General features: G+C 37.8%; 2 protein-coding genes and 2 pseudogenes across 3 annotated transcripts; 2 read left to right on the forward strand and 2 right to left on the reverse strand.

Annotated features, from left to right (window-relative positions):
• Positions 1 to 3,736: 3,736 nt before the first annotated feature.
• Positions 3,737 to 4,231, reverse strand: LOC118620148 (annotated as a pseudogene).
• A 221-nt stretch (positions 4,232 to 4,452) lies between these two features.
• Positions 4,453 to 35,837, forward strand: SLC25A40 (solute carrier family 25 member 40). Of its 2 annotated transcripts, XM_036247428.1 has the most exons (11): positions 4,453 to 4,549; positions 8,198 to 8,318; positions 9,641 to 9,700; positions 11,232 to 11,338; positions 25,521 to 25,588; positions 27,225 to 27,349; positions 28,260 to 28,433; positions 29,973 to 30,082; positions 32,867 to 32,948; positions 35,152 to 35,232; positions 35,589 to 35,837. In XM_036247428.1, exons 2-11 carry the CDS (start codon positions 8,222 to 8,224, stop codon positions 35,702 to 35,704), a joined length of 1,020 nt encoding a protein of 339 aa, XP_036103321.1. In that variant the 5' UTR covers positions 4,453 to 4,549; positions 8,198 to 8,221; the 3' UTR covers positions 35,705 to 35,837. The 2 variants fall into 2 exon arrangements, with proteins under 2 accessions (XP_036103321.1, XP_036103323.1); XM_036247430.1 differs by lacking the exons at positions 29,973 to 30,082; positions 32,867 to 32,948 and having other exon boundaries at positions 35,589 to 35,738.
• A 26,208-nt stretch (positions 35,838 to 62,045) lies between these two features.
• LOC118619614 lies at positions 62,046 to 62,345 on the reverse strand (annotated as a pseudogene).
• Positions 62,346 to 70,174: 7,829 nt separating this feature from the next.
• Positions 70,175 to 70,714, forward strand: LOC118620460 (transmembrane emp24 domain-containing protein 2-like). The gene has a single exon (XM_036247551.1). The coding sequence runs from the start codon at positions 70,175 to 70,177 to the stop codon at positions 70,712 to 70,714; it is 540 nt and encodes a 179-aa protein (XP_036103444.1).
• The last annotated feature ends 1,375 nt before the right edge of the window (positions 70,715 to 72,089 follow it).

Genomic DNA, 72,089 nt, shown 5'->3' on the forward strand with positions numbered 1-72,089 from the left:
GAATAAGAAAATTAAATTGGTAGCATGATGTTTGAAAAGGGCAGAAATCAAATATTTGTAGACAATATAAACTTTTATATTAAAAAATCAGGAGTCTGCCCTGGCCGGTTTGGCTCAGCGGTTAGAGCGTTGGCCTGCGGTCCGGAGAGACCCGGGTTCGGTTCCCGCTAAGGGCACATACCTTGGTTGCAGTTTGTCCCCAGCCCTGGTTGGGAAGTGTGAGTGGCAACCACTCGATGTGTTGCTTTCATGTCGATGTTTCTCTCTCTCTCTCTCCCTCTCACTCTATCTGAACAAAATATCGAAAAATGTCCTCGGGTGAGGATAAAAAACAAAAAATCAGGAGTCTATTACTCATTAATTAGAAATAATATGAGACTCTTTTAGCAAGCTTGGCTGGATATAAGAGTAATATACAATATCAGCTGTTTATGCTAACAGCAGAGAGAATATAAAAGATACAATTTATATTAGTTTTAGCAACTACCAGATTTAGACCTGCCACTGATATGCAGGATCTCTGTAGGACAGATTTTGAAACTTTTCAGAACAGAAGTAAGGAAAGGATAGACTGTTTTGGTATTTATTAATTCTCTTCATATTTATATATATATATATTCAGTTTCATTCCAATCAAAATTTCAAAGAGGGTGTTAAAGGAACTTGGCAAGATAATTTTTAAGTATATATGAGGGCCTACTGGACCAACAGTAACCATGATACTTCTGCAGAAGAGGAACAGGGAGGGTAGACTTACCTTACCAAATAAAAGAACTTATCATGACTCAATAATAATATAGTGTGGTATGGTTTAAAAGTAGTAAGTTAGTTGACCAGTAGAATAGAATAGAGAGCCTAGAAACAGTTCTTTCCCTTACATTCTAAATAATTGCTAGAAATATATCAATTTCTTTTTCTTTTGTCTTCAATTTCAGGTGAACGTATTCAGGTTGCCTTTGCTAGGATGAGTGTCAAAGTAAAGCATTGTAGGCCTTTTTACTCTACTGGAGGAGGAGGAGTATACCTGTATTCTAGCATATGTTTATTATCTGTCCACTTAAAAGAAATGTGTTCATATAAGTGAGTGTTGGAACTATGTTCTTAGACTTGAAGATTTTACATAAAGTTCAGGAATTAAATTTTTATTGTGTAAATTTTTCAATATACTGAAAAATACAGAACAGTGAAATACTTATGGCATACTTATCACCTAGATTTAACAGATTGTTAACATTTCAGTATATTCATTTTTTTTGAAATATTGTAAACTACATTTTCATAACATTTAGTGCTTAATACTTTAGTATGAGTCTTTTAAATAAACATACTTTTTATGAAACTACGATACTGTTATTTCACAAAAAAATTAGGTAATAATTTTAATATTATCTAATATCTAGCCAATGTTCAGATTATTTTAGTTGCCATCAAACTGGCTTTTTACAGTTTGTTTGTTTTGAACCAGGATACATTTGGTTGTTGACTCATGGGATTCCTTGGTTATAAAACAGTTCTCCCTCTTTGCCACCTTTTTTCTTGCCTTACTTTCATTTGTTGAGGAAACTACAGTCCTGTCGACTGGAGTATTACACCTTCTCTTATTTTATAGTATCCTTTACTGTGTTACTTTAGTCTCTGGATTTCCTCTAAAATGGAAGTTAGAGCTAAAGGATTGCTTAGATTCAGATAAAGCCCTGGCCGGTTTTGCTCAGTGGTTAGAGCGTCGGCCTGCCGTCTGGAGAGACCGGAGTTCGGTTCCCGCTAAGGGCACATACCTTGGTTGCAGTTTGTCCCCAGCCCTGGTTGGGTCGTGTGGGTGGCAGCCACTTGATGTGTCCCTTTCACGTCGATGTTTCTCTCTCTCTTTCTCCCTCCTACTCTATCTGAACAAAATATCGAAAAATGTCCTCGTGTGAGGATAGAAAAACGTTCCCCCAAAATATGTCATAGAGGATGCCGGATACTTAAGCTTATGTTACAAAATCTATTTGTTTGATTTCACAATAATCTAAGATTGATCAATGTGTTCAGGTTATAGAATTGTTTGTTTGGTTTTTTTTTTTTTTTATGAATTTTTATTTATTTTTTTGTTACAGATATTTTACCTTTTTACCCCATTGGCATCCCCCACCCCACCCCACCTCCACCCCGTCCCCGGCTTAGTTGTCCATGTCCATTGGTCATGCATACATGCATATAAGTTCTGTGGTGTATCTCTTCCCACCCCCCCCCACCCCCCATCCCCTCTTCTGAGGGATGTCGGTCTGTGCCCTACTTCCATGTGTCTGGGTCTACTGTATTCCTCAGACTGTTATGTTCATTATATTCCGTATATAAGTGAGATCATGTGGTATTTGTCTTTCTCTGCTTGGCTTATTTCACTTAGGATAATACTTTCCAGGTCCCTCCATGTCGTCTCAAAGGATAAGAGATCTTTCTTTCTTACCGCTGCATAGTACTCCATTGTGTATATGTACCACAGCTTTTTTATCCATTCGTCTACTGGTGGACACTTGGGTTGTTTCCAGATCTTAGCTATTGTAAGTAGTGCTGCTATGAACATGGGGGTACATATATTCTTCCTGATTGGTGTTTCAGGCTTCTTAGGGTATATTCCCAGCAGTGGGATCACTGGGTCAAATGGAAGTTCAATTTTTAATTTTTTGAGGTAGCACCATATTGTTTTCCATAGCGGCTGCACCAGTCTGCATTCCCACCAGCAGTATATTAGAGTCCCCTTTTCTCCACACCCTCGCCAACACTTGTTGTTTGATGATTTGTTGATGGCGGCTATTCTGACAGGTTTGAGGTGATACCTCATTGTTGTTTTAATTTGCATTTCTCTGACGATTAGTGATGTTGAGCATTTCTTCATATGTCTCTTGGCCATTTGTATGTCCTGTTTGGAGAGGTGTCTATTCAGCTCCTCTGCCCATTTTTTAATTGGGTTCTTTGTCTTCCTTTTGTGGAGTTGTATGAGCACTCTATATATATTGGAAATTAACCCCTTATCTGATACATCATTGGCAATGATGTTCTCCCATACAGTGGGTTGCCTTTCCATTTTGATGATTGTTTCTTTTGCTGTGCAGAAGCTTTTTAGTTTGATGTAGTCCCATGTGTTCATTTTCTCCTTTATTTCTGTTGCCTTAGGTGATGTATCAGTGAAAATTCTGCTCCGTATGATGTCCGAAATTTTGTTGCCTACATTTTCTTCTAGAATTTTTATGGATTCACGGGTCACATTTAAGTCTTTTATCCATTTTGAGTTTATTTTTGTGCATGGTGTAAGTTGATGGTCTAGTTTCATTTTTTTTGCATGTAGCTGTCCAATTTTCCCAACACCATTTATTAAAGAGGCTGTCTTTACTCCACTGTATGCTCTTGCCACCTTTGTCAAATATTAATTGAGCGTATTGCCTTGGGTCCATTTCTGGGTTTTCAGTTCTGTTCCACTGGTCTATATGCCTGTTCTTGTGCCAGTACCAGGCTGTTTTGGTTACAGTCGCTTTGTAGTATAACCTGATATCTGGTATTGTGATCCCACCTACTTTGTTGTTCTTTTTCAAGATTGCTGTGGCTATTCGGGGTCTTTTTTGGTTCCATATGAACTTTTGAAGTATTTGTTCTAGTTCTATGAAATATGTCGTTGGTATTTTGATGGGGATTGCATTGAATCTATAGATTGCTTTGGGTAGTATGGACATTTTAATTTTTTTTTTTTTTTTTTTTTTGAGCAAAGTTGGCCAATACCTTTATTGCTTTGGGGGGAAGGGGCGTGCTCAGGAGCTCTTGGTGGGGCGGGCCCGCTTTCTCTTCACCATCACGGGCTTCTGGCTGCGCAGGATGGCACTGGCCCTGCGGATGGCAGCCATGCGCAGATCTGGGCGGTACTTGTTCTTGCGGATCATATGCCGCATGCTGCTCAGGGTGGCCCGGGCATTCTTGTTGATGGTGGTCCGCACGTAGGAGGTGGCCGGCTTTCGCTGGCCGGATCTGCGCTTCATGACGACCACCACCCCCTTGCCATCGGCCGCTGGCTACACGCCCACCGTCTTGCGGTGAATCAGCCCATTGTAGCGAAAGGAGTTGCGGGCCTTCAGGTTATTGGGTTCGGTGCTGTACGTCTGCTTGTTTCTCTTGATCAGGAAACTGGAGCAGTTCGTAGGACCATCCACTGCAGATGGGCAGACATGGCAGCAGCTCCTCACGAGGCCGCAGCCGGAGACAGAAAGAGCTAGAATTGTTTGTTTTTAAAGTGGAATATATGTACTAGGATAATAGGAAGTTTTTGTGAAAATACTTTCATAACTCTAATGCTAGCATTTGTGGCGTGTTCTTCATATTCCTCAAAGTACTTACTAGAAAGCATTCAATAAATGTTACTTTGTGTTTTAAAGTTTTTTACATGCTCCTTTCCTTTAGGCTTTTCCTGTGTGAAAACATAAAACAGTTTTGTTTTTGTTTTTTTCTTTCACTACAGGTTTTCAGCTACTGATGTTACAAACAAAATATTGGAGCACAGAGTTGAGGAAAAGACTTAAACCAGGTGGGTACCACAACAGTCTTGAGAAAAAAGAACAAAGATGGAGGAATCATGCTACCTGACATCAAACTATACTACAAGGCCATAGTAATTAAAACAGCATGGTACTGGGCATAAAAACAGACATATAGATCAATGGAACAAAATAGCCCAGAAATAAACCCACACCTATATTGTCAGTTAATATTGGCAAAGAAGGCAAGAACATATAATGGGGTAAACACAGTCTATTCAATAGATGGTGTCTGGAAAATTGGGTACAGAAGTACAAGAAAATGAAATTAGATCACCTTTTTACACCATACACAGGAATAAACTCAAAATGGATTCAAGACTTAAATGTGAGACTCAAAACTGTAAAAATCCCAGAAGAAAACGTAGGTAGTAAAATCTAGGACATTTCTTGTAGCAGTATTTTTATGATATGTCTCCTTGGGCAAGGGAAAGAAAAGAAAAAATAAACAAATGGGAGTACATAAAGCTAAATAGGCCCTGGCCCAGGTTTGGCTCAGCTGTTAGAATGTTGGCTTGCAGTCCGTAGAGACCTAGGTTCGGTTCCCGCTAAGGGCACGTACGTCTGTTGCAGTTTGTCCCTGGCTCTGGTTGGGTCGTGTGGGTGGCAACCACTCGATGTGTCCCTTTCATGTCGATGTTTCTCTCTCTCTCTCTCTCTCTCTCCCTCTCCCTCTCTCTCCCTCTCTCTCCTTCCCACTCTATCTGAACAAAGTATCAAAAAATGTCCTCGGGTGAGGATTGAAAAAAAAAAACCTAAATAGTTTTTATATAATGAAGAAAAACATCAACAAAATGAAACGACACCCCACTGAATGAAAGAATGTATTTGCCAATAATACATTTGATAAGAGATTAATATCCAAAATTTATAAAGAATTTATAAAAGTAAACACCATAAAAACTATCCAATTAAAAAATGGGCAAAGGGCCCTGGCCACTGTTTTTCAGTGGTTAGAGTGAGTTTCATTCTCAGTTAAGGTCACATACCTCTGTTGTAGGTTCCATCCCTGGCCCTTGTTAGGGCACATGTGGGAGACAACCAATCAATGTGTCTCTCTCACATCAATATTTCTCTATCTGTCGGTCTCTTCCTCTCTCTCTCTCCCTTCTGTCCCCCTTTCCCCTTCTCTCCTCTCCCTCCCTTCCACTCTTTCTAAAAAGCAAGGGAAAAAATATCCTCAGGTGAGGACTAACAGAAAAAAAGGAACAAAGGGGTAAAGGACCTGAACAGACACTTTTCCAAAGAGTACATACAGATGGCCAATAGACATGAAAAGATGCTCAACATCATTAATGATCAGAAAAATGCAAATTAAAACCATGATGAGATAACACTTCACATCTGTCAGAATGGATATCATCAATAAATCAAGTGTTGGTGAGCTTGCAGAGAAAAGGGAACCCTCACACACTGTTGGTGGGAATGCAGATTGATGCAGCCACTGTGGAAAGCAGTATGGAGTTACGTCAAAAAATTAAAAATGGAACTGCCTTATGACTCAGCAATTCAACTTTTTGGAATATATCTAAAGAAACTTAAAACACTGATTCAAAACAATACATGCACCCCTGCGTTCATTGCAGCATTATTTACAATAGCCAAGATTTAGAAGGAGCCCAAATTGCCCACCAGTAGATGAGTGGATAAAAATATTTACACAATGAAATACTACCTGGCCTTAAAAAAAGAAGGAAATCTTACCTTTTGTGGCAGCATGGATGGACCTGGAGAGTATTGTGCTAAGTGAAATAAGCCGGTCAGAGAAAGACAAATACCACATGAATTCACTTATATGTGGAATCTAATGAACAAAATAAACAAAATAGAAACAGACTTATAGATACAGAAAACAGACTGACAGCTGTTAGAGAGGAGAGTGTTAGGGGCCTGGGTGGAAAAGATGAAGGGATTAAAAAAAAACCACCTCACAGACAATGGTATGGTGATTATCAGAGGGAAAGGGGGTTGGGGGGGGAGGTAGAAGACAGTAAAAGGAGGATAAATGGTGATGGAAGGAGACTTGGGGTGGTGAACACACAATGCAGTAATGATGTATTATGGAATTGAACACCTGAAACAATTTTACTAACCAATGTCACCCCAATAAATTCAATTAAAAAATTTAAAAACAGGTAAAAGTTTAAAGAAACAATAAAACTATTATTTATTTTTGCAAAATTATTATTGGGATAATAGACAAAATTGGGATATGAACTGGAGTATTATCAAAATTAAGTTTCTTCGCCCTGGCCGGTTTGGCTCAGCAGTTAGAGCGTCGGCCTGTGGTCCAGAGAGACCTGGGTTTGGTTCCTGCAAAGGGCATGTACCTCAGTTGTGGTTTGTCCCCGGCCCTGGTTGGTTGTGCGGGTGGCAGCCACTCGATATGTCCCTTTCACGTCGATGTTTCTCTCTCTCTGTCTCTCCCTCCCACTCTACCAGAACAAAATGGAAAAATGTTCTCAGGTGAGGATAAAAAAAAAAGAAAAACTAGTAGTAAACTTAATATCTAACAATATGAGACTGGTTCTTATAAAATTAAAAACTTCAAGCATAAATTATAATGTAGATCTATAGTGACACAATGTCTGTATTTTTAAGTGTCAAAATGGTCTATTAAATAATATGAATAGTAGTAGTAACTTATTTTTTTTTACTTTATTTTTCAATACAGTTTACATACAATATTTTTGTTTTTCTGAAAAGCATGTACACAGAGTGGGGTGGAGAGGATCAATGGGGGGGGAAAGGAGGGAACATCTGTAATATTTTCAACAATATAAATAAAAAGAAAGGCATGTACAAAGATATACAAATGTTTATTAATGTTTAATTAGATGTAATCTGCACGTGCAAATAACATCTGCATATACATAACAGGGTGGGCATAAGGTAAGTTTATAATTAATAATACAAGAATAAATTCTGTTTCATGTACACACAACTGTAAATCTACTTTTGCCTCACCTGTACATAATATGTACAACATCATTTGCATATTTACACATGTATTTATGAGCATGTGACACATTTAGAAAGATGACACCTGTATGTTGCCAGTGGTTATTTTTGAATAGCAAGTTTATAAGTGATTTTTGTGCTTTTTTTGTTGACTGACTTTTTTTAAGGAAGTATATTTTGTTTTCCTCATCACATTTTTCTAAGATGTTTCTTATGGAGCTTGTGTTTTTATTTTTATACCTTTGCAACAGCTTTTGGTATGCAGTAAAAAGAGTGCTATTATTTGCTGATAACTGTACCATATTAGAGTATCTGAATAGTTCTTAGAGGCTAAATTCATAGATTCTGCGTCTTGTTGGTCAGCTGCTTTCATTGTGTTACATAGTCAGAGTCTGTTTTCTTAATGCTCTATTAACCGTCTTGCAAGAATGATGCTGCTCACACAGCTTAGCTGAAGTGTTTACCTTTTTTGGAGAATGAGAGAACATGTTCTACTAAGGACAGTTGTGTAGTGTCTTTGTGTATAGAATTTACATACATACTCTTGATAGTTATCACAACATGTGCTTTGATATTAATATTGGTCATTGTTTTTATAGTTTTAAAAATTTATAGCAGTCAGTTTTGCAGTCATTTTTCATTAAACTTTTATTTTACATCTTGCTTTTCTTTAACAGATTTTTCTTCAGTTAGTTAAAAATATGGATTCTGAAGCAGAGGGACCACAGATTATCAAAGTGACACCTCTTCAACAAATGCTTGCTTCTTGTACTGGAGCTATACTGACATCACTAATGGGTAAAATAACGTTATTGATGTAGATTATATAATTGAATGAATCATTAAATCCATTTGAGTTTTATTATTTGTGAAATGATGATAATATTATCATTCATTCTTCATAAATGACAGTATTCCTCCATCAACATAACATAAAAGAACCCACGGCAGAGTATCAAGTGACTTGAATTTTAGTCCTTGTTTTGTCATTCTCAAGATGGATGCACTTTGGGATTGTCTCTACTTCTCTCTGAGGTTCATTTTTCATCTGTAACTTAGGGGCTTGTACCAGGAGTTTTCTGTGGTCCCTATCTGTGTTAAACTTTTCTCTTTTATCCTTTTTAAAATAGAAAGCAAGTAGATGAAATAAAATATCAGCATAATGAATAATACAGAATTTGGACAATTTACAGTAGCAATAAATACAAATTGTTTAATTTTGCTTGTATTAATGGTAAATTTCTTAAATTTTTCTGGACCACATTTTTCTGTTTTTTTGGGTTTTTTTTGATAGTTTCTTATAGAAACAGCCAAATGACATAGGTAGGTGATAGTTTATAATGTTAATTATTTTCTTGGCTGGTTTATTAAAATAAGATGGCAGATGACTAGAACAAATATAAACTAATTGCTTTAATATAGCAGTATTTTACTTCAGGTCAGAATGTTAGGGTTGCAAAGGCCTTAGAAATAAATCACTTTCAGATGAGGAGAAGTTTTCTTTGGTACCATTATATGGCATTTTTTCTACTTGGGCAAAACACAGTATGCAAATTAAAAGCATTCTCCTTTGTTGTGCTATTCCCAGATGGAATAATACAACCTGTTGGTAAAGTTGATTTATGACTGGATTTCTCAAATTTACATTAACTATAGTGTTCATTCAATACAGGTAAATTTAATAGATTATGAAGACTAATATTGTTTCATTATTGATTACTTGTAATACTGAGTTATTCTCCATATGTAAGTAGACTTTTGGACTAGTATTTTAGTTTTGATGTTAATGGAATTATAGTTATAGAAATATTTTAATAGACATTTTAGTACTTGTGAGAGAAGTGATTACATTGTCTTTTTGTTGATCCACCTCAAACAAAATTCAAGGGCAAAAATTAAAATGTTATTTGCATAACCATTTTAAGATAAATAATTTTGCCCATTATTATACAGTCAAATGGAAAATAATACAATAATTAATAATTAACAATACAAGAATAAAGTTTGCTTCACATACTCACAACTGTTTACCTACTTTTGCCCCACCTTGTATTTTGTGTTCTTTGGACAAACATTTCTAAATTTAGATGCAATTAATTGAAATTTATGTATCTTCATAGTGACACCCCTGGATGTTGTTAAAATTCGACTGCAAGCCCAAAGCAATCCATTTCATAAAGGTATGTACTAGTTATCCTGGAACTGTTGTTAGATTTTTAAATGTTACTGAATTCATTATTGTTTGAATATTAATCTCTTTTTTTTAATTAAAAATATTTACCATCATGCAGAAGCAGTTTTTCATCACTTGTACATGATGAGATGTAGGCAGAAAACAAACATGTATATATAACACTTTTATGAACATACTAATTAAGTCAGAGGATGTAAGAGCAGAATTATACTTGTCAGGGACCTTAGAATCTAGCTTGCTCCGTAGCCCAAGAGCCATGACAATCCTACAACATCAACAGTTGCTTGAATACAGTGATTGGAAACTCATTATTTTATCAGGCAGAAATTGGTTAATTTCTAGATGGTATGGTTTATGTGCAATCTGAGAAGAGAAATTATACACTTTTATTAGATGGGCAAAAATAAGCAATTTCTTCATCAATTTTTATAGTTTTATGAAGATAATGGCACTTTAAAACAGGTTTAAAAAACAAAACTGGACTGTGAGGAAATTGGCTGAGACATAAATGATACTGTTGAATACATAGCAGTGTGATAGAACGAATAGCAGGCATATTTCAGATGAATTACAGGGTAGAAAAGTTGTAGGAGGAGACTAAAAAGTAAGGTAGTTTTCTATACATTAAAGATGGAAAAAATAATTAAAATTAAAAAAGAAAGCCCTAAAAACAGGAGGCATTTGCCTTATGTATTATAAAATTCACAGAATAATATAGATGGTCGAACAGAGAAGACAATTTTGGCAGCAAGAGTTAGTCCAATAATGGGAAGGAGTTGGTATTAGAGAAAGTAGTAAAATAGGTGGAAGGTGATGAATGTCTAAACTGAGCAGTATAAATCCAGAGAAAGGAACAAAGCATAGCATCATTTACATTGACCAAGAAGAACATATTTTTTTATGATCTATTTTTATTGAGATATAATTGACAAGTAACACTGGATTAGTTTTAGGTATGCAACATAATGATTTAATATATGTATATATTGTGAAATGATTACCACAATAAGTTTAGTTAACATCCATCACCTCAAAAATTTACTTTTGCATGTCTTGAGAACTTTTAAGATCTACTTACTCTCTTAGCAACTTTCAGATACATTAGATTCATAATATATTTTTGTCTGCATTTCTCTTGCATACCACAGAGTTTTCTTGTTAAATAGAGAGGATGTACACCAATGTTCTTATATCAGAACAGGTTTTCCTCCTTTACCTTTTCTCTCCATTCGCTCAGATAACCAAAAAGAATTCATTTTTGTGTGCATTTGCTTACTACAGTTCTGAAAACATATAATTCACTAATTTGCTCAATTACTTTCAACCACTGAAAATTTATATTCCAATGCTTTGTCATTAAGCAAATCATATGTATATGTCATCCGAAAAGATGAGGACAAAAAGTATATCTTTTCTTATAATTTTCTGGTCCCCTCCTTGTAATTTTAATTTGTTCATCAATAAAAATAATACACTTGTGGGAAGTAATTGTTGACTGTTGTAATCTTCTTTGTTAGGAAAATGTTTTGTATATAGTAATGGACTTATGGATCATCTATGTATCTGTGAAGAGGAAGGCAACAAAGCATGGTATAAGAAGCCAGGATATTTCCGGGGAACATTGGTAAGGAGATTATATTATTTATAATCACGGTATATTTCTGTTTTTATATTTAATCTTATTAATGAAAGATTTTCCAAATTACAGGACAGTAAAATTTTATCAAATAATTAGCAAATTTATCCACAGATAGGTGGATATTGAAGCAGGAAAGGGAAGGTACTTCTTTCTTTTAACTCTAACTTTCTTTTCATGTAGGAAAAAAGGGAGTATATTTTTTAAATGAAATATTTTTACTTGGGATAATTGTAGGTCATATGCAATTCTGACATTATTTGCCTGTAGTTAGCATCAGGTTCCATAGGTTAAGGGCTCAGTCCCACAAGACTGCTCCCATTTCAGATGCCAGTCACAAGTACAAGTTGTCACCTGTGTTTCTGACTGATTGGCTATCAGTTGGAGTTCCCATGACTGCCTCTTTGGGTTTGAAAATATGCTGTAATGGTTTGCAGAACTCAGGAAAACAGTTGACTTGCTACATTACCAGTTTATTATCAGAGGATACAACCTAGGAACAGCCAGGGAGAAGATAAGCATAGGGCAAGGCTTGGGGAAGGGATGTGGAGCTTACATTTCCTCTCCAAGTGTGCCATCCTCCCAGCACCTCCATGTTTTCACCAACCTGAAAGTTCCCAAACCCCATACTTTAGGAATTTTTAATGTAGGTTTTATTATATAGGTATGATTAATTAAATCACTGGCTATTGGTGATTATTTCAACCTGCAGTCACTCTCTCTTCCCCGAAGTTCCTCAGGTTAGGGAAAATGGTAGGATAGGGGAGTGGGGCTGAAAGTTTTTAGCCTCTGCAGTCATACCTCATTTTGTTATGCTTTGTTTTATTGCACTTCCCAGATGTTGCTTTTGTTGTTGTTGTTGTTGTTGTTGTTAGAAATTGAAGGATTGTGACAACCTTGTGTTGAGCAAGTCTACCGGTGCCATTTTTCCAACAGCATTTGCTTAGTTTGTGTATCTGTGTCACATTTTGGTAATTCCCACAATATTTCAGACTCTCTCGGTATTATTATATTTGTTATGGTGGTCTGTGATCAGTGATCTTTGATGTTAGGATTATAATTGTTTTGGGGTACCATGAACCATGCCCATATAGAACAGCGAACTTAACTGCTAAATGCTGTGCGTGTTCTGACTGCTCCACTGACTAGCTGTTCTACATCTCTGTTGCTGTCTCCTTGAGCCTCCCTATTATCTGAGACACAACAGTGTTGAACTTAAGTTGATTAATAGCTCTATAATGACCTCTGAGTGTTCAAGTGAAAGGAAGAGTTAGGTGTCTCTCACTTTAAATCAAAAGCTAGAAATGATGAAGCTTAATGAGGAAGACATGTCAAAAGCTGAGACAGGCTTAAAGTTAGGCCTCTTGTACCAGTTAGCCAAGGAAAACTTCTGAAAGGAAATTAAAAGTGCCACTCCACGGTGAACACCTTTGACAGACACAATGTTGTAGTGGCAGTGTGGCTTGTGACAGCATAAATGACCCACCAGTGGAAGCAGCTGGCTTCACAGCTCAGGTGAGTATCCTGAACCATCCAGGCCAAATCAGTGCTGGACGTGCACCTGTGCTGGATTGGCATACAGCTCATAATTGCTTGCAAATTTGCTGAGCTGAAGATTGATCATTGTTCTGGGAAGAAGCTGGAAGATGGCCCACAGTTTTTGAAATCTGGTGATCCTGCCATTGTCTATCTGGTTTCTGGCAAGCCCATGTGGGTTGAGAGCTCCTCTGGGCTGTTTTGCTGTTTGTGGCATGAAACAGAGAGTTGCTTTGGGTGTCATCAAAACAATGGACCAAAAGGCAGCTGGAGCTGGCAAAGTCACCAAGTCACCAAGAAGACTATATGAATATTCTTCCCAATACTTGCCACCCCCAGCCTTATGCAGTGGTGAAAGAAAGGTCAGACCTGTTTGTCTCAATTGGTCACTTAAGTTTAATAGTAAAAGACTGGTTAATGATTGTAAGGAATTGGGGGCGCCGCTGAAAAGATGAGAAGAGACTGGAGAGCCAAACAGCCGAATAACCAGATCAGGCTTTATTGGGTACACTCCGGGCCGGTTCACAGACTGCGCCCGATGCTGGGGTCTGCGATTTTTATATCTGCCTGACGCGTAATAGGCTGTGGGTCTATAAGCCCGGGGCAAACAGTTCCTGGAACAGGGCAGGAGTTAAGGTTGGGTAAGTGAGGTAATGGTTGAGCAGTTTGCCTGGTGCCAGTCCATCAGACAATGATTACAATGAATCAAAAGCTTCAGAAAGAAAGGAGAATGTTTGGTAGACCATTTGTTTTTTTGTGTGGCGATTTTTAAGATATTAGTTTTTAAAGTCGGTACTTTTTAATAGAAACAACATGACCAAAAATCAGTCACAGACATTTGAGACCCATTAAAACAAAGTTTAATGAGGAAAAACATAAATGCTGCTCTAGTGAACACAGGAGTATTGAGAAAGCAAAATAGCTTTTTTGCTGATATGGAGGTTTTAGTAGTCTGGATAGAAGATCAAACCAGCTACAATATTGCCTTAAGCCAAAGCCTAATCTAGAGCAAGGACTGGGAGAGGTAAGGAAGCTGCAGAAGAAAATTTTTAAGATGGCAGATGTTGGTTGATCAGATTTAAGGTAAGAAGCCAGCTTTATAACATAAAAGTGCAAGGTGAAGCAACAAGTGCTGATATAGAAGCTGCAGCAAGTTATCCAGAAGGTCTAGCTAAAATAATGAAAGTGGCTACATTAAACAACAGATTTTCAATTAGATGAAACAGCCTTATATTGAAAGATGCCATCTAGGTCTTTCACAGCTAGAGAAGAGAAGTGAATGCCTGGCTGTGGTACATATACACAATGGAATACTATGCAGCTGTAAGAAAGATCTCTTATCCTTTGAGACAATATGCAGGGACCTGAAGAGTATTATGCTAAGTGAAATAAACCAGTCAGAGAATGACAAATATCACATGATCTCACTTATTTGTGGAATATAATGAACAAAATAGACCCAGAGACATAGAAGTAGGGTAAGACTGACAAACCTCAGAAGAGGGGTTTGGGGGCGGGGGGAGATAAACCACAGAATTTATATGCATGTATGGGTAACCATGGACATAGACAACAATGCTGGGGACCGGGTAGGTGGTGGGGGGTTGGGAGGAGGGTGTCAATGGGGGAAAAAGGAAAAACATCTGTAACAAAAATAAATTAATAAAAAAATTAAAAATTAAAAAAAAAAAAAAAATGCCTGACTTCAAAGCTTCAAAGGACAGTCAGACTCAGGTAGCTTTAAATTGAAGCCAATGCGCCCGGCTGGTATGGCTCAGTGGTTGAGTGACCCAGGCACCAAGAGATCACCAGTTCAATTTCCAGTCAGGGCACATGCCCAGGTTATGGGCCCAATCCCCAATGAAGGGCATGCAGGAGGCAGCCAATCGTTATTCTCTTTCATCGATGTTTCTATCTCGCTCTCTCCCTTCCCCTCTCTCTAAAAATTAATGAAGAAAAAAAAATTTCATTGAAGCCAATGCTTATTTAGATCATTCTGAAAATCCTAGAGCCCTTAGGAGTTATGCTGATTCTACTCTTCCAGTGCTCTCTATAAATGGAACAATAAAATTTGGATGACAGTATATCTGTTTATAACATGGTTTACTGAATATTTTAAGCCCATTTTGAGACCTATTGTTCAGAGAAAAAGATTCCTTTGAAAATATTACTGCTCAATGACAATGCACCTGTCACCAGGTTTGGAGTGCCACTGTGTTCTTTGATAGTCAAAAAAAAAAAAAAAAAAAAAACCGGAGGGAGACCAAAGGGGAAGGACATAGTACTTTCACAGTGGGGAAGACAAAAGGGATGGGATGGCAGCTGGTTCTAGTGAATTACTGCACTTGGCCAGAGTCAGACAGGTGTTTATCTAGCAGTGGGGAGGGGGAGGAGGTGGTGCTGGGTATGGTTTTCTTGCAGGCTAAAGACAAAGCAAACTTTCTCACTGTCAAGGACATGGGAAAAGTCCCTGTTCTGTGCTGTTCTGCTCCTTGTGGCTGCTGGACACCGTTCAGCTGACTGGGAGGGGGAATCGAGCTGTATCCTTGTGTGACCCTACAGCACTTGGTCACCTAAGAGCTCTGATGAAGATGTACAATGAAATGAATGTTGTTCCCATGCCTGTTAACATAATATCTATTCTGCAGCTCATGGATCAAGGAGTAATTTTGACTTTCATGTCTTATTACTTAAGAAATACATTTCATACGGCTATAGCTGCTCTAGATGGTGATTCCTCTGATGGACCTATGCAAAGTCAATAGAAAACCTTCTGGAAAGAATTCACCATTCTAGAGGCCATTAAGAACAGTTGTGATTCATGGAAAGAGGTCAAAATATCAACATCAGTCAGAGTTTGGAAGAGCTTGATTACAACCTTCATAGATGACTTTGAGGAGTTCAAGACTTAACAGTGGACAACTACAGATGTGGAAACTGCAACTGATCTTGAAGTGGAACCTGAAGATGTAGCTGAATTGCTGCAATCTCATGATGAAACTTGAGTAGTTAAGGAGTTGCTTCTCATGGATGAGCAAATAAAGTGGTTTCTTGTGTCGGAATCTATTCCCCATGAAGATACTGTGAAAATAAAAAAAAAAGATTGTTAACATGACAGCAAAGGATTTAGAATATTACATCAACCTAATTGATAAAGCAGAGGCATGGTTTGAGAGGATTGACTTCAATTTGGAAAGAAGTTCTACTGTAGATAAACTTATCAAATAGCATGGCATGCTTCAGAAAAATTGTTCTTGGAAGAAAGAGTCAATTGATGTGGCAAACTTCGTTATTCTATTTTAAGAAATTACCACAGCCAACCATCAGTCAGCAGGCCCACCCTGATCAGTCAGCAGCCATCAACATTGAGGCAAGACCCGCCACCAGCCAATTAATGTATGATTTGCTAAAGGCTCAGATGATGATTAACATTTTTTAGCAATAAAGTGTTTTTTAATTAAGGTATAAACATTTATGTACATAATACTATTGCATACTAAATAGGCTACAATGTAGTGTAAACATAACATATATACACTGGGAAATGAAAAAATTTCCATGACTTGCTTTATTACAGTGGTCTAGAGCTGAACCCAAAATACCTCCCACAGGTATACCCCCTGGCAGCCAGCCCCCACCTTGTGGTTATCTGGGTCTTTCCAAAAATTGCCTCATTAGCATAAACTCAGATGTGGTTGAAAGAGCCTTGTTGTGAATAACAAAAGAAACTCTTTTCACCTTTATCTGGAGCTATTTCAGGACTGAGGACAAAAGATCAAATATAACAAAAGATGCTTCCATTGCTCTTTATCACTTAGGAAATTTGAAGAATTTTTGGTGCTCTGTGCCAGAAACCATGGACAAAGACCATAATGAGTATTTCTCTAGGATAAATGTTCAGGACTGCAGTTGCTGGGTCATATGGTAGTTGCATGTTTAGGGTTTGTGGACCTAGGAATATCCAGTCCTGTAAAAAAATTTATAAGAGTCGGAGAGGTCTGGAAGCTACATCTCAACAGATTGAGAAAAATACTTCTCAGAATGCCAGTTTGCAGTCTTTTATGCATTTGCAATTAAGGAGAGAAGTAAGGAAGATTACATGAAGATGGGAGAAAGCAAGGCAGGGAGTGGATTACAGGACAGTTAAGATTATGTGCTCTCTTGAGGGTCATTATACTTCCCAGGGGACTGAAAAGAGGCATTTCAAAGGTGAATTAACTTAGATGCACAAAAACAATGGATAGGACTTGCTTAAATCAAAGATAAACATTTTTTACTGAAGAATGCCTGTGGTGGGACCTGCCTACCTTGACCTGCCCATTTAAGAATTTATGGTCAGATCATCCTGTGAGGTTACTTTTAGTTACTGAACTTGTATATACTCCCTTTTTCGTCCACAAAAATAGTTTGCAAATACGTTTCATAGTCTCTATCTTGTCTTTTTTTTTAATCCTCACTCGAGGATATTTTTCTATTTATCATCAGATAGAGTGGGAGGGAGGGAGAGAGACAAACATCTGCATGAGAGAAACACATCCACTAGTTGCCTCCCTTACCAACCCCGGGTGGGGGACAAACCCCTACTAAAGTACATGCCCTTGACCAGAATCGAACCCGAGACTCATTGGTCCTCGGGCCAACACTCTAACTGCTGAGCCAAACCAGCCAGGGCTCTATCTTATCTTTTTATCCTCTTAAATGGGGTCTTTCATGGAGTAAGTTTTAAATTTTGATTTAGTTTAATTTATCAGTATTTTTCTATATTGATCACAGAAAATGTCAAGTCTAAGAACTCTTTACTTACTCTTAGACCTGAAGATTTTCTCCTATTTAAAAAAATTTTTTAAAATATAGTTGGTATACAGTATGTCAATGTAAGAAACATTCTTTGCCCTGGCCAGTTTGGCTCAGCAGTTAGAGCATAGGCATGTGGTCCCGAGACCCGGGTTTGCAGTTTGTCCCCAGCCCTGGTTGGTCATGTGGGTGGCAGCCACTCGATGTGTCCCTTTCACGTCGATGTTTCTCTCTCTCTTCCTTTCTCTCCCTCCCACTCTATCTGAACAAAAAATGGAAAAATGTCCTCGGTTGAGGATAAAAAAAAAAGAAAGAAAGAAACATTCTTACCTGCAGAAAATTTTTGTGAGTTTATTTGAGCCAAACTGATGACAATTGCTGGGAAGAAAAATCTCAACAGACTGCCCTGGCCGGTTTGGCTCAGCGGTTAGAGCGTCGGCCTGCGGTCTACAGAGACCCGGGTTCGGTTCCCGCTAAGGGCATGTACTTCGGCTGCAGTTTGTCCCCGGCCCTGGTCAGGTCGTGCGGGTGGCGGCCACTCGATGTGTCCCTTTCATGTCCATGTTTCTCTCTCTCTCTCTCTTCCTCTCTCTCCCTCCCACTCTATCTGAACAAAATATCGAAAAATGTCCTCGGGTGAGGATTAAAAAAAAAAAAATACAAAAAATCTCAACAGACTGAGATAATGCTCCAGAGAATGGCAGTTTTGCATCTTATTTTATATATTACAATCAAAAGAGGAGACATAGAGGGTTACTTGAAATCCATTGATGATAGATTAGGGAGGTTGGAGAAAGCAAAGGGCAGGGGGTGACCTCTGGGATTGGATAAAAAGTAAATTATAGGCACATGCTGCTTTTATATAAGTGAATACAGTATAGTTAATAGTCAACAATTAACCGTAACAATGAGAGAATTTGTGGTCTGGACTCTAGTGTATTGGTTGTGTCCTGAGGGGCCTGGAAAAAGGGAAGTTACTTTGACATTCAAAAAAAAGGTGAAAATTGACCTTTATCAGGAAAGATTTTAGCCTAGGACAGGACTACCCACCATAAAATGCTTTTAGTTGAAAAGTTTTGACTTGACCATACTGTGTGGTTACTTTAAGTCTCTTGAGTTTGTAAGGCCACTACACAGGCCTCCCCTGAGCTTGTCAGGTTTAGTATATGGCCTGTTTTCCTCCACAAATATTAGATTGTTTATATTAGTTTCAGGTGTACAATATAGTGATTCAACATTTTTAGATCTTACAGTGTGATCGCTCCACTAATTCTAGTAATCATCTATATCACAGTGCAAACTTATCACAATAGTATTTAATACATTTCCCTTCCCCCTTTCACCCATCCCTTCAACTCTCCCTTCTGGTAACTGTTTCTGTGAGTCTGTTTTTGTTTTCATTGCTTGTTTGTTTTGTTTTTTAAGATTCCATATATGGCCTGGCTGGTGTGGCTCAGTGGTTGAGTGTCGGCCTATGCACCAAGAAGTTGCTGGTTCGATTCCCAGTCAAGGCACATGCCCAGGTTGTGGGCTCTATCCCTGGTAGGGGTCGTGTTGGAGGCAGCAGATTGATATTGATGCTTTTCTCTCTCTCATCAATGTTTCTCTCTCTCCCTCTCCCTCCCTCTATCTCTTAAAAAAATCAGTAAAAACCCTGCCAGTTTGTCTCAGTGGTTAGAGCGTCAGCCTGCGGTCCAGAGAGACCCAGGTTCATTTCCTGCTAAGGTCATGTACCTCGGTTGCAGTTTGTCCCCGGCCCTGGTTGGGTTGTGCGGGTGGCAGCCACTCGATGTGTCCCTTTTACGTCGATGTTTCTCTCTCCCTCCCTCTCCCTCCTACTCTATCTGAACAAAAAAAGGGAAAAAAATGTCCTCAGTGAGGATAAATAAATAAATAATCAATAAAAAACATTTAAAAAAAAAAAGATTCCACATACGAGTGAAGCCATACAGTATTTGTCTTTCTCTGCTTGGCTTATTTCATGTAGTTTAATGCCCACTAGGTCCTTTCATGTTATTGCATATGACAAGATTGCATTCATTTTTATTGCTGCATAATATTTTATTGTATATATATACCACATCTAATTTATCCATTCCATTTATCAGTGGATTCCTAGGTTGCTTCCATATCTTGGCTATTGTAAATAATGTTGCAATTAATTTGGGGTGCACATTCATGTTCAAATACATATTCTCTTTTTTTTTTTATAAGTACCCAGAAGTAGAATTGCTGGGTGTATGATAAATCTATTTTTATTTTTTTAAGGAATCTCCATACTGTTTGCCATAGAGGCTGCATCAGTTTATAGTACCACCAACAGTGCATGAGAGTTCCCTTTTCTCCACATTTTCACCAGCACTTGTTATTTGTTCCATTGTTGATAATAATAATTTTGATTGTTGTGAGGAGTATCTCGTGGTTTTGATGTGTTGAGTATCTTTTCATATGCAGGTATCTGTTGGCCATTTGTATGTCTTTGAAGAAATATCTTTTCATGTCCTCTGCCCATTTTTCATTTGGATCTTTTTGTTGTTATTGAGTTGTATGGGTTTTTCAATATATTTTGGATATCATCTCCTTATCAGATATATCATTTGCAAATATATTCTCCCATTCAGTAGGTTGTCTTTTAGTTTTGTTAAAGGTTTCCTTTGCAATGCAAAAGATCTTTAGTTTGATGAAGTCCTGTTTGTTTATTTTTGCTTTTGTTTCCCATGCTTAAGGGGCAGTATCCAAAACGACATTACTTAGACTAATATCAAATAGTTTACTTCCATGTTCTCTTTCAGGAGGTTTATGATTTCAGGCCTTACATTTAAGTCTTCACCAATAGCTAATTTTTTTGTATGGTTATAAGAGAGTACTAGTTAAGTTTCATTTTCTTTTAACATGAATCTTTCCAGTTTTCCTAGCACCTCTTGTTGAAAGACTATCTTCACTCCATTGTATAGTTTTACCACCTTTGTCTTGGGTTAATTGACCATATAAGCTAGGTTTGTAGGCTGTCTATTCTGTTCCATTGTTCTATGTACAGTATCTGTTTTTGTATCAGTAACTTACTGTTTGATTTTTATAGCTATTTAGTTAGTGTAGTTTGTGATCATGGAGTGTGATACCTGCAACTTTCTTCTTCTTTTTCAAGATTGCTTTGGCTATTCGGGGTCTTTCGTGGTACCATACAAATTTTAGAATTATTTGTTTTAGTTCTGAAACAAATGACATTGATATTTTGATAGGAATTGCATTGAATCTCTAGATTGTTTTGGGTAGTATGGTCATTTTAACAATATTAATTCTTTCAATACATGGGCAGAGTATATTCTTTCATTTATTTGTGGCCCTTTCAGTTTCTGTCTTCAGTGTCATATAGTTTCAGAGTACAGGTCTTTCACCTCCTTGGTTAAATTTATTTCTAAGTATTCTTTTTGATGCAATTGTAAATGGGATAGTTTTCTTAATTTCTTTTCTGATTGGTCATTGTTAGTGTATAGGGATGTAACAGATTTCTGTATATTAATTTTGTATTCTACTTTACTGAATTCTTTTATTAATTTTATTAACATTTTGGTGGATTCGTAGTATTTTCTATATGTAGTGTCCTGCAAATAATGATAGTTGTATTTCTTCCTTTCCTTTTAGGGTGCATTTAATTTCTTTTTCTTGTCTGATTGCTGTGGCTAGAACTTCCAGTACTATGTTAAATAATTGTGAGAGTGAACATTCTGTCTTGTTCCTGATCTTAGAGGAAAGCTTTCAGCTTTTCACCGTACAGTATGATGTTAGTGGTGGGCTTGTCATATATAGGCTTTATTAAGCTCGTATATGTTTCTTCTGTACCAGTTTTGTTGAGAATTTTTATTATAAATGGATGTTGAATTTTGTCAAATGTTTTTTCTGCATCTAATGAGATAGTATGATGTTTATCCTTGGTTTTGTTGATGTGATATGGATGTTGACTCATCCTTGGATCCCTGGTATAAATCCCACTTGATCATGGTGGGTCATGATCAAGTGTATAATCATGGTGTATAAGTGTAAGATCATGGTGTATAATCTTTTTCATGTATTCTTGAATTTGGTGTGCTAGTATTTTGTTGAGAATTTTGGCCTTTTGTTCATCAGGGATATTAGCCTGTAATAATTTTCTTTTCTTTTTATAGTGTCTTTGCTTTTGGTATCAGTGTAATAATGATGGCCTTGTAGAATGAGTTTTGAAGCATTCCTTCCTCTTCAATGTTTTTGGAATAGTTTGAGAAGGATAGGTACTAATTCTTCTTTAAATAGTTCACAGAATTCACCTGTGAAGGTGAATCCTATGATCCTGGGCTTTTGTTTGTTGGGAGTTTTTTGTTTTTTTTTTAAATTATTACTGCTTCAATTTCATTGGTAGTAATTGTTATTTTCAGGTTCTCTGTTTCTTCCTGGTTTGGTCTCTGAAGATGGTATGTTTCTGAAAATTTATCCAAATTTTTCTAGATTGTCTAATTTTTTGACCTTATTGATCATAGTATTCTTTAATGGTCTTTTGTATTTGTGTGATCTCTTTCCTTTTATTTCTGATTTTATTTGTTTGTATTCTTTCTCTTTTCTACTTCATGTCTCTTGCCAGAGGCTTGTCAGTTTTACTTATTTTGTCAAAGAAACAGCTCTTCATTTCCTGATAAGCCAAGATTGAGGCTTCAGTCTCCAGTGAGTGCACATACAAGAAGCAACAAATGAATACATAAATAAGTGGAACAACAAATCAGTGTTTCTCTCTCTCCCCTCTTCCTCTCTCTAAAATCAATAATAAAAAAAGAACCAGATTTTAATTTCATTCATCTTTTCTATTGTTTTTCTGTTTTCTATTTCATTTATTTCTACTGTGATCTCTATTATTTCTTTTTTTCTGCTTTGGATCTTGGTTGTTTCTTTTTTTTCTAGTTTCTTTAGTAGTAAATTTAGATTATTTATTTTGGATTTTTTTCTGCTTCTTGAGATACATTTGTATACCTGTAAACTTTCTTCTTATAATTGTTTTTGCTGCATCCCATAAATTTTGTAAGGTTGTGTTTCATTTTCATTTGTCTCAAGGTATTTTTTTATTTCCTGTTTGATTTCCTCTTTGATCCATTTGTTGTTCAGAAATGTGTTGTTTAATCTCCACTTACTCGTTTTTTGTTGGTGGTGGTGTTTTCAGTGTTTTGCCTGTAGTTGGTTTCTAGTTTCATATAATTGTGGTCAGAAAATATGCTTGATATAATTTCAGTCTTCTGGAATTTATTGAGGCTGTTTTGTGGCCTAGTATGTGATCTGTACTAGAATATGTCTCATGTGCACTTAAAAAATATATATCCTGCCCTGGCTTGTTTGACTCAGTAGTTAGAGCATTGGCCTGTGGACCAAAGAGTCATGGGTTCAATTCCAGTCAAGGGCACATACCTCAGTTGTGGTTGGTCCCCGGCCCTTGTCAGGGTCATGCAGGAGGCAACCAATCAAAGTGTCTCTCTCACATTGATACTTTCTCTCTCTCTCTCTCTCTCTCTCTCTCTCTCTCTCTCTCTCTCTTTTTCTGTCCCTTCCTCCCTCACATTCTATCTGAAGATAAATGGAAAAATATCCTTGGGTGAGGATTTAAAAGAAAAATGTGTATCCTGCAGTTTTTGGATAAAACGCTCTATAAATGTCTATCTAGTCAAACTGGTCTAATGTGGCATTTAAGGTCATTATTTCCTTGTTATTGTTTGTGTCTGGATGTTCTAGCCATTGAAGTAAGTAGAGTATTAAAGTCCTCAACTGTTATAGTATTATTGTTCATTTTCACCTTTATTTCATTAATATTTGTTTTATTTACGTGGGTATTCCTATGTTAGGTGTATAGATATTTAAAGTTGTTATATTCTCCCTTTAAAATTATGTAATGTCCTTCTTTATGTCTTGTCTTTGTTTTGAAGTTTATTTTGTCTTATATGAGTATTGCAACCTAGCTTCTTTTTCATTTCTGTTTGCATGGAATATCTTTTTTCATCTTTTCATTTTCAGTGTATGTGTGTCTTTCCATCTAAAGTGAGTCTCTTGTAAGTAGCATATAGATGGGTCAAGTTTTTTTTTTAAATCCATTCTGCCATTGTATGTCTTTATTGGAGCATTTAGTCCATTTACATTTGGAGTAATTATTCATAGGTATGTGCTTATTGCCATTTTGTTGTTTTTTTACTCCTTTTTCTTTACTGTTTCTTTCTTTTGATCGCTCTTGATTTGTTGGTTTTCTTTAGTGTTTTGATTGGATTCCTTTCTCTTTGTTTTTTGTGGGGTTTTTTTTTTTTTGGTTTATGGTTACCATGAGGTTCATATATATCCATCTGTATCTAAAGCAATCCATTTTAAGCTGATAGGCATTTAAGTTCAATTGCATTCTAAAAGAACTACATTTATACTCCCCCTCCCCCAACTCTTTGTTTTTGACATAATGTTTTATCTCTTTATTTTGTGTGCTTCCTGATTATTAATTGTAGTTATTGTTAATTTTGCTACTATTATCTTTTAACTTTCCTATTAACTGCGATTGATTCACTGTGATTATTGTATACTTGCCTTTACTAGTGAGATTTTTTTTTTTCTATTTCTGATTGTGGCCTTTTCTGCATGAAGGAAACCAGTTAACATTTGTTGTAAGGTTGGTTTAATGGTGGTGAACTCCCTCAGTTTTTGCTTGTCTAGGAAACTTTCTTCTTCAATTCTAAATGATACCCTTGCTGGATAAAGTATTCTAGGTTGTAGATTCCTTTCTTTGAGAATTATCTCCTGCCACTTCTTTCTGACCTGTAAAATTGCTTCTGAGAAATCAGCCGATAGCCTTAAGGGGTTTCCCTTGTATGTGACTTGTATTTTAGCTGGATTCAAACTCCAAACTTATGCTCCCCTCTGGTGGGCTGTCAGACCCTGTTGTCTCCCGCTGGGAATGCATGATTTAGTAGAGAGCCAAATTTTGTGGCTGATATTGTATGCATATTAGAGGCACCTTTGTAGTGTCTTACTTTCCAGGATTTTCCCCTTAAGTGTCTGATTATTTTTCTCTGTACTTGCCATCTCAACCAACTAAGTGAGCTATTTTTTTTTTTACCATTTCTGTAGGCAAAAAACTGCAGATCTGCAAATCTCACTCATTGCACTTTATCCTTTAACAGCAGATTTCCCTTTGGTTTTCGTCTGGTTTTGGTTTCTCTCCAGAGATTTCAAATATTGAGTTTAAATGCTATTTTCTTAGATTTCATAATTGGTGAGGAGAATTAACCTGACCAATTCTCTGCTGTTATTTCACTTTCTTTTTATAATTTTTAAAAAACTTGGTTTTTTTTTAGCCCTGGCCGGTTTGGCTCAGCGGTTAGAGCGTCAGCCCACGGACCAGAGAGTCCCGGGTTCAGTTCCCGCCAAGGGCACGTACCTCGGTTGCAGTTTGTCCCCAGCCCCTGTAGGGTTCGTGTGGGTGGCAACCACTCAATGTGTCTCTCTCACATTGATGTTTCTCTCTCTCCCTTCCTCCCACTCTCCTTCCTGTTCTATCTGAAGATAAATGCAAAGAATGTCTTCCGGTGAGGATAAAAAAAAAAAAAAAAACTTGGTTTTTTTAGCTTTAATTAGAATAATCCAAAGCTGAGTAATACATATTTTATTCTGTGAGCAGAAAGTATCATCCAGAATGCTTTACTTGTGTTTGGAAAATTCCTTTTAAAAAAAATAGAAGATTGGCCATACATAAATCTGAGAAGATTATATTTTAGAAATGAACACTTGGGAAATTCAAGTTACCAATTATTAACATAAACATTTTGGCTACTTTTTTCTATTATAATTTTAGGATGCCTTTTTGAAAATCATTCGAAATGAGGGCATTAAATCCCTGTGGAGTGGCCTTCCTCCTACCTTGTAAGTTGAAATTTAATGTTTTCTTTTACTAAATGATGGTGGTGTTTTCTTTTGCTTTATAATCAGTATGATTAAACAAAATTGTGCGTTTTTAAGATTCATATTTTAAAGTATTGTTTTGTGAGTACCACAGCCGTCAACACATTGATGACTTGCTAGAAGGACTCATGAGACCTAAAGAAGGTTATGTTCATGTCTATGGCTTATTACAGGAAAAAGACACAAAAGAAGTTAATAGGTATTAGGCTCCAGAGTCCTCCCTCCTGGCATCACATAGGATGCGCTTATTCTTTCAGCATTGAACCTACAGCAGCATGTGAAAAGTGTTTCTACCTTAAAACACACGTGAATTTTAGAGTCTAGGGCTTTGATTGAGGGTTGATTGTATTGGCATGTTCTGTGTTTGTGACCAACTCTAATTACTCAAACTCCAGACCCCTGAAAGGAAAGCAGATGTTTACCAAAAATTCCATCATTTGCACAATTCAGCCTAGACAAGTTGGATTAGTGTTCCAGATATACAGAAAAATCTTATACTAGGGAATGTTCCAAGGGCTAAATTTGGAGTTGGCCACAGGTCAAGCATGCAAATAATGCCCTCCTGAACATATAGAAGACTTGAGCACCCAGGTTTGTTGTGTTGTCTTTGGTGCAGACGCATGACATTTTTTCATGTTCAGAAATTAAGAATTTGGTGTTTGCCCTGGCTGGTGTAGCTCAGTTGGTTGGAGCAGCATCCTATGAACTGAAGAGTCCTGGGCTTGATTCCTGGTCAGGGCATATGCCCAGGTTGTCGGCCAGGTCCCCAGTGGGGTGCGTGCAGGAGGCAGTCAATCGATGTTCTCTCATTGATGTTTTTATCTCTCTCCCACTCCGTCCCTCTCTCTCAAAAACAAGAAAAGAAAAAAAGAATGTCATCGGAATTTTCTCAATACTAGCATATATATGTCTGGTATCATTAATTGTAATTTATTTCCAGTTTTGTAAGCAGGTCCATAATTCAAAAATATTTTACAGTTGCTCTTGTACCTTTTATTTCAGTGGTTTTCATTTTTTGGTAAGTATAAGTGGGAAAAGGAAGATTTGGGAGACCAGAAACAGATACGAGTCTAGGCAATAGAGAAGTATCCTCCTTTATCTTTTCCTATTTATGATCTAGCTGGTACTCTTAACTTATTTTTACAACTAGAATGTAAACTTTTGGAGGGCAGAAACCTATTTTACATTTTTTTTTTTTGCAGCCTACTAAGTTAATAATATTTAAAATAAAAGAAAAATTGATTTCTTTAAAAAATATTTTTTCTTTATTGATTTTAGAGAGGAAGGCAAAGAGAAAAAGAGAAACATTGATGAGAGAGAACATCCACGGCCACCTCCTGCATGCTCCCTACTGGGGATTTGGCCTATAACCTGGACATGTGCCCTGACTGGGAATCGAACCAGCAACCAACCTCCTGGTGCATGGGTCAGTGCTCAACCACTGAGCCACACTGGCCAGGCAGAAAAATTGATTTCATAGGCTGATTCTTTATGGTTTTCAACTTATACAGAATATAAAGAATTTAACTCAAATTTAATAATATATTTAAGCATTTTGATAATTTTATGTAAATCTTTTTGTGCGTGTTTCTAACAGAGTAATGGCAGTTCCTGCCACAGTTATTTATTTTACCTGCTATGATCAATTAACTGCTGTCCTGAGATCTAAACTGGGAGAAAATGAAAGCCACATACCCATTGTTGCTGGAATTGTGGCCAGATGTAAGTAATAAGTTTACTATTTTTTTTATTATTTCTGTTTAAAAATTCTTTTAAAACTTTAAAATTCATAGAGAATGTGTATAAAATTAAGAGTATTGGGAATAATATTTTTCATTTGTAGTTTGTACTAATTTGTTAATATTTATTATTATATCTAGAAGTCATATGGTACCATCAGAATAAAATGGATCAACTCATCCCTATTGAATCTTGGACAGGGATTTTTAGAATGATTTTAGATTCTAGATTTTAGAATGACATCAGATTGGTGTCAAATTGATATCAAAGGCCTGAATAATTTTCTTGTTTATTTTATTTAATAAATTTTTTTTCTTTATTGATATATTAGAGAGACAGGAAGGGAGAGAGAGATGCAAACATCAATGAGAGAGAACACTGATTGGCCACCTCCTGCATGCCCCCCACTGGGAACCAGGCTCACAACCTGGGCATGTGCCCTGACCGGAATCGAACTAGTGACCTCTTGGTGCATAGGTCGATGCTCAACCACAGAGCCACACCGGCTGGGCTTGAATAATTTTCTTTAGTGATTTTGAGATTGAGTTTAATCAGAAGGAAATTTGCCTCTAAGCGGAAAGAATTTTTCTCTATGTAGTTGGAGTGAGGTTTTTGTAGCAGTTCTAGTTGATATATGTATAATATTTTTGGAGCTGCCCTTGAAAGCATTGAAATCAGAAAGAGTAAGATACATGAAAACAGACTTTTAAGAAATACCTTTATCAAGGATTAAAATCTGTACCAATATGTTGGCATTAGGTATTTGATTTTTAAGGTTTGCAGACATTTCAGAATAGAAGTTTAGAATATAAAATGCACGGACTATTAATTTTGCATGTGTGTTTGCATAGTACATGACTTTGTTTTTTTAATATTTATTTGTTTGTATTAGTTGGTGCAGTAACTGTGATAAGCCCATTAGAACTGATAAGAACCAAGATGCAATCTAAGAACTTTTCTTACAAGGAACTGCATCAATTTGTCAGCAAGAAAGTATCTGAAGATGGTTGGATTTCCCTTTGGAGGGGCTGGGCTCCTACTGTTCTTAGAGATGTTCCATTCTCAGGTAGGATTTGTCTTATTAGTATCTGCTAAATTTTAAGTAGCTTTGTCTAGTTTATGTATTACTTTAAAATCAACTATATTTTAAATCCCTTAAGACCAATGGTGAGCTCTCTTTCTTAGTAACCACAAACTCCTAGTTCAGTATTGTGCTCTCAGAGCTTTGTGAGTCTATTGAATGAATAGTTTCTAATTAAAGCCTGGTTTTATTTTCTTCTTGTGTTTAATTTATTCTCAAGCATTACTTGTTATTTATTTATATTTAGATAATACAAACTCTCTTTAATTCTAAATAAGTCATAATTAGTAAGGTAAGTAAACTACTACAAATCAAAATATCACAAAATACATTTAAGATCACCTGTGAATAATATTGACTCTTACTGTTTTCAACTATCAAAGATAAAAAATCTTCCCCATTAAATTAGTTCTCTGTAAATGAGACTGTTATAAATCTGATAGAAGACTGTGCTAATTGTTGAATTATGAAGAGGATGAAAATCATGAAAAAGAAGTGAAACCTAACAGATAACTTGTAAATTTGCATACTTCAGTACTATTTCTCTTGTATCATGGAAGTTTTCATCTAAGACCTGAAATACATATTATTAAGATCCTTTGTATTGATGTTCTGCTTTCTTTTTTTCCTCAAGTTAATCCTTTTCTTTGGTTCTCTTACATTTCTATGCATCTTTCCCTTTTCATTAGTGTTTTTCTTCAACATTTTGTGATCAGTTACTATGTTGTTTAGAAACAGTGTGTAATTAGTTATAGATTCTTAGGCCAAGCGTATTTTTTATTTTTATATTATATGATATTTGACACAGGAAAAGTAACAGATATGAACTATACTAATAAAATGAACACCTATAAAGTCACCACTTCAACACATGAACTAGCACATTGCAATTTGTTAAATCATGAAACCACATACATTCTTCTTCACTGTCATGTCCCCACTGGTACTGCTATATTGTATTTTCTTTATCATTGATTTGATTTTTAAAAACAGTTTTACCACAATGTATTATTGCTAAACAGTATATTATTTGTTTTCTTATTTTTGAGCTTTAAGAAGCGCTTATATTACTAAAATTTTCATAAGGTTTATTCTTATTCTTATTATTTTTTAATCCTCACCCAAAAATCTCTCTCACTTCTATGTTTCTCTCTCTCTTCCTCCCCCTCTCCCTCCCACCCTGTCTGAAGATAAAAAATGTCCTGGGGTGAGGATTTAAATAAAAATCCTCACTCAAGAATATGTTTTTATTGACTTTTTTTTTTTTTCTTAGAGAGAGAGAAAGACATTGATTGGCTGCCTCCCATATGTGCCCTGAGTATCAATTCCACATCCTTTTGGTACTCCAACCAACTGAGCCATCTGGCCAGGGTCCTTTTTTTTTAATCTCATCTAGTATATGTCTAAACAGAAAGCAAGGTGTGTCAAGGTTAGAATGTCTCTTTTCTTTTATAACCTCAAATATTTCCTTTTAAGTCTGCGTTTCATTTCTAAATATGTGTTCATTTTATTCTGTTTTTGTAGCAATGTACTGGTATAACTACGAAGTTTTAAAGAAGTGGTTGTGTGAGAAATCTGGTTTATATGAACCGACATTTATGATCAACTTTACTTCAGGTGCATTATCTGGCTCTGTAAGTTTGTTTTGTTGTTAATATGCCAGAATAATGATAATTGTCTTATTAAAACAGAACAGAATAGATAGCATTTCATGTCTATTGAGATATCACTTTTGAGCTGCATTAAATTTTCTGAGTATTAAATTTTTTTCTGAGTATTTACTGTCCTTTTTTGAGGAAATAAATGACTAGCCATTCACATATTTTAAATGTACTTTGTATCTGTGTTTTTATTATATTACAAATACATTATATTAATCTGAACAACTTTTGGACTTGTTAGATTAACTACAGTTATGATCATTATAATGGTTTAAAAATGCTTCATTATTACAAGGTATTTTGCATTTTTTTATTAAATGCCAGATCTGATTAGGTAATATTTAATATGGAGTGTCATCTCATATGTTTAATTGAATTGAATAAAAATAATTGCATCTCTTTTGTTAATTTCTGTTTCTTTGGGAACATTTTAGCTAAGTACTTCATTTTTCAAAGATTTTTAAATTTATTTGAGAGAGAGAAACACCAGTTTGTTTAACTTACTTGTGCATTCGTTGGTTGATTCTTATGTGTGCCCTCACCAGGGATTGAACCTGCAACTTTGGCGTATGGGGATGATGCTCCAACCAGCTGAGCTACCTGGCCAGGGCTGGCTAACTACTTCTTAAAATAATTTTAACAGAAATTAATTAGAAAGGGAGGAATCTCAAATGGCCATTTTGGGGTTAGTAGAGAGTTCACCTTTTCCCACCCCTCCACATAATGAAAAGTTGTGTAGTAGACTCCATGCAGATTCATATCACCATATCCTGGCCACAAAGAGTATTCATATATCCACATACTTAAAAAAGAATTTGTGATGACTTAGAGTGAGGTGCTGACATATGGGAATCAAAGGAAAGCCAGAGTGAAGAAGCGTAGTGATGAAGACCTGCAAAAAATATTGGAGCAATTGTATCAGAAAACCTAGGCTAAGAAACCCACTATGACTGAGTTCAAAATTTAGCTATGAATATACCCAGGTCTGAGATTGGTCCAATTCAGCCTCATATGTAATGGTTACAAGCCTGTTGAGGCAAAAGAGTCATGGCATTTTTGTTGTTGTTGTTGTTGTTAGCAATTTAGTTACAATGCCAGCAAAATCTTTCCATTATCCCTTTTATTGTGAGATGATTAAATGTAACATATATTTAATTTATATCTTAATCCATCACGAAGAAAAACAAGTGCCGTTTAGTTTTAGAAATTCCTAACATTTGGAATTATAGCACCAATTCCATACTTAACTTACAAATAAATGCTTAATATCTTTTAAAAAATATTTAATAATGGCTTTAGCATGTTTTCCCAGCTTTCCAGTAGTATGAAGGAAAGTTTTTTTATTTTACCTCAGAATTTCTGTTTAATATAAAAAATTTATTTAAAAAAACTTACAACAATCTAGAAAATATTGCTGCCTTTTGACTGTTTTCAAGTAAAAATTTGGCCCTGGCCAGTTTGGCTCAGCGGTTGGAACATCGGCCTGCAGACCAGAGAGACCCGGGTTCGGTGCCGCTAAGGGCACATACCTTGTTTGCAGTTTGCCCCCGGTCCCTGTTGGGGTTGTGTGGGTAGCAAATGTGTCTCTCTCACATCGATGTTTCTCTCTCTCTCTTCTTGCCTTCTCTCCCTTCCGCTCTATCTGAATATAAATGCAAAAATGTCCTTCTATGAGGATAAAAAAAAGTCTCTCTGCAGCAGAAAAAGTATGTCAGGGGCCCTGGCTGGGTAGCTCAGTTGGAGCATCATCCCATACACCAAAAGGTTTTGGGTTCGATCCCTAGTTGGGTGAGTTCAGGAGGCAACCGATCAATGTTTCTCTCTCTCCCTCTCTAAAATCAGTAAAAACAAATCCTCAGGTGAGGATTTAAAAAATAAATAAGAAAGTATGTCTGTTCAGTGGACAATGTCCAGGCTTCCTGTGGGGAAACAGAATAGCCCAAACCACATCATTTTAGAGTATCAAAGAGGCTTATATAAACATTGTTGCTGTTTTTTTAAGGGTCATTTTATGAGAGTATTATGATCAGATGTGAGTCCAGAAGCAAAATAAATAAAAAACGGGTGTTATTTCCTGTGCTTGACTATTATATCAAATATTATGAGACATTCTTAAGGGAATTTAATTATTCTTTTTAAAAACCTTCCTTGCTCAATTAGGTCACTGTGAAAATAATTGTTTTCATTTTGAGATAAGTTTTCATAAATTATTTGGGAATTATTGTAACTATATTTGATAACTGTAAAAAATCCATAAAAAGGTAAATAGAACTAAAAGTTCAAAGTCCATTTTCTTTATTTAAATTTAATTTTTTATTATATTTGTTTTTTTTAAACATTTGTTAAAAAATTTTCAATGCTTGTTAGATACCTGAGAATTTCTGCTTTAGAATATGTATTATACCTTCATGTATAGTAAAGGAATAATGGAAGACACGGGATCATCAGGGGCTGTGAGCACTGGTTTTCGAGTCAGAGAGTTCTGGCTGGAATTCTGTCTCTGCCACTAGTAGTTGTGTGACCTCAGGAGAGTAGGGGGACTTTTCTGAGACTTTTGACATACTCCTGAATTTTGGGACATAGACCTGTTTTCTTTAATAAAAGCTTTTCTTTAAATATATCTGGTTTTATTTTAAGTTTCAGTTTAGTTATGATTTTCACTATTATCCTTATTAAATAATATGTTAATTAAGATAATGTAATTTTGGGGGAAAATTTAAAGGCAGATTTAAATTAATCAATTTTGCTTTGTGATAGTTTGCAGCTGTTGTGACTTTGCCATTTGATGTGGTAAAAACACAAAAGCAGACACAACTTTGGATGTATGAAAGTCATAAAAGTAAGTTTAATTAATTTAAAACAATTTTGAGGTGCCATGAACATTGTTGTTTTTCTTTTCAGATACTAAGTTAAAAATATCTAAAATAGGAATAAGATTTTTTTCCCTCTGCCTTACTCTTTAACTGAAACTAATATACTCTTAGCCTGGAATATCCAGGAAAAAATACTCTAAATCCAAACAAAAATATTAAGAAATCTTAAAATCTGTGTATTTTACCTGCCATCAGTGAGGTCTTATGCCTGCTTTATATAGAAAATTAAATTAAGAGGGGAAAAAGGAGAAACATCTGTAACAAAACTAAATTAATAAAATTTGGAGAAAAAAAAATTTTTTTTAAAAGATTAAATTATATAGGGTGTTTTGTTTTGTTCAAATTAGGGTGAAGGATAGTAAATTATGAGAAACCTTTTTCTCTTAGTGTGTTTGGTTTCATTGGTATGTATTTACACTTTTCCTCTTCATTTTTAGCATCCTTTTTTATGAGTTTTTTTTCCTACTTATTATCTCAATTATTTTTACTTTTTTTAAACATGTAATTTCTTCTAGAACAAAAGTGTACCCTTGGTTGCGTCCAACATTTTGTCAATATTATCTGCATTTTGTTGCAAATCCATTGGAAATTATCCATTACAAAATTATGTCATTTAAGCCTTGTGATAATAAGCCTATTATAATGTAAATAAATTTTTCTAACCCACCAGAATATTTTGCATACAAAGTAAAATAGGTATTCTAATGTTAAAAGAAACATTGGTTACAGACCTCTGAAAATAAGTCTGATGATTATTAGTGACAACTTGTCTTTAATTTACCAGTCTAGTCCCCTCCCCACATTCTTGTTTTAGGTGCAAGCCTTCCAGCTGCCCAAGCCCTATCATTCATTCATTCATTCATTCATTTATTCATTCATTCATTTTAGAGAGAGAAAGACAGAGACATCTGTTTGTTGTTCCACTTTTTTATGCATCCATTGGCTGCTGCTTGTAAGTGCCCTGACCCAGGATCAAACCTGCAGCCTTGGCTTTCATGGAAGACACTCTGACTGAGCTATCCTGTGAGGGCTTCATGCACAAGCTTTATGTTTGAACCACAGTGATATCTATTTTTGCTGGGTTTTTTTTTTAATATAAATTAATTTTTTTCTATTTTTCAGTTATTTGAGTGGTTGCAAATAAGTGAGATGTTACTTGTTAGTCAAAGGATATATATCTGCCCTTTAAAGGAGAACAGGGCTCATCTAAGTTCAAGACTGGCACATTTACTCAGAAAGGTTTTTTTTAGACGGGCAAAGTTTAATATTTAAAAAGATCTCAGAAAGGGCCCTGGCCAGTTTGGCTCAGCGGTTAGAGCGTTGGCCTGCGGTCCGGAGAGACCCGGGTTCGGTTCCCGCTAAGGGCACGTACTTCGGTTGCAGTTTGTCCCCGGCCCTGGTTGGTCGTGCGGGTGGCAGCCACTCGATGTGTCCCTTCACGTCGATGTTTCTCATTCTGTCTCCCTTCCTCTCTCTCCCTCCTACTCTATCTGTACAAAAAATGGAAAAAACATCCTCGGATGAGGATAAACAAACAAACAAAAAAAGATCTCAGAAAGGTTTTAATAAAGCATGATGTGCTATTTTCCTCAAAACTTCTTTTTTAGAAAAAGGAAATTTTAAAATATGTGAATAGAAATATGAAAAATGGTTATCAGGACCTCTCTTGACTTTGGGAACCCCATGAATATTTCTATACATCTTTAAAAAATTTTTTTTAATTTATTTATTTTTACAGATCTTTCTCCTTTTCTTCTCATTGACACTCCCCCCCCCCCCCCCCCCCCCCCCCCCAGTATTGTTGTCTAGGTCCATTGGTGTGGGAAAAAGTACGAAAGACGCCCACAACCAAGCTTAAGAAACAAGCATTTTTTCAGTTCAGGAGTTTTCTGTATAGTCCCCCCTGATTGCACCTAGTTCTATACACCTTTAAACTTACAGCCTTTTTCTAATTTTTCTTTTAAATGAAACCAACTATTACAAATAAGATTTAAAATAACTTTTTAGACAAACTTGTGCTCTTACTATATTGAAATGAAACTTTTTAGACAAACTTGTGCTCTTAGTATATTGAAATGATATACCCCCAAAGGCCATCCACTATCGTATGTGTATTATCTGTATTAGAAATTAAGTGGTTATTTATAATCTTTTTTTTTTAACATTTAGTTTCCATGCCTTTGCATATGTCAACCTGGGCTATAATGAAGAACATTGTTGCTAAGAATGGGTTTTCTGGATTATTTACAGGTAAAAATATTTGTTTTACCAAATTGTTGAGTAAAATTATCACTTGCTTTTAAGTTCTTCCTAAATTAACCTTTCAGCAGGAGATTACTGAAAATAATTCACATTTATGATTTTATAAGTTTAAAAATGTTAAATGATAATAGATTTATTAATAAGATAAAGTTTCTATGTAAAGTAACATGGAGTTAAATTGAGGAGTTTGGGAGTAATTTTGTCTGGTTCTTTGATACCAGTTTATGGCACAGTATTTGATATGTCACTTCATTTAATTTGATCATTATCAGAATGAAACCAAATCAATAAATTTTAAAAAATAAGGAAAAAAATTGTTCTGATGCTTTCTGTTGTCTTCGCAGGCCTGATTCCCCATTTAATTAAAATTGCTCCTGCTTGTGCCATTATGATCAGTACATATGAATTTGGAAAAGCTTTTTTCCAGAAACAGAACACTAGAAGACAGCAATACCAGTGATGCTGTTTCAACTTGAAGTAACCATGGCCACGTAATAAGATGGAGACTCTAATTAGACAAGAACCTTTATTTTATCATACAATGACTTTGTATTTTTCTTGTTGATAATTTAAATGCATAGAAATTTCTACCTTGATTCTAAATCATAATCCTTATTTTAAAATAGTGTTTTCCTAATTTTTGAGATATTTAAAAATATATTTCAGAAATCACAACCATTGAGCATTTTTATAAAGAAAAATTATTCCTTAGCACTGGAAGCAATAATCTCTTGAAAGTTGGTATTAAAGACCCTGTATTATCTACTGTTTGAGCGGGTGGGTTTATGATTGTATTAGATGTTCACTAAAGTCAAACTTGGGTGTACAGTGGGAAATAACATTGTATTTAGACTGGTAAAAATAATGTTTTGGCACAAGAAGGTCCTCTGGTTGTAGCCATATAATTCATGTGTCACTGGAGTTCTCTAGGTAACTCTATTGGCTTGATATTATTAATTCAATATCAGTCACAAAATGCCCTTAATTTCCCTTGATGACATGCTTCTCACATTACTATACTAGAACAACAGACTAAACAGGCAGTTTCCTTGAAGAAATAGCTTTAGGTCACTGTAAGTTAATGCCTAAGTAATTTAATTTATGACTATAGGAATGAAATTAAAAGACTTTGGCCGGACAAGAAATGATTTTTTTTTAAATATATTTGTTTGATTTTCTTAGGATATATATACTATAAGAAAAGCACTTTATTGTAATCTATGTGTATTTTATGAAGATGTGAAACATTTTTTCCTTAATATAGGTAATATATTTGGACTTAAATCTCTAGTGTTCACAGAGGAATTGATACATTTGTATTATAGTAGAAAAGAGCTCATATGTTTTACCAGAAATAAACTATATGGAATTTGTATGTAACCTTCTGTGTTTTTTATCCTGAGTTGATTTACCTTAAATTTGCAACATAAATATCCATAAAAATAAGTATTTATGATTTTAACTTATATTTTATTAAAATATTTTGCTTAAATTAAAAGTATCACTGTGCCTTTACCTAAATATTTTCATATAATGTGTGTATGAATGTTTATTTTGAACACTGCTGTTTAATAGTATTAAATTTGCTTTGGTTCTTCCATGCTTCTTTTTGATAATGTATTGGTAGAAAAAGGCAGAAATAGTGAGATTTAGAACTATGCTTCCAAAACCAGGTACATATTTCAACTTACTCTCACTTATAAATACCAGAAGAGAAATTTCCACCCTACCCCCAATGCTGATTGCACTTGTGGAAAATTCTTATAATTTATGACTAAAATAATTTACATCTAATTCCTTAGTAGTTTTTCTAACACGTATTACATGCAGTATATCTAGATGAAAAGAAGGATGAAAGAAAGTTTCAGCTTTCTCTGTACTTAAGTAGCAAATAAGAATTAGTACTTTTGTTGAACAAAAAAAAAAAGTAGTGCCCTGGCCGGTTTAGCTCAGTGTTTGCAGCATCAATCAGCCTGTGGACCAGAGAATCCCAGGTTTGGTTCCTGCTAGGGGAACGTACCCCCCCCAAAAAAAAGTAGCAACCAAAAAGATTTTGGCTAGAAATTGTGTTCTTGGTAATGTTTCTGAATGGAAATAGTTTAATTTTATTAATGATAAATTTTCTAACATACTTAATTTACATGTACATTTTTAAAGAAATGTCTTATTCAAGTATTATGTTTGCTACTTTTCATATAATGCACATTTGCTTTTTCAAAAGAGTATAGAGTTAAAATAAATTTTACTTTTATTTCTAGGAAAATTATTCACTATGCTTAGTCACATACAACTGTTTTGTTTTATTTTTATTTATTTATTTATTTTTTAATCAGCAGCCAAGGATATTTTCCCATTTATCTTCAGATAGAGTGGTGGTGGGGGGGGGGGAGACAGAGAGAGAGAGAGAAACATCCGTGTGAGAGAGATGTATCGATGGACTGCCTCCCGCACAACCCCCAGGGTTGAACTGCAACCCAGGTATGTGCCCCCAACTGAAATTGAACCCGCGACACTTTGGTCTAAGCTCTGATGCTCTAACTGCTGGGCCAAACTGGCCAGGGCACATAAAACTAAATTCTTTTTTTTTTTTTTTTTAATCCTCACCTGAGGACATTTTTCTATTTTTTGTTCAGGTAGAGTGGGAGGGGGAGAGAGGAAGAAAGAGAGAAACATCGACGTGAAGGGACACATCGAGTGGCTGCCACCCACACGACCAACCAGGTACAAACTGCAACCGAGGTACATGCCCTTTGCGGGAACCGAACCAGGGCCATAAAACTAAATTCTTCCATCTTTTTTCCAGAGCATAAATTTTAGGAATGTGGGAAAATGTAGTCTGTCGCTTTTAAACTTTTTTCCAAAATGTAATCTGTCATTCAGCTCTTATTGGGACCTCTAATGTGATAGGAAGTATGAAAAACACTGGGGATAGGATGTTTCAGGGTGTGGGTGGAGGTGGAGGAGAGTATAGAGGGCATAAATGGTGATGGGGGGAGAAAAAGATAGCAACAACAACAAACTGTCAGAAACTCACTGGTCTCAAGTAGGTTTCAGAACTATGATCATGGAGGCATGCAGGGTGAGTGAGGGGAAAGCTGAGGGATACTCCACTGGTCCTGGGGGCAGAGAGGAGATGGGCAGGAAATGCTTCTAGGATAAGGACTGATGATGCAAATCAAGTATCCCTAGAAGCAGGCAATGGGATGTGTCCCAGCGGTTTGAGCAAAGGGTGTGTACACATGGTGGTAGGTCAAATTGGGAATGTAGTCAGAGGCCTGTGAGCCAAAGGAGAAACAAGAAGCCACCGGAAACAAAGGAAGTATTTTTGGTATAGCTCTAATAATTATTGAATTGGGATTTTGGTTTTTTTCCCAAGATCAGCATTTATTTTTAATGAAAGAAAATAGGATAGCATTAGCAGAGCGTAGAACAGTAAACACCGAGTGTCATGTAGTAAGGCTAGGTGTTTAGTGAAAATCTGGTTTTAGAAAAATAACTGACAGTATGGAAAACGGGACTTATAATATGGTGACCTATTTTAAAACAATTTGAAGTTTGGTTTGAACTAAAATATGCTTTTAAAATATATTGTTAATGACACCGATATAATTTTATTTCTCCCTTTCTGTCAGTTAAAAAGAACAAATGCTGAACCTACAAAGAAGCTACTTTCATGGGTGGGGAACCTTTTTTCTGCTTAGGGCCATTTGTATTGTATAACATCATTCATGGGCCATACAAAATTTTCTGCTTAAAAGTTAGCCTGCTGTATTTGGTCAGGCTAATCTGGTGAGGCTTGTGATGGGAGGGCCTTATATGGCCCTCAGGCCGGATGTTCCCCACCCCGGTAGAGGAAGCGCAAAGTGAAGTAACTTAAAAAAATTCAGAGCCTGGGAATGCAGACTGGTGCAGCCACTATGGAAAACAATATGGTGTTACCTCAAAAAATTAAAAATTGAACTTCCATTTGACCCAGTGATCCCGCTTCTAGGAATATACCCTAAGAAGCCTCAAACACCAATCAGGAAGAATATATGTACCCCCATGTTCATAGCAGCACTATTTACAATAGCTAAGATCTGGAAACAGCCCAAGTGTCCATCAGTAGACGAATGGATAAAAAAGCGGTGGTACATATACACAATGGAGTACTATGCAGCGGTAAGAAAGAAAGATCTCTTATCCTTTGAGACAACATGGAGGGGCCTGGAAAGTATTATCCTAAGTGAAATAAGCCAAGCGGAAAAAGAAATACCACATGATCTCACTTATTTGTGGAATATAATGAACATAACAGTCTGAGCAATACGGTAGACCCAGAAACATGGAAGTAGGGCACAGACTGACATCCCTCAGAAGACGGGGTGGGGGGTGGGAGGAGCTAAACCACAGAACTTATATGCCTGTATGCATGACCAATGGACATGGACAACAAAGCTGGGGGCGTGGGAGGGGGGTGCCAATGGGGTAAAGGAGAAACATCTGTAACAAAAAAAAAATAAATTGATTAATTAAAAAAAAATTCAGAGCCTGATTTTCAAAGCAGTCATGTATTTCAGAGGTAATTCAATGTATTTACCAAAATTGGAGATGTTACCTAATGATAGGAACTTTACAAAGAATTTCCATAAGTTGTAAATGTGAGATTTTTAACAGCTTGAAAACTTGTATATAATCTAATAAAGATGATTTACAAACTGACTTAAGGTTTCTGTCAATCATGATTAGTAACCTGCGTTTGGCACTTACTTCTTACAAACATATGATTTCATTTAGTGCTGACATCATCCTGATGCCTTCACACAGGTGCTGAGAGGATGGTGACGTTCCCACTTGACAGGTGAGAAAACAAGTGTTGGCCATTATCTTGTCAATCAGTGACACTGCCAGGACCACCACTGCACTGTGCCCTCAACAGCTGTTGTGTATTCTAAAGCGGGTCTTATTTCTTTCTTTTTTTTTTTTTTTGTACATGCCCCTTAGCGGGAACCGAACCAGGACTCTAGTCTGCAGGCCGACGCTGCAACCGCTGAGCCAAACTGGCCAGGGCTGTTTCTTAAAAAATAAAGTATTTACTTTTATATTTGTTGAAATAAGGATTTCTCCAAAACCATTTTCATTATCAGTATTTTAGGTGTTAAGTAATATACTTTTACCATATTTGTCAGTTCAACCTGAATCAAGTAACTTCATCAAGGATGAAAGACCACTGATGCATGGTACAAAATGTTTAATATACATGCAACAAGTATAATCCATCAAGGCAACAAAATACACATGGAAATATTAGCATGTGATCCAGCGTTCTCTTTGGGGGAGGGTATGTGAACAACAAACACTACCACCTAAAACTAAAGATTGAGACACGATTGTTTCCTCATGCACACATTAGCCGTCTCTATAACTAGTATGAAATGGACTGTGTAGAAACCCGAGTTCACATTAGCAGTGAATTTTATACCAAGAGCTCCAAGAAAGGAGTAAAAGTCATGATCCTCAGGTGTTGTGTTGAAATCTGCATCTGGCAGCATGTGAAGATGCACAGGTTACAGCATACATAGACAAATCTGAAAATGTTGGTCAATTATGGAAACTTGAATTAACTCTATATATTATAATAATGTATGGAAAATTTTAACAAAATTTTTTTTTTTTAATTATTGAAGACAAATGTCAAGTTGAGAATGGACCGTGAGTGATAAAGCATTTAAACATTCTGATAGTACTTAGGAAAGCAGCAGTAGTGCTTAAGGCCAGCCTAAAAGTTTTCAAGTTCCCCTCCCTTCACCATTTCTCACTTTCTTCTTCCGAGATTTCCACTGTCCTCATTTTATACCTTCCATCCCCCATGCTGAGTAAAAACTCTGGTACCTCACTGGCAATGCAATAAGGTATTCAGAATTAAGAGATTAAAGGTACACTTTTTCAAGGATATTTGCATTTTTTTACAAATACAAAAGCCTTGAGCTAAAAGAACAAAGCTCTGAGTAGTTCTGGTGCATGTAAAATAGCTTATTTTAAGAGCTTCCAGGTCTCCTTTGTCCCTGAATTGACATTGAAAATAGCCATAAATCCCCAGTAAGTATTGTTGCCTCTTCATGTAAACAATGTATAAAACTTCTTTGGCGCAACTGATAGAGCTTTCCTCATATTACTCACTGTAGAAAATATACGTAATACCTTTTCTCTTCCAATATGGTGGAATTTTTAGGGACAAAAAAATGTGTCTTAAAAATTGCAAAAACATTTAAGACACTGCTCATAGCTTTTTTTAATAAAGAAAACTAATCTTTTTACCTGTAGAGGTGCAGGGATTTTTTAAACATTCACTTTACAGTGAAATTATGGCATGATTAATGATAGAAGCCGTAAAACATACATGACACAATTCACTACTGCTCACAGACAGAAAACAGCACTGTGTGCCAGACACTGTTAAGTGTGGAGATTACCTACTAATCCTCATTGAAAAGCTTCTCAGAGCCTGGCCAGTGTGGCTCAGTGGTTGAGCGTCAACCCATACACCAAGAGGTTGCCAGTTTGATTCCCTAGGTTGTCTGCCAATTCCCTAGTGGGGGGGCATGCAGGAGGCAGCCATTCAGTGTTCTCTCTCATTGATGTTTCTGTCTCTCATTCTTTCCTCTCTCTAAATCAATAAAGAAAAATAAATTTTTTTAAAAAGAAAAAAAAAAGCTTCCCAGATACTTGATTGAACTTGACATCTTTCCTGATCAAATACTTTTTTCAACATGTGTTCTATACTTTCTTAATGTTTAATTTTTTAGGCATATTTGGTCATTTTTTTAATTGATAAACTTTTAAGAAAATTTTGGGGAACAAAGATAAGAAAATTATTCATTTTATATAAGTGGCCTAGAATACTGTCAAGTACCTTCCCCTATGACACTAACAAATTTAGTAACTGCCTGAAGGCACATTCCTACAAAACTTATAAAATGTTAAGTGGAATGTTAAGTTGATACCAAATGTTAATAATTGTTAAAGAAAAACTGAATAAGCCACTGTCAAACTGCAGCTGAAAACATTCTCATATTGAAAACCTTATTTTTAAACATTAGAACACAGGAAGAAATTAATGAAAAAATTAGTCATTTTTAGAAATTTTAATCATTGAATAAAAGAGGAAAAAAATAATTAGCTTTAAGTCTCTGGAATAAAACCTTGAACTCAGTTTCTGGCAATTATACGTTTAAATATATGAAAATCAACTGAATATATACAATTTGCAAAGGATTATTAATTTAGAGGATCTTTGAAAGTATTTTTAGGCCTATTCATTTTAAATGTCCTCAGTGACAAATACACGAATTTTAAAATGAGAAATGGCAGGATCATTTTTTTCACTCAGTTTACATGGAGTGGATTGAACTCTAAGCAATAGAATTCCACACATGTGCCAAAACAATATAAAATTCAAAAGGTTTTCCCAGCAGTTAAACGTATGTAAATAGAACATTTGCAACATAAAATCTTTTGGCTTTTAAAACAAAATTTTTCAGAAAGGAGTTAGGCCTGGACTTGTCATCTCTGTTGTAGGACTTGCAAGACAGTCATTGGATTTGAGGCGAGTTAAAGATTTGTAACTTGCCACTGATGTTAGAGACCCACAGAGACCAAGTAATAAAGGAATATCTTTACCTGACAATTAGGATAAAATAACAAATAATTATCCTTAAAGAATGATACCAATAAGGACCTAAAATCATTAAAAACTTCATACTCTACAAAATAGTGTATATTCTTGAATATAGATATGATGAGAGTTGCTAATACATATATGTATATACATAAACATAACACAGTGGATTAAGAAATAACAAGTATGCTAAAATCCAAGTTAATGTTTTTTTATTTTTTAATTTCTTTATCTTTTTTTATCCTCACCCAAGGCCATTTCTCCATTTTTTGTTCGGATAGAGTGGGAGGAAGAGAGAGAGAGAAACATCAACGTAAAACGGACACATCAAATGGTTGCCACCCACACAACCCAACCAGGCTCAGGGACAAACTGCAACCGAGGTACGTGCCTTTAGCGGAAACCGAACCCAGGTCTCTCTGGACCCCAGGCCAACACTCCAACTGCTTAGCCAAACAGGCCAGCCCCCCAGCCCCCTCCCATCTGGCAAACAACAAAAAGTGTTCTGTATCTATGAGTCTGTTTCTGTTCTGCTTGTGCATTTTGTTTGTAGATTCAATTGTTGATAAATAGGTATTTATTGCCATTTTGTTGCTCTTATTTTTGTTCTTCTTTGCCTTCAAGAAGACCCTTCAACATTTCATATAATACTGGTTTGGTCGTAATGAACTCCTTTAGCTTTCTCTTGTCTAAGAAACTCTTGATATGTCCATCAATTCTAAATGATAGCTTCGCAGGATAGAGTAATCTTGGGTGTAGGTCATTGCTTTTCATCACCTTGAATATCTGTTGCCACTTCTTTCTGGCCTGCAAAGTTTCTTTTGAGAAATCAGCTGACAGTCTTATGGGAGCTACTCTGTTTTGTTGTTGTTGTTGTTTTTTAAATCTTTATTGTTGAATGTATTACAGATGTTCCTCATTTCTCCCCATTGACTCCTCCTCCCCACTCCTGCCCCCCTCCCGCCTTTTCCCACACTATTGACTGGTCCTTTTTTATGCTCTTGAGGCCCTCACTAAGTTCATTGAGCATCCTTATAAGCAGTATTTTGAACTCAGCATCTGTTAGGTTGCTTATCTCCCTTTCGCTTAGTTCTTTTCTTAGGGTTTTGTTCTGTTCTTTTATTTGGGACCTGCTTCTTTGTCTCCTCATTTTGGCTGCCTCCCTGTGTTTGTTTCTGTGTATCACTTAACGAGAGGTATGGGTCTAGCTGAGACCAGATGTTGCTGGTTTGAAAGAATTTAGGAAAAACCTGAAGCAGGATCCAAGACAGGCCAATCCTATGGTTAAGCAACTGGCAACAGCTTGGGTGGGCCTGAAAGTTGAGTGGGGCGGGGCAGGGCCTCGGGGAGTCACCAGGGTGGGGCTACCAGTGTGAGCCAGGTTGCTGGAGTCCCAGATATGGTGACTGTCTGCCACCCCAGGGAAGGGCTCACAAAAGGAACAAAGGCCTCTGACAGTACGTTTGTCCCAGAGAAAGCCCCCTCTCCAGCCCTCGCTCCAGTGCCAAATAGCTCAGTTCTTCCTTGTATGTCTCTGGCGCCCCTCGAGCTGCCTCCCCTCCAAGCTTAGAGGGAGAGAGTCCAATAAGTCCGTGCGCGGGCCCTTTAAGGAGCTGCCTGGGGCTCCAGCCGCTTCAGCTTCCCTGAGCCTCAGTTCCTGCTGGTTTTTCCAGCCAGAAGTAATGGGGACTTCTCTTCCTGGCACTGGAACCCTGAGCAGGGCACCTGGTGTGGGACAAGGACCCCTCAGTCCTCAGGAAGGACCTTCCCAGCCTCGGGAGCCTCCTGATTTTTATCCGCTACACGTGGGTGTGGGACCAGCCCGTCCCCTCCGCCCCTCCTACCAGTCTGGATGTGGCTACTGCTTTAATTCTGTAGTTGTAGGACTTCCATTCAGCTTGATTTCAGGTGGTTTTAAATGATGATTGTTCTGTAGTTTAGTTGTAACTTGGATGTGGTTGTGGGAGGACGCGATATCGTGTTTACCTATGCCGCCATCTTGCTGGGGGCTTCTTTACAAATTTTCTGTGGTTTGTGGCTTATTCTTCCATACATTAATTCCTATCATTGCATGCCCAGAGACCATTGTCTGGCTTTATAGTGTGCTGGGATCACTGGGGAAGTGTAGTGAAACTCACCCCTGTCCTTTGTTTTGGAGATTCTTATTTTTGCATAAGTAGTCTATCCTGTACAGATTGCTGTGTATTCCCCTTGCTCCTATGGCTGCTGGTGTAAACAATAATAATAAAAGTTAAAAAAATGAAAAAACATAACAAAATATGTGTTAAAATTTTGCAATTGGCTGTATCTTGCTGATATGTATTTTCAGGGTTATCTTGAGAAACTCTTAAGACTTCAAGAGAACCAGATACTTGAAACTGTCTCCCAGAATAAAATACTGCTACAAAGGATCGAAGATTCTGATCTGGCCCATAAGTTGGAAAAGGAACAATTAGGATATATAATTATGGAGCTTCAAGATCAGCTGTAAGTGAGATTCTTTTGGAAAAATGTTTGGCAGTATGTGAATATCACAAAATTCCAAGATATCTGATAGCTTCCTATTGAGTTATTTTTCAGTTCTTATTTTTAAAAGTTTACTTTTGTTTTTCTTATTATAAAAGGAACCCATGCTCATTGTAGAAACATCACAAAGTATAGGAAGAAAATAAAAATTACCTTCAGCTGTGCCGCCCAGACTTAACTAATATAATTTGGTGTATATTCTTTCAAATGCATATGTATAATTTAAAAAATATTGAGTGATTGTAGAAATATGGTATGTAAGACCAGTACTGCTAAAAGGGCGGTGACAGCGCATAAACGGTTACCAGGTTGTGCCAGACCATTACTAAGCACAGTTCATTATAGCTAACATTTCTCTAACAAGGCTTCTTTTGATGAAGGAAGCTGTGTATTGATCTACATTCTGGTACAAGCTCCTTAACTTGTCACTATTCAAAGCACTTGTGCTAATCATTCCATTTTGTCAAATTTGATATTGTCAATTAACTGCTTATAGTGAAAATCTTCTCATATTAATATTTATTTAATCTTAAAGGATGATTTAAAAAAATTTTTTTGAAATAATTTCAAACTTCCCTGGCCGGTTTGGCTTAGCGGTTAGAGTGTTGGCCTGCGGTCTGGAGAGACCCGGATTCGGTTCCCACTAAGGACACGTACCTCGGTTGCAGTTTGTCCCTGGGTCGTGTGGGTGGCAACCACTCGATGTGTCCCTTTCATGTCGATGTTTCTCTCTCTCTCTCCCTCCCACTCTATCTGAACAAAATATCAAGAAATGTCCTCGGGTGAGGATTTAAAAAAAAAGAAGGAATTTTAAACTTTTGGAAAAGATGCAAGCATAGTACAAAATAATTTCCATATGCTTTTTTTTAGATTCACCAATTTTCAGCATTTTGCTACATTTGTCAAAATTCTCTCCCTTTCCTAGTATACACAGACGTATTATTTTTAAAACCACTTGAGAGGTTACATACATCATGCCTCTTTAACCCTTAATACTTCAGTGTGTCTTTTCTAATAACAAAAATATTCTTTTATATAACCATAATTCAAACCATAGTTTTGAATTTAAGAAATTTAAATTGATGCAGAGCTTTCATTTATAACTTATATTTCACTTTCACCAACTGTCCTAATAATGTCCCTTACTGCAACTTTTGTTTTTCTGGTAAGGACCCAATCCAGGATCATGTTGAGAATTTGGATGTCAGTCTCTTTAGTCACTTTTAACTTAGAATAGTTTTTCAACATTTGTTTCACATGAGATTGATATTTCTGAAAAAAATAGGCTAGTAATTAAAAAAAATGTTTTTACTGATTTTTTTAGAGAGAGATGAAAGGAGAGAGAGAGAGAAACATTGATGTGAGAGAAAAACATCAATTGGCTGCCTCCTGCATGCCCCCTAATGGGGATCGAGCACTCAACCCAGGCATGTGCCCCGACTAGGAAACTCTCAGTCCATGAGATGAAGCTCACTCAATCTACTGAGCCACACTGGCTGGGCAAAGCAAATATATGTTTATTTTATTTATTTATGTATTTTTTTTTTTTTTTTATCCTCACCCGAGGATATTTTTTCATTTTTTATACAGATAGAGTGGGAGGGAAAGAGAGGAAGGGAGAGAGAGAGAGAGAGAAACATCGACGTGAAGGGACACATTGAGTGGCTGCCACCCGCACGACCAACCAGGGCCGGGGACAAACTGCAACCGAAGTACCTGCCCTTAGCGGGAACCAAACCCAGGTCTCTCTGGACCGCAGGCCGACGCTCTAACCGCTGAGCCAAACTGGCCAGGGCTGTATTTATTTTTTTTAACTCATCTTTACTATTGAATGTATTACAGATGTTTTACCCTATTTCCCCCCATTGACCCCCTCCTCCCCAATCCTGCCCTCCTCCTTCCTTCCCCACACTATTGTCGGTGTCCATTGGTTAGGCATATATGCATATAAGTTCTTTGGTTTATCTTATCCTGCTCTCCTCCCCCCCTTCCCTTTGAGGCTCATCAGTCTAACAACCAATTTGTACTTCTTAATTTCTTCATCTTTTTCATCCATCTTTCCAGCCCCCATCCACCTGGCTAGCAACAAAAAGGTCTCTGTATCTATGAATCTGTTCCTGTTCTGCTTTCTCATTTTTTTTTCTTTGTTTTTTATCCTCACCCGAGGACATTTTTTCATTTTTTGTTCAGATAGAGTGGGAGGGAGAGAGAGGGAGGGAGAGAGAGAGAGAAACATCAACATGAAAGGGACACATCGAGTGGTTGCCACCCACACGACCCAACCAGGGCCGGGGACAAATTGCAACCGAGGTACATGCCCTTAGCGGGAACTGGACCCAGGTCTCTCTGGACTGCAGGTCAATGCTCTAACCGCTGAGCCAAACCGAGCAGGGCTGCTTGCTCATTTTGTTTGTCGATTCAGTTATTGATAAATATGTATTCATTGCCATTTTATTGTTTATATTTTGTTCTTCTCCTTCAAGAAGACACTTAAACATTTCATATAATACTGGTTTGGTGGTGAGGAACTCCTTTAGCTTTTTCTTGTCTGAGAAACTTGATATGTCCATCGATTCTAAATGATAGCTTTGCAGGATAGGGTAGTCTTGGTTGTAGGCTGTTGCTTTTCATCACCTTGAATATCTCTTGTCACTCCTTCTGGGCTGCAAAGTTTCTTTTGAGAAATCATTTGACAGTCTTATGGGAGCTCCTTTGTAGGTAATAGACTGCTTTTCTCTTGCTGCTTTTAAGATTCTCTCTTTGTATTTAACCTTTGGCAGTTTGATGATGATGTGTCTTGATGTGGACCTCTTTGGGTTCAACTTGTTTGGGACTCTCTGTGCTTCCTGAACTTGTATGTCTGTTTCCTTCACCACATTAGGGAAGTTTTCCGTCATAATTTTGTCAAATAGGTTTTCAATTTCCTGCTCTCTCTGTTCTCCTTCTGGCACCCCTATGATGTGAATGTTAGCACACTTGAAGTTGTCCTAGAGGCTCCTTACACTGTCCTCATGTTTTTGGATTCTTTTTCCTTTTTGCTCTTCTGATTGGGTGTTTTCTGCTTCCTTATATTCCGAATCGATGGTTTGCTTCTTGGCTTTACCTACTCTACTATTGATTCCTTGTAAATTATTCTTTATTTCAGTTAGTCATCTTAACGAGAGGTATGAGGCTCGCTGAGACCAGATGCTGCTTGCTTGAGAGATTTTAGGAAACTCTGAAGCAGGATCCAAGACAGGTCAATTCTATGGTAAAGCCTTTGGAACAACTTGGGTGGGTCTGAAAGTTGGGTGGGGCAGGGCCTCAGGGAATCACCAGGGTGGGGAAACCAGTGTGAGCCAGGTTGCTATAGTCCCACATATGGCTGCATCTGCTGGCCAGGGGAACGGCTCATCAAAGGAATATCAGCCGCCGCCAGCACCTCTATCCAAGAGAAAGCTGCCCCTTCAGCCTTCTTCCTGAGACCAAACAGCTCATTTTTTCCCTATATGTCTCTGGCACCTCTCAAACTGCCTCCCCTCCAAGCTCAGAGGGATCAAGCCGAATAAGTCCATGGATAGGCCCTTTAAGAGGAGCTGCCTGGGGCTTTAGCAGCTGCAGCCTCCCTCAGCCTCAGTTCCCGCTAGTTTTTACAGCCAGAAGTGATGGGGATACTCTTTCTGGCACTGTGACCCTGAGCTCGGCACCTGGTGTGGGATAGGGACCCCCCCCCCCTCAGTCCTCAGGGAGGACCTTCCCAGCTGAGGTGTCCTCCTGATTTTTATCCACCACACGTGGGTGTGGGACCAGCCCGTCCGCCTCCACCCCTCCTACCAGTCTCGGTGTGGCTATTCCTTTAATTTCATAGTTGTAGGACTTCCATTCAGCTCGATTTCAGGCAGTTCTGAATGATGGTTGTGTTGCAGTTTAGTTGTAATTTTGATGTGAGTTGTGGGAGGAGGAGATACAGCGTTTACCTAGGTTGCAATCATGACCGAAAGTGCAAGTATATGTTTAAAAATCTTCCCAGATTGCCCTGGCTGCTGTGGTTCGGTTGTTATAACATTGGCCTGTGCACTGAAGGGTCGAGGGTTGGATTCTGGGTCAAGGGCATGTACCTGGGTTGCAGGTTCATCCCACACCCCAAACTGGAGGTAACCAATTGATGTGTGTCTCTCTCTCCCTCTTCCCCTCCCTTCCACTCACTCTAAAATTCAATGGAAAAAATATCCTAGGGTGAGGATTAACAACAAAAAAGCTTCCCAGATTTCCTGATGTGTAATCAACTTTAAAAACCACTGCTCTCAGGTGCTGGGTTAAGTTTGCCTTTACTTTTCATGACAAGAATATCTCACAGGTGGTGCTGAGTACTTCCCATTGGGAAACACACTAGTTCCACTTCTGGTGATCTTAAGATTGAACAGTGGAATAAGGTGGTGATAGCCTCATTTCTCCTTTGTAAACATTCTCATTAGCTTTTCATGTAATGGCTTGAACCACGGATGGGCATTACCTGGAGCAACGGATTCATTAAATTTATAAAATGTCAATTTTCTAATTATTACTCCTTCCACAAGTATTCGGCTGGAATCACCTACAAAGAAGAAAGGGACTTAGTTAGGACTATTTGGTGGTCACCATTACAGTTCTGATTGGATATTGTTAATTTTCAGAATAAGATAGATGCAGGCGCCCTTCATAGTTACCAAAGAGATGAAGATTTCATTTTACTTTCCCTCTTTTATTTTTGAGAATTTTATGAAAGTTTAATATATAATATATTCTATAATGTAAATTTAGTAAATAAGGTGATGATGGCAGCATAACAAAGAAATCATCTTGATTCATAGTTGATTTTTCCTGGATGTTAATGTTTCTCAAGTAGCAACAGCTAGTGCAAAATACACGAATTCAGGCAATTACTGCAAGTCACCAAAAGATGGCGCTCTCTCCTTGTACATAATACTCTTTCACCTTGCATTCCTCTGGTTCCCTTAACTACAACTTGGAGAGGCCTGTGCATTTTGTCCTTGCCTTCAAGGCAAGCCTCAACCTCAGCAGCCTCAACCCTTCCTTACACCCTCTTACACCCTCTCTTATCAAATGGCCTTTCCCTTGTTGTTATTAAAGTTCTAAAGTTATTGTAATATTTCTTTTTTTTTTTATCCTCACCCGAGAATATTTTTTGTTCAGATAGAGTAGGAGGGAGAGAAAGAGAGAGAAACATCGATGTGAAAGGGACACATCGAGTGGCTGCCACCCGCACGACCAACCAGGGCCGGGGACAAACTGCAACCAAGGTACGTGCCCTTAGCGGGAACCGAACCCGGGTCTCTCGGGACCGCAGGCTGATGCTCTAACGCTGAGCCAACCCGGCCAGGGCTGTAATATTTCTTAATAGGAATTTAACAAATATTTTGGAAGGATTGAAATTTTATTAGGATTATTTTTGTTCTTCTTAGTGTTCTAGTAAAAAGTCAAATAGGTTTTAAGTTGACAACTCCCAACCCTATTCCCGTCCTAAGGCCAGTTATCATCAATCAGTATGTTATTGCAGAACATGTAGTGTTTAGTTTCTGTGTTATAGAAGAAATGCTTATATTCAGTGTGTTTCTATCACTTACGTTTATTTTTTTGATGCTCAAATTGTCCCATATTTGTCTAAAATTATATTAATTATTGTGTCCTTCTGACATGAACCATTTGTCTTTTAAGTTCTAACTTCTCATTAATGTTTCTTTTCAAAGGATTACTGTCAAGTTCTAAAGTGCAATCAGGATTGGAAAGCACTGCTGTTCTAAGAGACTTGGTTAGATTTGGGTGTAACTTTTTGGGCAAGAATATTTCATAGGTAAACAATTTATGAAGTTTGACTACCTGGCTTCTTTTCAGGCTTCTTCTTTCCAAATGTTTTGTTTCAAGGGAAATAAGTATAAAGTAGTAATATAAAGTTCATCTTTATCCCATGGCTTTCTCTAAATTTAACAGAAAAAAAAAAGCACACAAATAAAGAACATGTTCATATTAACATTATGGATAAGTTAGGGTATTCACAAGCTATATAATTCAATTCTAGAAAACTTGAAATGAATAAAGAAGAATACATTCTTATCATTTCTCTTGGTACTAGATTGCTTTTGTAACTTCTCTGAGATTTATTCATTCACTTGGCCAATACTTACTGAGAATGTATGAAGAGCCAGGCCCTGTTCTAGGTGCTGGTGACTCAGGAATACATAAAACATAGTCCCTGCCCTTACAGAGCTTACACTGGGTGGAAGGAGAGACCGACATTAAACAGACAGCATTTGTTCCTCTTCCAAAGTACTAAGAGAAGGTGGAGGTAGGTGACTGTGTTATTCTGTGTTTCTAAGAGGGTTAGGGTATATGGGGTACCTTGTATTTGGTGGTTTTCCCTTTCTTTGACTTCAGTACTCGACCTGGCCATTCTGTCCATGAGCATAAACATCTGGATTACTGTGGTCATGCTATATTAAATACTTTACTTTCATGAAGATTACAGCCTAATATTTTCTCAATGTTCTGTGTCATAAATAGCATTGGAATACATCCTAAGAGTGACAGCCAAGAGACAACATGTAATAAGTGGAAAGTAACCAAGGTTTGCTGCACTGGTGGTTGGCCTCTTGCTAGACCTGCTGTCAAAACGTAGCTCATGGCCATGATCTGCAAAAGCACTGCCTTTAAAATTGTCTCATATTATGGACCTTTGGTGTTGCTTAGGAATTTCGGGGGCCATAGACAGTAAATTCTAAGTGCCAAGGGTTGTATGTCTTATATACATATATCCAGCAGCCAAAAATATAACTTCATTGTGAGCATCAGCACAGCCTCTGAGGTAGATGAGAAAGGAGCAAAGTAAAGGAGAAAGGATAATCCTCAAGTTTGGAGACACAAGATAATTAAACAAAACAAAATAATATCTTTGAATTGGCTAAGCCCTGCTATCAAATATAGAGTAAAGAATTCTAGATCTTTTCGAAGAGCTTATAAATAACAGTAGGCTTGGGCCTGATCTCTGAAAGGAAGGAAAGAGACCAAATGGAAATCTTACCTTTTTCTCTCCTCTTTAAAATATATAAATAACAGTAGGCTTGGGCCTGATCTCTGAAAGGAAGGAAAGAGACCAAACGGAAATCTTACCTTTTTCTCTCCTCTTTAAAATAATGAATGCAATATTTAGGGCTCAAAAAATAGAGGATCTCAGTTTTGAAGCCAGAGTTCTGTGTATTTACAGGGAATCTGTTTGAGGATGTTAAGAAGTGGATGGAATCACTGGGACCACCAACATTTAAGGACTAACTGGAGAAAGAGTTCTCTGCTGAAAGAGACCAAGAAGGAACAGCCAGAGATATATGTAGTGTTGTTGTTATTTCACAAGAGAAAAAAGTTTATAATAGATCCACCTAGAGAGCACTAAAAGAATACCGTTGTGTGGGCCCCACCATTATAGAACCTTATTTCATTGATCTGAGATGACACTTGCGTATCAATATTTTTTAAATACTTCCCCAGCTGTTTAACTATATAGTCAGTGTAGAGAACCACTACACTAAAAGTGTATTTGTTGTGATGTTTAGCAAAATAAAGTGATATTTATTATGCTCTTCACAGCTATTTACAGCTTCCCTAAACATTAAATCTACTTAGACGTTTTGTTATTTTAAGTGAGAAAGTTGCATTGGAATTTAATTTTCAGTAGTATTAGAGTATGTTCTATATTTGCCATATTCAGTTGCATATTAGATTATTTTTCAAGGTGCTTTTCAAAATTCTGTGTTGTCCTTTAGATTCAGAAAAGTGGGCCATAGCTTTTAGATAATGATAAAATTCACTGTTCAGTGGTGTAAAATTGTTCATTCTACTGACGTTTATTGAGCCCCTCTTCTGTCCTGGAAGCTGGGCTTGGTGCTAAGAATACAGAAATAAATGTGGTCTAGTTCTGGCCTCACAGACATGTGAACAATACGAGCAGTGAGGTGTCACAGGTGCTGCGATAGAGGCTGGTGTTGGATACAGTGTGAAACAGAGGAAGAGGAACTGAAAAGGGTTTAGGGAGGTGGTGACAGTTGTACTACTTCCTTGAAGTGGCCGAGACATTGACAGACCCGTATGGGAGAGATGGGTTTTCCAGGCAGTGAAAGCAAAAATCCAGAGAGATGGAAGAGTCCAGCAAATAGGAACCTGCACGATGGCTCCTTGTTGCTCTAGCACAGAGGACACATAGATATGCGTGTGGCCCAATGAGAAAGGCTTTATATGCATGCTAAAGAGCTCTGTGATATTACCAGTTTCAGATCAGATTTCCATTTTAGAAAGGTAAACCTTTAAAATGGTATTTTCTAATGTATAAATAAATACTTACTGAGTAACTACTTTGTTCCAGGAACTGGGCTAGATACTGAGAATTTAAACATGAATAAGATAACCTTCAAAATATCAAAGTCAACTAAACAACTGACATCTAAGTGATGTGATGAGTGTATAGGAACATGTATATATGTAAGGCAATAAAAGTATATACACTTCATAGAAACAGCAAAGGAGTAGTGGTCCAGGGAAAGCATAACTAAAAATTGACTTTTCTTTTTTGGTACGTGCTCCTAGCGGGAATCAGGAACTCTGGTCTGTGGGCTGACGGTCCAACCGCTGAGCCAAACTGGCCAGGGCTAAAAGTTGACTTTTCAATAGAGCTTTTCAGGAGTTCTCTAGGTGACCAAGGAAGAGAAAGAAAGGAATGTAAAGGGAAGAAGATATATGGAAATATTGTTGCAAAACATCATTTGACGAAGATCAGTGTAGTAAAATATTAACTAAAGTTTTATTAGAAGCAAATAGTTTATCTGGGAACATTAAAACACTTTTATTGGGACTGTACATTTTTACCTGAGATAAGCCTCTATTAGAAATTAAAATGCCTATAAAGTATTACATATTATTAGATGAGGGAGTAAATATACCCTTCTTGATAGCTCAATTCATATGACAAAATCTCACACACTGAAATTTAGCCAATTACTTAATTGACAATGTGGATGTAGAATGCTGTTTTAAAAAGAGACAGTAACTGCCCAGCTGGTGTGGCTCACTGGTTGAGTGTCGATCCATGCACCAAGAGGTTGCAGGCTCGATTTCTGGTCAGGGCACATGCCCAGATTGTGGGTCCGATCCCCTGTGGGGGGCATGCAGGAGGCGACCAATAGATGTTCTCTCTCATTGGTTTCTATCTTTCTCTCCCTCTCCCTTCCTCTCTCTCTAAAATCAATTAAAAATAAATTGTAACATTACATCCTGACAAGTTAAAAGACAAAAAACTATTTCTTTTTATTAGAATATTCACATTGTCACTTCAGATAGTGGGAGGTATATTTTAGCCAAAATACATGCATGTGCCCCTATCTGCCTGCAGAGCTACCTATTGAGGAACAAATGAGGAGCCTAAGTGGATAATTTATTTGTAGTTTACTTTGCATGCACTATTGGTGACTGGTTTTTACAAAGTATTATAGTGACAGTAAAAGTAATTTGTCTTAGAAGAGAGCAGTGAAACTGGTTGTTCACCTATTTAGCATGAATCCATATTTTAGAGTTAACACAGTTACTCCATTAGTGTAAGAAGGGACACCCTTTCCTTCCCAGCATCATCTCTTAATCTGACCTGCCCTCATATGTTGGTATTGCTTTTAGATTGCCCTATTGCCAAACGGATTTCCCTGAACAAGACATGTGCAGCTAGGGTATAGTGAGATCACTGGACCTAGAGTTTAAGTCAGGATTTAAAAGTAATCTCTGCTGCTTAATTGCTGTGTAACATAAGCAACACTTTCTCTCCTTACTTTGTTTCTGCACATGCAATACTTGGAGCAATGCGTATTAAAATTGAATTATAAGGGTCATATGGAGTAATAAATTGCCTGGCACTTAATAGCTTCCCAGAAAAATCTTTATTTATTTATACTCTATATAGCCTTTTTGTTTGTTTGTTTATACTCTCATATAACCTTGTATCTTTCATATTTGGAGAATATATACTCACCCAACATCCCAAGTTCTACTTTCTTAGAGAGTCTGTAAAACCTATTCTAAATTAAAATGACCAACAAATCCACAATTGTTCTGAATAAATAATTACAGTAAAAAATTCTTTATTGATTTTAGAGAGAGAGGGAGAGAGAAATAGAAACATCGATGAGAGAGAACATAAACTGGCCCCCACTGGGGATTAGGCCCACAATCCTGGCATGTGCCTTGAGCAGCAGGCGACCTCTTAGTGCATTGGTCAATGTTCAACCACTGAGCCACACCAACTAGGGCAATAATTACAATTTTTTCTCTTAAAAATGGAGACTTTGAATTTTTAGGACAAACTAGTGCTCTAAAAATCATGTTTGAAACAAATCATAGGTTTTTATCAGGGGCCAGTTTTTTTACCCCTTAATTTTTTTTTTTTAATCTTCATCTGACACTTTTTCCATTGATTTTTTTCAGATAGAGGGAGGGTGGGAGAGAGAGAGAGAGAGAGAGAGAGAGAGAAACATCGATGTGAGAGAGACACATCAATTGGTTGCCTCCCACATGACCCCAACTGGGGCCCGGGATCAAACTGCAACCCAGATACATGCCCTTGACTGGAATCGAACCTGTGACCCCTCAGTCCGTGGTCTAACATTCTAACCATTGAGTCAAACCATCCAGTGCAATGATTCCTCTGTAAAATTTGTAGCAATACCACCTGAAGACTTGTAGAGTCCAGACCCCATATCAATACATTTAAAACAAAACTGGTATTTCTTGCTATAAAACAAAAATCAATTTTCTGCTCCTGACTAATTTGTTCTTGCTATCAATCTCTGTCATCTGAGGTAAAAAGTTTTGTTAACCTTGACAAGTTCTTTCCCCCATGTCAATAAATTACTTTTAAAACATTAACTTGGGAGACTTCCGGTCAAGATGGCGGGTAGGTAAACGCGGTATCGCGTCCTCCCACAACCACATCAAAGTTACAACTAAACTACAGAACAACCATCATTCAAAACCGCCTGAAATCAAGCTGAATGGAAGTCCTACAACTACGAAATTAAAGAAGCAGCCACATTGAGACTGGTAGGAGGGGTGGAGGCAGATGGGCTGGTCCCACACCCACATGTGGTGGATAAAAATCAGGAGGACACCTCAGCTGGGAAGGTCCTCCCTGAGGACTGAGGGGTCCCTGTCCCACATCAGGTGCCGTGCTCAGGGTTCCAGTGCCAAAAAGAGAAGTCCCCATTAATTCTGGCTGGAAAAATCAGCGGGAACTGAGGCTCAGGGAAGCTGACGCGGCTAGAGCCCCAGGCAGCTCCTTAAAGGGCCCGCGCATGGACTTATTGGACTCACTCCCTCTAAGCTTGGAGGGGAGGCAGCTCGAGGGGCACCAGAGACATACAGGGAAGAACTGAGCTGTTTGGCACTGGACCAAGGGCGGGAGAGGGGGCTTTCTCCGGGACAAACTGTCGGAGGCCTTTGTTCCTTTGGTGAGCCCTTCCCTGGGGTGGCAGACAGTCACCATATCTGGGACTCCAGCAACCTGGCTCACACTGGTAGCCCCACCCTGGTGATTCCCTGAGGCCCCGCCCCACCCAACTTTCAGGCCCACCCAAGCTGTTGCCAGTTGCTTAATCATAGGATTGGCCTGTCTTGGATCCTGCTTCAGGTTTTTCCTAAATTCTTTCAAACAAGCAGCATCTGGTCTCAGATAGCCCCTTACCTCTCATTAAGTAATACATAGAAATAAACACAGGGAGGTAGCCAAAATGAGGAGACAAAGAAACAGGTCCCAAATGTAAAAACAAAACAAAACCCCAGGAAAAGAACTAAGTGAAATAGAGATAAGCAACCTAACAGAGGCTGAGTTCAAAATACTGCTTATAAGGATGCTCAATGAACTTAGTGAGAACCGCAGCAAATTTAGTGAGGACCTCAAGAGCATAAAAAAGGACCAGTCAGAAATGAAGCATGCGCAGTCAGAAATGAAGGAGGCACTAACTGAAATAAAGAATAATTTACACAGATTTGATAGTAGAGTAGGTAAAACCAAGAAGCAAACCATCGATTTGGAATCTAAGGAAGCAAAAAACACCCAATCAGAACAGCAAAAAGAAAAAAGAACCCAAAAAAATGAGGATAGTGTAAGGAGCCTCTGGGACAACTTCAAGCATGCCAACATTTGCATCTTGAGGGTGCCAGAAGGAGAAGAGAGAGAACAAGAAATCGAAAACCTGTTTGAAACAATAATGGCAGAAAACTCTCCTAACTTGGTGAAGGAAACAGACATACAAGTCCAGGAAGCACAGAGAGTCCCAAACAAGATGAACCCCAAGAGGCCCACACCAAGACACATCATCATCAAAATGCAAAAGGTTCAAGACAAAGAGAGAATCTGAAATGCAGCAAGAGAAAGGCAGCTAGTTACCTACAAGGGAGTTCCCATAAGGCTGTCAGCCGATTTCTCAAAAGAAACTTTGCAGGCCAGAAGGGAGTGGCAAGAAATATTCAGAGTGATGAAAAGCAAGAACCTACAACCAAGATTATTCTATCCTGCAAAGCTGTCATTTAGAATTGATGGCCATATAAAGACTTTCCCAGACAAGAAAAAGTTAAAGGAGTTCATCACCACCAAACCATTATTATATGAAATGATGAAGGGTCTTCTGGAAGAAAAAGATAAAATATATGAACAAACAAAATGGCAATGAATGCATATCTATTGACAATGGAATCTACAAACAAAATGAACAGGCAGAACAGAAACATTCTCATAGATACAGAAAACATTTTGTTGGTTGACAGATGGGAGGGGGTTGGGGGAATGGGTGAAAAAGGTGAAGGGATTAAGAAGTACAAATTCATTGCTAGACTGACAAACCTCAAAGGGAAAGAGGTCGGGGGGTGGGAAGAAATAAACCAAAGAATTTATATGCATAACCAATGGACCCAGACAATAGTGTGGGAAAAGGAGGGAGGGGGGTGTGAGTGGGGAGGAGGGGGTCAGTGGGGGAAAAATGTGGAACATCTGTAATACATTTTACATTCAACAATAAAGATTTAAAAAAAAAAAAAAAGAGTCCCCCACCCCCACTCACAGATACGTAATAGAATTACAGGGTGATCGATACATTTCATTGAGGAGGAAAGAACAGGATCTTTGCTGTTAGAGGGAAGATAGGTGGGAAAGGGAGAGTTCCTAACCACTATCAGCCATATGGTAGGGAGCATTATCTCTACCAAAATGAAAGGAGTTAGTTTGTTCCTGCCCAACTCATATCCATCCAGGGCAGGGGGTTACTGGTCTAATTGTGGGGGGCAAAAAACAAAAACCAAGAGAGAAAGAGATGATATGAACTTCCCAAATTCCTCCTCCTCTGACCAGGAGGGAAGGCCAGAGAGAAAATGGTGATGTCGCGATCCGAGCTCCCTCTCTGAGAGAAGAGTCGACCATGGCCTTACCTTCAGCCTGTTCCCAGACATTATCTGGAAGTAGGCCAGAATCTCACATTTTCCCTCCAGGAAATGCCAGTAAAAAGTCAAGGACAGATTAACTAAAATTATTTTAGCTCTTGCCAAGGTTTGACTTTTTAAAAAGTAATCATAATTCTTGGATTAAAAACCAATCTGTAACTAGGCCCCGACCTGAGCAGGGCAACTCTAGAGAGAGAATCTAGTAATCAACAGTCTTGAGACCCTATGACTATGGTTTGCTGAATATTCTAGAGCACGTAACCCAAATCAGTCCACAGTGGAGGGCGGCTGAGCTAAGGTCTCTTGTTGATCCTGTGGTGTTTGCAAGGCTCACCCAGGAACAGTCTGTGCCACAGGCAAGAGTGTATCGACAGCCCCGACCTTGGGCTCAGAGGCCGGTAGAAACATCTCTTCTCTGAAGACAACGAAGCTTTTGAGCCCCCCCCCCCCCCCCCTTCATCTTTGCTATATAATAAACATGCTGAACTAGCTCTGGGTCACTGTTCTTCCATCAGAGAGCAGTGTCCCACTTGGCCACAGCTTTTCTCTGTATAATGTCTCTGTGTCTTTCTTAACCCCCCGTCGCCCCTCCTCAGGTCTGGTTCGACTAGCTGCGCATGTCGCGGCAGTCCACAGAGTCCAAATAATTCCTTCTGGAATAAGGAAGGATACACACACAGCCAGGGTTAGAGAAAAGGATCAGGATCCGCTCCATCCACGTGCTCGTCTCTAGCCCTTACTGTTCTGCTTAGGTCCTAAGAAGCAACATCCAAGTGGAAGTGGGAAGATATAACTCCTCATGAAGTAAGACACAGCAGGCGGGCATATTAGCAAGGCAGTCCTACAGGAGACTTAGGAATCACACTGCCTTTCCTATACAAACAATTACGGCCCTGGCCAGTCTGGTTGAGCGGTTAGAGCATTGGCCTGCGGTCCAGAGAGACCCGGGTTCGGTTCCCACTAAGGGCATGTACCTCGGTTGAAGTTTGTCCCCCGCCCTGGTTGGGTCATGAGGGTGGCAGCCACATACATGCGGATGTATACCTTTCACGTCGATGTTTCTCTCTCTCTCTCCTCTCTCCCCCTCCCACTCTGTCTGAACAAACAAACAAACAAAAAAGGAAAAATGTCCTCTGGCGAGAATAAAAAAAAAAATTATGTTTTCTTTCCATCCTAACTTCAACAGAGGGAGCCATACATTCTTCTGAGTTTCCCACAAAAACAAGGAGGAAAACACTTAAAAGAAGCCAAAGCAAAGGGAACTAGACAGGCTTCAGAAGCAGGAGCATCAGGGGATGAACTGTAACTGGTCACTGTGAAAGCAGCGTGGTAGGCAGCCCCCGGAGTCATCAGCTAAACCAGATAGGCAGTGGAGCTGGGAAAAGGACGGACATGGGGCCAAGCCCGATGGGGGAGGCTGGGCCCCTTACTGGGGCACAGAATGAGATAAGAAAACATTTCAAATAAAGCAGCACCTTGCAGCTCCCACCCTTCTACACGTCATCACCACTCAGTCAGGGAATAAAGTGGCGGGTAGTTTTGATATGTGGCTCACACTTTCCATCCTCCCCTATCTCATTCCCTGAAGCCAGGGGATCTCTGGGAGCACTTCTCTGACTTTCAACAACAGACAACAGCTCCTGTATTCAAGGTCCAAGAGGACCAAATGAAAAGGGCTGCCCTTTGTGAAGGGCAGAGAAGGTGGTGACAGTCTAGGTACCACAACAGAGATCTGTACTGCACAACCCAAGGAACAGGGGCATTCAACAGGATACTGCACAGGCAGATGGGAGAAAACCCAGTGCTGCTCCCTGGCTCCTAACACTAACCATGCATGTCATTGAGGGCTGCTGGAAGAGGTCTGCTCTGGGCTCAGCATCAAACCACAGCCTCCTGCACAGCCATGATGCTCCTCTATAGCTCAGGCCTGCCGCTAGGGTAGAAGGCAGGTGGTGACCCAGCACAATGACCAAGTCAGACGCATAGACTGGCTATGTAACCATAACTCAAAGTAGGAAAATGACAGCCCTACCAAACTGTTGTCCAACGAATATATCCAGATATGAATCTGGCAGTTTGAGAGATCATGCATAGTTGCAGATCTCTCTGCAACTCCCCAAAGGACTGTAACCAAATCCTCAACCTGTCTGGATAACCAAGTTGTCCATTTGCTAAGCCTATGCCACCAGGTGGGGTGCGAGAAAGGGCTCTGTTCAGCAAAAGGCTAGCCCTTGTCCCCAAGTCCGTTGAAGTCATTGTAAATGCTGGACCTCTGGGAAACTGGTGGTTTTGACCTTTTCTTCTTGTTGGAGCCAAGACCACAGAGCTTCCCCTACCAGATTCAGCTGGAAATTCTTTTCCTTGGGTTTCCCAAACTGGAATTGTTAATATCCAGATCTCATACCTGACTTTCATTTTGTCTTGGAGAAGCCCGAATCAGATGCTCAGAGATCAGAGGGGCAGTCCTGCTGAGGCCCAGGGACAAAGGCCTGATCATCAGATATGTCCAAAATGTCAGCGATCCAGGAAGCCCTTGATGTCAGGCCGACTGAAAGGATGAGGAACCAAAGGATCTTACATGCTGGGCACATGGTTACTCACCTGAGCACAGGGATCTTGCGCACTTCCTGGAGTGCTTAGAGATCAAACTGCACAGCTCCTCCTGCCCAGGGTTTCAAAGCTGATCCCAAGAATCCAAATTGTTTAATTCTCCACCTTGGGTTTTTTTTTTTTTTATTTATTTTTATTTATTTTTAATCCTCACCCGAGGATATTTTTTCCATTTTTTTGTACAGCTAGAGTGGGAGGGAGAGAGAGGAAGGGAGAGAGAGAGAGAAACATCGACGTGAAGGGACACATCGAGTGGCTGCCACCCGTACGACCAACCAGGGCCGGGGACAAACTGCAACCAAGGTACATGCCCTTAGCGGGAACCGAACCCGGGTCTCTCCAGACCGCAGGCCAACGCTCTAACCGCTGAGCCAAACTGGCCAGGGCTCCACCTTGGGTTTTTAAAGACTAGAATCTTCCATGGGAATCGGGACTTTTGTCTGATTTTTTTTTCTACTTAGCTACCCAACTTCTGCAGACCACAGGACAGGCTGTGTTATTGATCTGGTCACACTCAGGCTCTCCCGTGTTGCAGCTGCCAGAATTCCGGAGGTGGGCATTGCAGCTGCAGATCAGGCCGATTCCCGATTCTCCCACAAGGGAGCAAAGCGAGGGGCTGCACGCTCCTTTGTCTTCCACCGGCTGAATGCCAAAATCCTTCCCGCTACCAGTGAACGCGAACTCCGGGTAAAAGTGGCCACACTGACTGCCCGCTGCACCTCAAAGCAGAAGCCCAAAGAGTCCTCTATCAGGTCTCCCGCGCGATGGCCTCCCGCTTGTTAGTATCCAGGTTAGCCAAGGAAACTTCCTCCATTTGAATCTGTAACCGACCGTGGAGAGGCGCTCAGATTACTCTCAGCAGCACGGGCAGCAGCAGCACGCTGCGCTCCGCGGGCCTCTCGGGGCAGATCCTCCGGCACCAGGGTCCGCGGGGCAGGTGGGGAGCCAGCAGGCGAGGAGCCAGCAGTCGGTGGCCAGGGCTCCGCAGCGTCAAGTCCTTCGTTTCTTCTGACTTCTCCCGCGATCTGGGGCTTGGAGCTCGGACTCACCCCAGACACCGCCAGTCTCCGCGCTTCACCCCTAACATGTATTTTGAAGATAAATGCTCAGTAGCTTAAATGTGATTCATATCTATATGGTAATAAAATGATTTTAAAGTATCACTGATTAAACAGTAAAAAAAATAATTTTTAATTTAATACAAAAAGTTAACATGTTAATTACTTAAAGCTCTTCTCTAAGGTTCATTAAAATAGGTTTATAATTTAAGGTAAAACATTTAAAACATCATAATTTCTAAGCTCTACAACAATGATAAAATACTCTACATGCCTCCTTGTTTAAAAACACAGACTTAATCAGAGAATGACCAATTTAAAAACTGCATCTATATCATTATTATTTTCAAAAAAGATATTGACATTTAAGCTTTAACAAATTAGTGTCTATATAGTCCAGTTCCATTAGTTATCAGCTGTGTATCCTTGGGCAAGTTCCTTAATCTCTCTGTTTTGTCATCTGAAAAAGTGAGCCTAGTTCAGAAGATTAAATGAGTTAGTACAGGTAGAATACTACCTAGTACACTGTATGCAATGTATAATTTCTAGTTATTATTATTAGGAAACACCTAATAGATATGAGACTTCTTGGGTTGATCCTCTGTCTATTATCTTTTTATTCATTTATTGTTTCTTTGTCCTTTTGCTCTGCTTTCTGAGAGACTTCATTGAATTTATCTTCCAAACCCTTATAATGAATATCTGAATTCAGGAAATCTTAATTTTAATTTCCAATAGCTCTATCATGTTGGCTGATGGTTTCCTTCTCATGACATCCTACCTTTTAGTTGCAATGTGCTTAGAAATTCTTCTTGGGATATTAATTAGAATATTTTTTCCAGCTTGTTTTTCAGATTTTTTTCTGATAATTCTCAAATATTTTTTCCATAATAAAATCTCAAAAATTAAAAATAAAATTAATTTTGCCCTGGCCAGTTTGGCTCAGCGGTTAGAGTGTCCACCTGCAGTCCGGAGAGACCCGGGTTCGGTTCCCGCTAAGGGCATGTACCTCGGTTGCAGTTTGTCCCCGGCCCTGGTTGGTCGTGCGGGTGGCAGCCACTCGATGTGTCCCTTTCACATCGATGTTTCCCTCTCTGTCTCTTCCTCTCTCTCCCTCCCACTCTGTCTGTACAAAAAATGGAAAAATGTCCTCGGGTGAGGATAAAAAAATAAATAAATAAAATAAAATAAAATTAATTTTTACAAATGAAGTATTTCATATATGAAGCTTGATATATAAATTATATACAAATATTTATAAACATTAATAATTAAGCACTACTTATGTACCCACAACCTAGACTAATTATCAAAACTTTTAAGTCCCTTTAATTCCTTTCCCTGATCATACCCCTCTGCCTCCACTACAAAGACAATATCCTGATATTTATGTTTGTCACTCCCTTGCTCTTCTCTCTAGCTTTACCACAAATGTATGTTGGCTTAAGCAATATATTGTTTAGCTTTGCCTATATTCTTTTGAAACTTGCTTTTTCATCTACAATAATGTCTTACTTTCAATACTGAACAGGAGCCGTGGCCGGTAGGCTCAATGGGTAGAGTGCCAAGGGGTGCATAGGGGAGGCAACCAATTGATGTGTCTCTCTCACATTGACATTTCTCTTTCTCTCCCTCCCTCCATTTCAGCTTCGCTCCGTCCCATCTACTCTTTAAAAATCAATGGAAAAAATATTCTTGGGTGAGGATTAACAAAACAGAGCAAAAATAGTATCAGGTAGAAATGTGATTAGTATATAAACAATAACATGAACAATTTGGCCTTATCTAGTAAACGTAAAGATACGCCTGGCCTATTTTCCAGCAATTTCATTCCTAGTCACAGTTCCTAGAAATTCTTAGATGTGTGTACCAAGTAGAATATAACTGAGTGTTCTCAGTAATATTGTTTATATTAAGAAAAGCTAAAAGTAATCCCAATGGCCATTGATAGGAGAGTGAGTAAATTAACTGCAGTCTTCATACAATGGAACACTGTTCAGTATTTTTTTTTTAAATCCTCACTCGAGGATTAAGAATAAGATCAAACATATTTTTTATTTCAAAGAAAGCATGTTTTTTCTTCTGTAAAATTCTTCTACCCTTTTGCCCTTGCCCATTTAACTCCATCCATACAGACTTTTGGGGGATAACACAGGAAAGCTTTGCACTTACTGTTCTCTCTAGTAAAACTTTTCAACAAACACATGATTTTCCCCTCACTTCATTCAGATCTGTGTTTGCCTGACACTTCCAAATACTCAGTCTACTCTATCAAAAAGAACAACTCCCATCAAACTCTATCATCTTGCTTTGCTTTATTTATTTTTCATATCAATTATAACTATATGGTTTTATATTTGCTTATTGTCTTTCTTGCTTGTGGAAATACAAGTTGTATGCATGCAGGAGTCTCATTCGTTTGATACTGCTATTCATGGGACCTGGTTAAAGCTCAAGAATCATTTGTCAAGTAAATAAATGACTGTGCATAACTACACATTGATAACTCTGGGTCTATATATAGTTACATATCTAGCTGTAGCTTTATACTTTACACACACATTAACATAGGTAATCTCATTTCATCTCTATAATGACCTTTGCAATGCTATTATTATTACATCTATTTTATAGAAACAGATAGCGGGGCTTAAAGAAGTAAAAAGTTGGCCCATATTTACTTACATTACTTAGTAAGATTTGACTTTCAGTCTGTGACACCAAAGTCATTTTTCTTTTCATTACATTGCATTTTTTATCTTATGTACTGCAAAATTTATCTTATTGTATATTTTATCTGACTTCAAAAACCTATTGAGATTTTAAATTTACATTATAAAAATGCTTAGTTATACAAGCAAATATGTTATATATTAGAAAATAAACATTACTGTGATATTAGTACAAAAACATTGTTATAGATACTCTATCATTTTTGTTTCACAGATACTTTATACATGTTATATATAAATGTTTTCTAAAACACAATTTCAGCCCAGATGGTGTTGCTCAGTGGATTGAGCATCTGTCATCCCATGGACTGAGAGGTCCCAGTTTGATTCCCAGTCAGGGCACATGCTGGGGTTGCAGGCCCCATCCCCAGTAGGGGGTGTGCAGGAGGCAACAGATTGATGTTTTTCTCTCACATCAATGTTTCTGTTTATCTTTCTCTCTTCCTCTCTCTTTAAAAAAATCAATAAAAACGTGCCCTGGCCTGTTTGGCTCAGCAGTTAGAGCATTGGCCTGTGATCTGGAGAGACCAGGGTTCGGCTCCCGCTAAGGGCACATACCTCAGTTGCGGTTTGTCCCACGCCCGGGTTGGGTCGTGTGGGTGGCAACCACTCAATGTGTCCCTTTTACATCGATGTTTCTCTCTCTTGCCCTTCCACTCTATCTGAACAAAATATCAAAAAAAAAAAAAAAAAAAATCAATAAAAACATTAAAATAACATACAATTTTATATATACATGTTCATTTAAATATAGTCATAAAATTTGGGTCATTCAGTATATGTAACATTTTTATATTGCTATTTTATTTGACTTGTTATTTTTCCTTAGGACTAAATGTTATTTTATTAATTAATTTATTTTAAAAATATTTTTTTAATTGATTTTAGAGAGAAAGGAAGAGAGAAGGAGAGATAGAAACATCGATGAGAGAAAACATTGATTGGATGCCTCCTGCATGCCCCCCACTGGAGATTTGGCCCACAACCTGGGCATGTGCCCTGACAGGTAATTGAACTGGTGACTTCTTGGTGCATGGGCCTACACTCAACCAGTGAACCACACCAGCCAGACCTAAAGGTTATTTTAAATAATTTATTATTTTCCTTGTTTTCTTTCTGATATGAGCAGTCTTTATTTCTTTCTTTTCATATTTTGTTTGGCATTCTGCTTCCCCTCTGTCCCTTGCTTCATTCCTACCAAATTCCTCATGTTAACCACATTTATGCATCTTTATGTTTCATTCTCATACTTAAAAAAAATTGTTTTATTGACTTTTTTAGAGAGAGAGGAAGGGAGGGAGAGATACAAACATCGATGTGAGAAAAACCCATGGTTTGGCTGTCTCCTGCACGCTCCTTACTGGGGACCAAGCTCGCAACCTGGGCACATGCCCTGACTGAGAATGGAACCAGGACCTCTCAGTCCATGGGACATCATTCAATCCACTGAGCCACACAGGCCGGGCATCATTTTTATATCTATACATTCATACTGATATATAAACACACACATAGTTTTGAGGATTATTAGTCAGTTTTTGCTTATTTTTGTTTGACACAATGGGATCTTGTAATATATATTCTACCTTGTTTTTCTCACACAACTGTACTTTGATAATATTTCTCAATTGATAGTTCTAGTTTATATTTGGAAAAGGCTGCCAAATATTTTATGGTATGGTGTAATCTGTTTTTCCCCTCTAGTGATGGCTATTCTCATTTCATTTATTTTCTTGTTTTTTTCCCTGTCTTTTTATTCTTCTTTTACTTCTTTCCTTCCTCCACTCACTTCCCTCCCACCCTTCATTCCTTCCCTTTTCCTTTCTTTCTTACTTTCTCACTCTTTCTTTTTCTTCAGTGAACATGATAAATGTCCTTATATTTTAGATATTTAAAAAATTTCTTATAGAAATAGTATAAAATAAAATGCTATTTTATTTGGAATTGGGAACACATTTTTCATGAATATATTTTGTTACACATATATTTACATACCACAACTTATTTAATCATCTGCTATTGTTGTAAATTTGGAATTATTTTTGTATTTTGCAAAGTAATGCTGCAACAAATATTCCGATACACAATTCTTTCTGTTCTTTAGAATATATACTATGTATGCTTTGTAATAATTGTACAAGGAGTATGAATTCTTTCAAAGTTCTTGTTCCTTGATGCCAAATTATTTTGTATAACCACTACCAAATACTATCTATTGTTCCACAGCAATTTCAGAATTATTTGTTAAACATATATTTAGTGAACAACTTTTGTGTCCTAGACTCAATTACTTGCTTTTCTACCTTTTCAAACTAGGTAGTAGAAATTGGTAGTTTATGTTTGATTTAATATTTACCACTTACTGGATTTTTCCAAGTGTGTTGCTTTTGGTCCTCTGTGAATAACATATTGTGTTCTGTTACCATTTATTAACCTACAGATGTAAAATATGTATTGTGCAGCTAGTATATGGGCAGGAATTCAATTAAGCATGAGGATACAGGGTCAATAAGACAAATTAAGTCCATGATTTCATTAAGCTTATATTCCATGAGGGGAGGCAAAAAAAAAAAAAAAAAAAAAAAAAGAATGAGTAGTCAAGTAAATATTTAAAATGAGAGTCAGTTTTGGACATTTATGTTTGAGATTACTATTAGACATCCAAGTGGAAATTTCAATGACATAATTTACATATTTGTAACTCTATGGAGAAATCAAAACTAAATATGTTGATTTTTCTTTTGGAGAGTTAGTGTTAGTGAAGTATAAGAACTTTGAAGCTTTGGCGAATATGTAGTTCTTAAAATTTATTTGATGTCTCCAACTCTATACGAAACATCATCTATGTCTCCTAATGGAGCAATTTCTTAAGCTACTGATGGCTTAAGTCCAAGGTGTGTCTAAAGCTGCTGACTCTGTAGTGCGAGTTCTCCTGGTAGACAAAGCTAAAACAAAGTTTTATTCTCTGCTTCTTGGAATAAGGGGACCAAATACACACAGAATTAGAAAACCACAAATTTTTAAATGTTACCCATGATAAAGATCATTGGAGGGGTTGCATCAGACTTCATAAGGGCTTTTTAATATATATATATATATATATATATATATATATATATATATATTTATCTACTTGCTGTTCTCCTTGACCTCAACTCATTATTATAAAATTTTCAGTTTTGAGACAAAGAAACTGTACTTTTATAATGAAAATGCCTGGTAAATAAACAAAAACAAAAAGACTTCTTCTAGGATTTTTATAAATGAGTGAATAAACTCATGAGTTTAGCCTTTCCTCTCTCACAGGATTATCTCCAACAGGGTATCCTAACATTTCAACTTGATCCCCAAGGACTTACACAGCCATATGTAGACACTTTATGGGAACCAACAGCAGAAAGGAAGAAAAAGCAATCCTAAAATAAGACAAACGGAAGGACAAAAAAAAAAATTTTTTTTTTGAGAAAAATACAAAGTATCAAATGAAGATTCAGTTGCAAAATTGAAAAATATTTTGCTTTTAAAATACTTTTATTTAAGAAATCAGTAGGTGGGGATGCTGAAGCTATGGAGACTTAGAAAAATTGTTACAAAAAATGTTTGAAAAAGTGAGTCAGGTGGAAAGGAATACATCTTCAAGGTCAACATCTAACTGAATAATGTTATTTATAAAACATGTAGATTGCTTCTTGAAAAGTAAGATATGTGTGTGTGTGTGTGTATGTATATACAGTAAGTAGGATATATATCTTGTAGTATAATATGTAATTGTTATATGCCAAAACTTTAAGCAAGAAATATTGTGTTTCAGCACTGAAAACTAATGCTGGTCAAAATCCAGATAGTAATCAATAATGCTGTATGTGCCTTAGTCTGAATAACAAAGAAACACCGTCAACTTTTTATGTGGTGTATTACATCTTATGTCTAATAAGGGAACAGGGCAATCAATTCCCAAGGATTCTTCAGTATTAAGGTATTAGCTCTGATCCAGTGCAGTAAAAGTCTGTGAAAAGCTATGAATGTGTGCCTTTCCTTTGATTATGTCTTTAAAAATCAGAAGGAGCATTGTACTTTGTTGCAAAGTATTGAAAAATCAAGTATTTGATAAATGAAAATATGCAATGTTGTTATTGGAATAAAAAATTCCTAGTTCTATCTAGATTATTTATTGCTTTATTTAAATTAAATTTCAAAGATAATACTTCCGAGCTCAGGCAGCCAATACAGCATTATTTACTTTACAAAGTACCTGTAACATCTAAACAAACCAGGTATGTGTGCAACTAACCCGTATGACTTAAACTGCCTGAACGCAAATGCATTCATTAATGTGGCAACTTCAGCTATCCAGAAGGCTTCTAGGAATGTGGGAGTCAGTACTGAGGTCAGGAGGTCCATATACTAAAAGAAAAAAATCTCAGACACTGTCTTAGAGTCTCGTCTAATCTTGAGCAAAGTTCCTGAAAGTCTGATGGGACAGTTTCCCAGCTCACAGAAGCTTGTAATAGTAAATAAGAAAACTGGATTAGGAAGAACTCGGTAGCTGCAGGTGGTAGAGGGATAAGAGACAGGCCCTGGTGTGCGGTGGGGAGATCCATGACGATTGAGAGACTCTTGCTCTTTAGAATCTCACCATCTAGATAAGGATCGCTTAACTGTGAACGAAAAGGAATAATTTTAAAAAATCAAACCACACAAATAGGTCATGGAAAAGCAAAAGAGATTAATATTTTCAAAATGTTTTACGCAGCCGGAGGGGGCGGGGCTCAGGCGGTGGCGGCGGCGGCTGCGGTGTCCGCGCTGGCGGCGGCGGCGGCGGCGGCAGTCCGGCTCCTGGCTTTGGCCGCGGCATGGTGACGCTCGCTGGACCGCTGGTACTCCTGGCCGCCGTCCTGGCCACGGCCTCGGGCTACTTTGTCAGCATCGTCGTGCATGCCGAGGAGTGCTTCTTCGAGCAGGTCACCGCGGGCACCAAGATGGGCCTCATCTTCCAGGTGGCCGAGGGCGGCTTCCTGAACATCGACGTGGAGATTACAGGACCTGATAATAAAGGAATTTATAAAGGAGCCCGGGAATCCAGTGGGAAATACACATTTTCTGCTCACATGGATGGAACATATAAATTTTGTTTTAGCAGTAGGATGTCCGGCATGACTCCAAAGAGAGTGATGTTCACCATTGATACTGGGGAGGCCCCAAAAGGACAAGACATGGAAACACAAGCTCACCAGAACAAGCTAGAAGAGATGATTAATGAGCTAGCAGTGGCGATGACCGCCGTGAAGCCTGAGCAGGAGAACATGGACGTTCGAGAGAGGATACACAGAGCAGTCAACGACAACACAGACAGCAGAGTGGTCTTCGGTCCTTCTTGGAAGTTCTTGTTCTAGTTGCCATGGCATTGGAACAGATCTATTACCGAATGAGATTTTTTTGAAGTCCGGAGGGTTGTTTAAAAGCCTTTTTCTGATGATCCGAAACTCATAATTCACTGTTTACCAAACATCTTGGTCATAATAATATCATTGGTTTGTATGTTTTTATTTTCAAAATTGTACATTCACAGACTATGTTTCTTTGTGATTAATAGATATTGGGAGAAAACCTTTTTAGGAGAGTGATAGTGAAAATTTGACATTTGATCGGCACAATTTCTATTTGAATTCTGCCTCCATCATACAGGCCCTTCCAGAGCTTTAACACTGTAAATGAAATGTAGGCATATAGTCCTTATTATATTTTCTTTCGTTTTCATAATAAAATGCAGTTTGTTCAGGATAGTACGTTACAAAAATGACTCCATTCTCTTGACCCCCTCATCCTGCAGTTCAAGTTATCAAAGATTCACTTTGTTTAGTTCTTAGGAGAAACAAGTCTGAATCTGGACATGTTCTACCCACCTAATGGCAGAGCTCTGTGACTTCGGAGTGTGTTGCCAGGTTGCTTCTTTTATACTTTGTCTGTCTTTTTTTTTGCTTTAAAGATAAGACAACCCATCAGGCTGGTGTGGCTCAGCAGTTGAGAGTCGACCCATGCACCAGGAGGTTGTTGGTTTGATTCCCAGTCAGGACAAATGCCCAGGTTCTGGGTCCAATCCCCAGTGGGGGACATGCAGGAGGCAGCCAGTTGATGTTCTCTCTCATTGATGTTTCTATCTCTCCCTCTCCCTTCCTCTCTCTCAAATCAATAAAAGAAAAAAAAAATTTTAATTAAAAAAAAAAAAATGGTAAGACAACCTAACATTTCCCCCCTAAATTTTTACTTTGAACTTTAGGACTTCACTTTACTAAACTGATGACACAGCAGCTAATAAGCCTTTTTTTTTTTTTTTTTATTTCTGCCTAACCTTGTAAGAAGTCTCTATTTAAGCCAATTTTATGGTGTTTCAGCTAATGGTAGTGTTTTCTTTCTGTGCTGGCTTACACTTCCTCCACTCTTGGCCCGTAGGAGGTCTGCATTCACATCACTAAAAAAATCTGGGTTTCCGACGGCGCAGGGCAAGCCTCTTGGATTTCTTTGCAGTCAGTAATAGACAGCCACTGTTTTGTTTTTGGTCAGTGGCATTTGACCACTCATTAATTAGGGTACTGACAGCACTGTCAGTACGAGGGTTTTTGTTTTTGTTTTTCTTGGGTCTTTTCTGGCACATGTAAATTTTGTTTTGTATAAAACGAAATGACTCTCTAGGTTTCTGATGATGTGTTTAAAATTGAAGGAGCATCTAGTTTGGTGTTGCGATGGTCCAGGATTATGTTGTGACTGATG

Source organism: Molossus molossus, unplaced genomic scaffold, assembly GCF_014108415.1.
Source record: "Molossus molossus isolate mMolMol1 unplaced genomic scaffold, mMolMol1.p scaffold_m16_p_7, whole genome shotgun sequence".
Classification (NCBI taxonomy): domain Eukaryota; kingdom Metazoa; phylum Chordata; class Mammalia; order Chiroptera; family Molossidae; genus Molossus; species Molossus molossus.

What these genes read in the sequence shown, in the direction of transcription:
- SLC25A40 (XM_036247428.1), top strand. Translation starts at nt 8,222, where the DNA reads ATGGATTCTGAAGCAGAGGGACCACAGATTATCAAAGTGACACCTCTT. An exon ending in GATATTTCCGGGGAACATTG is followed by an intron (nt 11,339 to 25,520) that starts GTAAGGAGATTA and finishes TTATAATTTTAG; the next exon opens with GATGCCTTTTTGAAAATCAT. An exon ending in CAGGTGCATTATCTGGCTCT is followed by an intron (nt 30,083 to 32,866) that starts GTAAGTTTGTTT and finishes GCTTTGTGATAG; the next exon opens with TTTGCAGCTGTTGTGACTTT.
- LOC118620460 (XM_036247551.1), top strand. Translation starts at nt 70,175, where the DNA reads ATGGTGACGCTCGCTGGACCGCTGGTACTCCTGGCCGCCGTCCTGGCC.